Source organism: Triplophysa rosa, linkage group LG1 (genome assembly GCF_024868665.1).
Source record: "Triplophysa rosa linkage group LG1, Trosa_1v2, whole genome shotgun sequence".
In the NCBI taxonomy this organism is placed as follows: Eukaryota; Metazoa; Chordata; class Actinopteri; order Cypriniformes; family Nemacheilidae; genus Triplophysa; species Triplophysa rosa.
Genome location: NC_079890.1, coordinates 8,777,946 through 8,850,034, shown reverse-complemented (window position 1 = coordinate 8,850,034; position 72,089 = coordinate 8,777,946). Strand labels below are relative to the sequence as shown.

At 39.2% G+C, this 72,089-nt stretch overlaps 3 protein-coding genes and 1 non-coding gene across 8 annotated transcripts in view; all 4 read right to left on the bottom strand.

Annotated features, from left to right (window-relative positions):
* Window positions 1-4,346: 4,346 nt before the first annotated feature.
* On the bottom strand, window positions 4,347-18,353 carry ndufs2 (NADH:ubiquinone oxidoreductase core subunit S2). Its single transcript, XM_057341076.1, has 9 exons — window positions 18,221-18,353; window positions 14,484-14,587; window positions 14,211-14,401; window positions 13,994-14,114; window positions 13,680-13,792; window positions 13,514-13,588; window positions 13,341-13,418; window positions 5,088-5,173; window positions 4,347-4,586 (listed from the first exon to the last, which is right to left on the bottom strand). Exons 1-9 carry the CDS (start codon window positions 18,319-18,321, stop codon window positions 4,463-4,465), a joined length of 993 nt encoding a protein of 330 aa, XP_057197059.1. The 5' UTR covers window positions 18,322-18,353; the 3' UTR covers window positions 4,347-4,462.
* Window positions 18,354-20,726: 2,373 nt separating this feature from the next.
* Window positions 20,727-57,357, bottom strand: kirrel1a (kirre like nephrin family adhesion molecule 1a). 4 transcript variants are annotated; one of them, XM_057332807.1, is made up of 15 exons: window positions 57,056-57,357; window positions 42,880-43,029; window positions 40,808-40,957; window positions 39,749-39,906; window positions 39,429-39,579; window positions 38,808-38,913; window positions 38,491-38,639; window positions 38,153-38,298; window positions 37,854-37,980; window positions 37,403-37,503; window positions 26,678-26,894; window positions 25,398-25,505; window positions 25,053-25,180; window positions 24,227-24,340; window positions 20,727-24,123 (listed from the first exon to the last, which is right to left on the bottom strand). In XM_057332807.1, the coding sequence occupies exons 1-15, from the start codon at window positions 57,102-57,104 to the stop codon at window positions 23,512-23,514; spliced, it is 2,466 nt and encodes an 821-aa protein (XP_057188790.1). In that variant the 5' UTR covers window positions 57,105-57,357; the 3' UTR covers window positions 20,727-23,511. The 4 variants fall into 4 exon arrangements, with proteins under 4 accessions (XP_057188790.1, XP_057188806.1, XP_057188797.1 ...); XM_057332823.1 differs by having other exon boundaries at window positions 24,227-24,304; XM_057332814.1 differs by having other exon boundaries at window positions 38,171-38,298.
* Window positions 57,358-58,591: 1,234 nt separating this feature from the next.
* trnar-ucu (transfer RNA arginine (anticodon UCU)) lies at window positions 58,592-58,665 on the bottom strand. The gene has a single exon. It is a non-coding gene; the product is annotated as a tRNA-Arg (tRNA).
* A 13,020-nt stretch (window positions 58,666-71,685) lies between these two features.
* The window catches only part of il13ra1 (interleukin 13 receptor, alpha 1), a 28,439-nt gene continuing 28,035 nt past the window's right edge, over window positions 71,686-72,089 (bottom strand). For both annotated transcript variants that reach the window (XM_057332795.1, XM_057332781.1), the window contains exon 8: window positions 71,686-72,089. This exon is cut by the window's right edge and continues 1,381 nt beyond it. The gene's annotated coding sequence lies outside the window, so the exon portion shown is untranslated.

Below are 72,089 nucleotides of genomic sequence, written 5' to 3'. Positions count from 1 at the left end.
CTTCCAAAAGAATGTCTCTTTCTCTTTCCTTAGCCACAAAAGACTGGTTTAAAGTTTATATACAATCACCCCACAGTGTATGCTTGTCCCCATGTTATTCTCCTTCACCTATAACCTCAAAGGCATGTGTGCTTAGTGGTAATTCTGTTTATATTTACATTCTTGTACAAACTACAGGTCAATGTAATTTAATCCTTTCATGCTTCATATCTAAATGTTTCCCTCTTCATTACTTAGAATATGGTGTATAGCACAGTAATGTATTTTATACCATAGTCATTTTATTTCATTCTAAGACTATTCCTGCTCCAAACTCCCAGGCGACCATAAATGCAAATGAGCTAGTGTGCCGACAAAGAAACATGTTTTCGCGCCCAAAACTATCTCATCACATTGGATCGCCACCTTGGAGGGGCGTGACGCCCCCGGTGTTAAAACATCTGTGCATGAAGGAAAGATTGCTCGCTTGTGTGTGTTCGCGCTCGCTTGTGTGTGTTCGCACTCGCTCGTTTTCATGCACCCTGTCGAGACCTGTCTCTCTCCTCGGAGACAGCTTCTTCTGGCAGTTTGCTTCGGCTAAGTTCGTTCTACCTTCGTCAGCCAATCCGGTTCTAAGAAAGAATCCGACGGACTCACCCGCTCGCTTTGAACTCATCAGGACTCTGAAACCTTTTTGCACGCGCACCAGAACTTGTCCCAGCACAACCAGGAAGCCAATGCAAGTATCTGATCTATTTCTAAATAGCTGCACTTAAGCTTTGCCCCTTTTAAATAAGGAGATTGTCCTTGATGGTTTATGCAGATGCGAATAGCTGATTTAATACTGCCACTCTTTGCTTTGTCTATTTCTTTCATTCTTTACTGCTTTACGTTGTATGTTTGTTTGTTATTTGTTTGGTCTTTGTTAGTTAGTTAGTTGGTTTTATTTCCCCTTTAGTGTAGTAAATAAAACTGCATTTGTAGCCACGTTCTAATCGTTTCTGTGTTTATTTATCACATATCAACGTCACTTAAACTGCTTGATTTCGTTTTTCCCTTCAGATTTCTGAAGTGGTACTGTACTACAGTAAGAATATTGTCTTTCCAAGGCCAGGAAAGTAATATTTCTGATCAATCACTGGACGAGTACATTTAGTCTGTCGCTATTATTAATTCTGCTGCATCAGGTAAAGTGTAGAAAATAGTTACTGGTTAATCACCATTAATTATACGTATGGTACTGTGGTTCAACTCATAGTTTCCCCGAAATACACTACAAAGGGAATAGCTTTGAATATAGTGATCAACAAAAACGGTGGGGCTACTCACTACTGAGTCCACTCACTACTGAGTCCACTTTTTTACACTTTTAGTTCTGTTGTGGGGTTTTTTTGGGCTATGGTCTTAAACTTTTGACCAGCTGATGCACAGCCTGTTTGAGTTTAAATGAAGTTTTCAATAAATTGCCTACACTCGTTTTTTTTGTCTCCTGCTCCTGTTTCTTGTTTTAGCATTTTGAAGCAGTACGTATAACCTGGTTTACGATCCACCAGCGAGAAATGCGAATACTTGTAATGTTTCCCCCGGTCTAAGATTTTTTTCAGGAGCGTATGTATGAGTGCGTGTGTGGGGAGAGAGGGAGAGATACTGACGTGCTCAAATTTGTTGGTACCCTTACAGCTCATTGAAATAATACTTCATTCCTCCTGAAGAGTGATGAAATTAAAAGCTATTGTATCATGTATACTTGCATGCCTTTGGCATGTCATAGAATAAGGCAAAGAAACAGTGGAAAGAGATGAATAGTCTGAATAGGCTTAGTCTACAAAGATATTCTAAAATGGCCTGGACACATTTGTTAGTACCCCTTAGAAAAGACAATATATAAATGGATTATAGTGATATTTCAAACTAATTAGTTTCTTTACTTAGTATCACACATGTATCCAATCTTTTAATCAGTCACTCAGCCTATTTAAACGGAGAAAAGTAGTCACTCTGCTGTTTGGTATCATTGTGTGCACCACACTGAACATGGACCAGAGAAAGCAAAGGATAGAGTTGTCTGATGAGCTCAGAAAGAAAATAATAGACAAGCATGGTAAAGGTAAAGACTACAAGACCATCTCCAAGCAGCTCGATGTTCCTGTGACAACAGTTGCAAATATTATTAAGAAGTTTAAGGTCCATGGAATTGTAGCCAACCTCCCTGGGCGCGGCCGCAAGAGGAAAATCAACCCCAGATTGAACAGAAGGATAGTGCGAATGGTAGAAAAAGAACCAAGGATAACTGTCAAAGAGATACAAGCTGAACTCCAAGGTGAAGGTACATCAGTTTCTGATCACACCATCCGTCACTTTTTGAACATGGAAGACCCAGGAGGACTCCACTTTTGAAAGAAAAACATAAAAAAGCCAGACTGAAATTTGCTAAAATTCATATTGAAAAGCCACAATCCCTCTGGGAGAATGTCCTTTGGACAGATGAGTCAAAACTGGAACTTTTTGGCAAGTCACATCAGCTCTATGTTCACAGACGGAAAAAATCAAGCTTTCAAAGAAGTGAACACCATACCTACAGTGAAACATGGAGGAGGCTCGGTTATGTTCTGGCGCTGCTTTGCTGCATCTGGCACAGGGTGCCTTGAATCTGTGCAGGGCACAATGAAATCTCAAGACTATCAAGGCATTCTGGAGCGAAACGTACTGCCCAGTGTCAGAAAGCTCTGTCTCAGTCGCAGGTCATGGGTCCTCCAACAGGATATTGACCCAATCACCCAAGAATGGATAAGAACAAAACATTGGACTATTCTGAAGTGGCCTTCTATGAGTCCTGATCTGAATCCTATCGAACATCTATGGAAAGAGCTGAAACTTGCAGTCTGGAGAAGGCACCCATCAAACCTGAGACAGCTGGAGCAGTTTGCTCAGAAAGAGTGGGCCAAACTACCTGTTAACAAGTGCAGAAGTCTCATTGAGAGCTACAGAAAACGTTTGCTGGCAGTGATTGCCTCTAAAGGTTGTGCAACAAAATATTAGGTTAGAGGTCCCATCATTTTTGTCCATAACATTTTCTTTTGTTTTATTATTTACAATATTATGTTGAATAAAAAATAAAAAGCAAAGTCTGATTTCTATTAAATATGGAATAAACAACGGTGGATGCCAATTACTTTAGTCAGTTTCAGTTTCAAGTCATTTCAGAGAAAACTGCATTCTTCATTTTTTGTGGAGGGGTACCAACAAATTTGAGCACGTCTGTGTATATTAGGGCTGCAGCTATCGATTATTTTAGTAATCGAGTATTCTACTGATTTTCCATCGATTAATCGGTTATTCGGATAATAAGTACATTTTCTTTATTAAAGAGCAATACTAAATATACAAGAGAAAATAAGACAGGTCTCTTAAAATGAACAACTAATTTGTTTCCTTTTTAGAAAAATTAACATATTTATTGCTGAAATTGCATACATTCATATCTGTGAAAATTAAACCCATTTAGTACATTCCATTGCCATATTACATTCAAAATGCAATATAGGCCTAATACAAATGTATAAATATGAAACATTAATAAAAATAGAAAGAATAATTTCAAAGGTAAACAACTAACTTCAGCTTACGCATGATGCATTTAGTTTATCTAAATTGGTTTTAGTTTCTTTTTTACTATTAAATAGTAATATATTTGTCCACATAAAAATACAGAGTTTCCCGGACTTTTATTTTGGCAGGTCGTCGGAAGACACTTATTTTTTAGTGTGTTAGCTTCACTCAGTAAAATGTTCTGAAATAAACTCTCAGAGCAACTCTGGAGATGAAGTTCATGTGTTCATGTCCTCATAAAGCGCAAACAAATTCATGAGCATCACGAATCTAGTTTTATGGACTCAATGCAGCCGGAAAACAAATTTCACTCGCAAAATAGACTAAAACTAAGTAAAATAGCAGTTCACCATTTCAATAAGCTATCACTTATTTATCAGAATGAGAAATACATGTGAGCGTGTGAACAGACTAAAATGCGTGTGTCTCACGGTGAATGCGTGAGACTTGAGAGCCCTGTAACATGAATAGAGTTTAGAGGGCTGTGCGTCAGTAATAATAATCAGGGAAACGCAGTGCTTCGTGTGTTGCCGACAGTAGTTAAATGGATTAAACTAGGCCTCGATGAATTTTTGTATTCAAATAACTCCTAGTGTATATAGATAGATAGATAGATAGATAGATAGATAGATAGATAGATAGATAGATAGATAGATAGATAGATAGATAGATAGATAGATAGATACTTTGTTAATCTCATGACACACTTCACATGCAATACCATCAGTGTGTGTGGTGAGAGAAAAAAACTCACAGGACCGTTTATAACATGTGGTTACTGGTTACATTTAAATTTCCTGTCATTATTGGCTTTCTGTAGATCTCAACTCTTTAGTTTAAAATGTTTCAACAGAGAACATTCTGACGTGTGTGGTCACCTGTCGTAGCAGTCGCCATTACTCCCGATGGCCACGTCGAACTCCACCTCATAGTACTTGTCATACGGCTGGGCTTTTCTCAGATCCCATTTAATTCCAGAACCCCTCAGCATCACCCCGCTAAGACAGACAGAATGAGAGTCAGCAATAAACAACCACTTACTGTAAACTACTTCACAGTTCCTGCACTTTCAATACTTTATCTCAACTGCTACAGTCTGGTGCTTAGCAATGTCGTGGTCATGGGAGAAAGTTCTAATCACACATATTGATACAACTGTATAACCTGAACGCACTGTTAATCACTAAGCAAGATAACTGTCTGGTTTCTGCTGCACAAAGACAGAGAGATTCTAAATTCACAAGCAACAGAGAACATAAGGGACGGTAAGCCACTCAACCCAGAGTGGAGTCACCAAAGGATAATATGATCATTTAATTATTATATACAAATTATGATCAAGTGTGTAGAAGGAATTTCATCAGTTTCATGCCTTCAGCTCTGAAACTTCATCCTCAAACTGTGTCCATGGGTGTCATTACCTTAACTATACAGACTTCTAATAACTTGAAGGAAACAATTTATAATATATCTGATTATAAATAAAATATCTGTTTAACCTGAAGCCATAGTTGAGTGCATCTTCTGCCCCAATAACACCAATGCCAACAGTTCTGTTCTTCCAGATACGATTGTTGGTCAGCATCTGAAATAATATAAATCATATTTAATTACTCAAAAATATTAATCATATAATTTAAAAAATATCCATACATGGCTATTAATAGATGGAAAAATTCAGAAATCAAAAATTTTCAGAATTGTTGCTGTAAACTAAAAATGTAGAAATTACATTTACAGTCCGCTACAGAATTCTGCTCTCTCTTGACATCTGCAGTTCAAACAAAAAAATGCAAGTTACTTGTTGAAAATATTAATATATAAACTAAAATCATCACTGTATGTTTACCACAGTGACTCAAGGTAAGGCAGGGTTTTTCCTGGCTCAAAATGAGGCGGAGGTTGTGCCATCCTGATCTTGTACACACACACGTAGGCCTACCATACCTTTAAGTGGCTTAACCAAAGCGACTTCGAGTTTGACATATTAAAAGTTCTAATAAAATTTGATAAAAAATGACAATTATTAAGTTATATAAAACATTACTTTTATTCAACCAAACAGAAATGTTTTTTTTTATCAAATAAAGCTTTTTTATCATTTTCAACTAACTTTTCAGCCCACAATAGCCAACTGAATTAACCAGTCTTTCTAAATGAGCAAAGCTCATTCACATCTTGCATTCTCTGTGGTTCATTTTAAATGATTCTATGATCTCTTATATTCGCTAGTGACTGAAAAGTTCAATAGTTTAAATGAATCGGTTCAAATGAGTCATTCGTGTGCGAGTCGTTCTGAACGCAATGTGCGTTCATACTGGCGAACTCGCTGTGTACAGTATACGCTGATTCAACGATCCAACTGCACAGCTAAAGACATTACAATGATGTGCGTCATGTTAATTTAATCAATTTCAAGAAATTAAACATACTTGGATGCAAAACAAACAGCCGTGAAACACAGGCTGGCTCTTTCTGCAACTCTTTTTAGCGCCTCAGTGTGCTGATAACAAAACAGCACCTCCACTGTGGCGTAATGTCGCAACTGCAGTTACAAATGACAGTCTGATAAATGCACGCAGCATTTCTTGTGAAGACACCACATTTGACGGAGGTGGCTGCCTCCAATTTCTCTATGCGGCAAAAACCCTGGGTAAGGCAAGAATCTAGTGATGAACACAAATTGTTTTTAACACACTGGCTCAACCACTTGCTTATTTCGAACAAAAACCAAGAAATTCACATATCCTTCACACAGAGTCCTTAAATCAGGGGTTTTCAACCGTGGGTCCTGCAAGGGGTCCGCTAATTACACTTTACTCACAGGCAACTTTTTGTTAAAAATGTAAAGCATGGGTACAGAAATATTACAACCAATGTTATCTTTAAAGGCGGGGTAACCGATTTCCGAATTACACTTTAGACAACTGAGTCGGGCCGAGTACCAAAACAACCTTGTAGCCAATCAGCATTAAGGTGCACACTGCACAGGACGGACATTAGCCGAGCCGAGCGCTGACGAAAGCGAAAGATGGGGATAGGGGTGTGTTTGTTTTGGTGATTTGAACATCATGATGGATCTGGATAGAAACATACACTGTTTCTTGTTTTATTTCATTTTATTATTCTATTTAATTTATCTCATTCATTATAATATTCACTTATCATATGTATTCATTCATCTATTTTATTATTAACTTTTATTCGTATTATTTTGTTCCTTACTTTCCTGTTGTTTAACCTCGTTGGGAGTTGTATTGTCTCTTATGCTGATATGAGTTTCCAATGGTCTCTATCTCAAGGTTCATAATAACGTCATGAGACAATGTTTTGATACTGTAATCCTGAATGTTTAAAAACCCATGTTGAATCTGTTTTTAGTCAGACGAAGTTTGACAGCTTGACTGAGCATCAAAGCTCAACTGAGATTATTCAATAAATCATTTTTCAGTTTTTCACACATCACTTCGTCTCCTGCCCACTGTTCTTCCCTTCAGCGCTGTATCTATTGACTCACAACGGAGTTGATATTTCCAGGTTTAATAAGTTCCTGACGGAGAGAGATCTAGTGAAACTGGACTCTAAATCTATGATCGGAAAGATCTACAAGCCATATCTCATAGTTGGATCTATCAATCAGCAACGGCTAAGAGAAACCAGACACCCCGCCTTTAAGCTGCGCACGTGAATTGCAATTTTAACCTGCATACACACAGACAAAAACATCCATTCAGGCAGCGGAAGCAAGCAATGGAAGAAACGTTACGTCTGCATCATAAAAACCGGTAGGGTTAGAATCAGTGCATTCTCGGTCTCCCTTCCGATAAAAGTAGGCATGAAAGGATTTGTATAAATAATAAATAAAATGCATAATCATGTTTCTTAACTTCTGTTCAAATTTGTTAAAGCTGTAAAGCGTGAATTTGACAGCCAAATGACACCACACCGCTTCTGCATTGTAAACTCTGACAGAAATATCGTACGTGTTTAAAATCAAAGTAGGGCTGCAACAACTAATCGATAAAATCAATAATAATCGATAATGAAATTCGTTGTCAACGAATTTCATTATCGATTAGTTGGTCTGTGACGTCACTTGCGAGCTGCGCAGTTATAAAAAAGCGCATCTTCCCTTTTAAAATTACCGTTTCAGATGTGTCTCTCCGTGCAGCATGAGCTGCGCAGTTTTAAAGTCACACGTGTCTCTCCGTGGATGCGTCTCTTCGTGCAGCGCGAGGTGCGCAGTTCTAAAGTCACACATGTCTCTCCGTGGATGCGTCTCTCCGTGCAGTGCGAGGTGCGCAGTTTTAAAGTCAGACGTGTCTCTCCGTGCAGCGCGAAGTGTGCAGTTTTAAAGTCACATGTGTCTCTCCGTGGATGCGCGTCTCTTCGTGCAGCGCGAGGTGCGCAGTTTTAAAGTCACACGTGTCTCTCCGTGGATGCGTCTCTTCGTGCAGCGCGAGGTGCGCAGTTTTAAAGTCAGACGTGTCTCTCCGTGCAGCGCGAGATGCGCAGTTATAAAAAAGCGCATCTTCCCTTTTAAAATTACCGTTTCAGATGTGTCTCTCCGTGCAGCATGAGCTGCGCAGTTTTAAAGTCACACGTGTCTCTCCGTGGATGCGTCTCTTCGTGCAGCGCGAGGTGCGCAGTTCTAAAGTCACACATGTCTCTCCGTGGATGCGTCTCTCCGTGCAGTGCGAGGTGCGCAGTTTTAAAGTCAGACGTGTCTCTCCGTGCAGCGCGAAGTGTGCAGTTTTAAAGTCACATGTGTCTCTCCGTGGATGCGCGTCTCTTCGTGCAGCGCGAGGTGCGCAGTTTTAAAGTCACACGTGTCTCTCCGTGGATGCGTCTCTTCGTGCAGCGCGAGGTGCGCAGTTTTAAAGTCAGACGTGTCTCTCCGTGCAGCGCGAGATGCGCAGTTTAAAAGTCACACGTGTCTCTCCGTGCTGCACGAGGTGCGCAGTTTTAAAGTCACACTTGTCTCTCCGTGCAGCGTGAGGTGCGCAGTTTTAAAGTCACACGTGTCTCTCCGTGCAGCATCGAGCTGCGCAGTTTTAAAGTCACACGTGTCTCCGATGCGTCTCTCGTGCAGCGCAGGTGCCAGTTTTAAAGTCAACGTGTCTCTCCGTGGATGCGTCTCTCCGTGCAGTCGCGAGGTGCGCAGTTTTAAAGTCAGACGTGTCTCTCCGTGCAGCGCGAAGGTGCGCAGTTTTAAAGTCACGATGTGTCTCTCCGTGGATGCGCGTCTCTTCGTGCAGCGCGAGGTGCGCAGTTTTAAAGTCACACGTGTCTCTCCGTGGATGCGTCTCTTCGTGCAGCGCGAGGTGCGCAGTTTTAAAGTCAGACGTGTCTCTCCGTGCAGCGCGAGATGCGCAGTTTAAAAGTCACACGTGTCTCTCCGTGCTGCACGAGGTGCGCAGTTTTAAAGTCACACTTGTCTCTCCGTGCAGCGTGAGGTGCGCAGTTTTAAAGTCACACGTGTCTCTCCGTGCAGCGCGAGGTGCGCAGTTTTAAAGTCACACGTGTCTCTCCGTGCAGCGCGAGGTGCATAGTTTTAAAGTCACACGTGTCTCTCCGTGCAGCGCGAGGTGCGCAGTTTTAAAGTCACACGTGTCTCTCCGTGCAGCGCGAGGTGCGCAGTTTTAAAGTCAGACGTGTCTCTCCGTGCGGCACAAGTTGCGCAGTTTTAAAGTCACACGTGTCTCTCCGTGCAGCGCGAGGTGCGCAGTTTTAAAGTCAGACGTGTTTTGCATGCATCTCTTCAAGCTGCGCAGTTTTAAGGGGAGAGGTGTTTTAAATGACAAAATTAAAGATTATATTAGTAAAACCCAATTTGTGGTGTTTGCACTTTGCAACATAATAGGCTAAATACCCTGATTTGGTGGTTTATTTAGTTCAGAGATGGGTAACGAAGTACATTTACTTGAGAACTGTACTTAAGTACATTTGAATGACAAATATCTCACTTTTCATGGCACAAAAAAATATTTCCTTGGCCGACCCTCCCCTCGCTCCCACGTTTGGGAGACTATTGTCAGTTGCTTCTAATATGACACACATGAATCAACTCACCAGGTGTGTTAATTATGGAGATATTCACAACATTTTGGGAGAAGGCTAATGAGTTCAGTTGTGTATACTTTTCCCATATCTGATTTACTTATTATAAGCAAAAGATGTAATTACATTTATATCCGATTAATCGAAAAAAATAATCGCCCAACTAATCGATTATCAAAATAGTCGTTAGTTGCAGCCCTAAATCAATGAAACACGCACCGTGTAGTAGGGTTGCACGGTGTACCGGTGCTACGGTAGCATCGCGATGCTAAAGCTTCAAAATACCCGCGATGCCTCTCTATTTTTGAAACGGTAGTATCGTAGTACCGTAGTTAATGTTGCATATGCGCATTAATATTTATTTGAACACTTACATCTGCCTTTTTGCGGTGTTTATCTCCAAAATAAATGTGTGTTTTGAATGTCTCGGACGAGTTAATGATTCAAATTGGCGATTTGAACGAGTTGGTTAAATGATTCACTAACTCAGTGGAAAATTGACGCCACCTACTGGCCGTTTTAGTTCTGCATTTAAAGTAAGCCTAATATTTCCCTTTGACTGCTGTATCAATTAAATTTGTCCAACATTTGAATTAGTTCCTACGTGAAAAATGATCTAGTGTACTTTAGTATTTACTACAGTAAACTACTAAAACTCATAGATACTAGTGTTTTGAGTCTTATCATAGTAAATATTTAAGTATACTACAGTATTTATAGTATTTACAAATGACTAAATGTAAATGTATTTGCTACAACTTATCCAGTTACTACAGTTAATACAATAACATATTCTAGTGCAAAGTATAATACAGTTTACTATAGTAAATACAAAATGTTTAATCTAAATCTGTGTTTTTTGTATAGATTTGAATTATATGGCACAGCATCATGATACTACTTGGTATCGAGATACTTCAGCTGGTATAGTATCGCAAGACATGTTTATGGTACCGTGACAACCCTACCGTGCAGTACTGATGATGGTGCCCGTCAAACAAGTTGCCCCGAAAATAAAGCAGACTCTTTGCATCATGTTGCTCTCCTTAGTCTGATATGATATGCTCTGCAGAAAAAAAACTTGTGTTCGTTTTCATTTCCACGACAATGCTGATCCACGAGAAAGACAACGGAGCTCAGACTTATAAAATAGTGGTGTGTTCTGCAACACACAGAGAAGCGGAAGAGAAAAAAGAATGACACTTAATAAAACGGCCTGATTTTACAACAGAATGCACAAAATCTGCACTAATTTCTTTCGCATCCAGAGACAACCCCTACCTCCACTAGAATAGTCTTTGTGCCATTCACCAGGGTCAGTCATCTCATTGAAGCCTTAATAAAAACTAAGGTTCAAATAAATGTTTAATTGTCCATCTCACAGTAAAATGTTTGATCCTGCAAATCCCTTACAATAATCAAGCAATCTATATTAAAAACAAAAATAATACACAAAAGTATTTAGCCTATGTGCAACAATAAAATAATAGATGTCTTAACATAATATTGCTGTGTAACTGTGCTGTGTAGTAACGGATTGCATGTAATCTGGATTACGTAATCAGATTCCAAAAATCAAGTACTTGTAATTAGAGTAAACTACATTTTAAAATACACGTAATCAGACTACAGTTACTTTTCTTATGGATTACATGATTACATATTATTCACAGAATGGCAGTAAGTTGTTTACAGTTCAGTGATTTTCCCTACATTATTTCCTTATTTTTCTAATATTTTATTTTTATTCTTTTTTTACAATAAACATACCTACCACTAATAAATGTTTGTGATTCTTCTAGCTTTTTCCGGCAGAGAGGGGAGGGGTTTGGAATCGCACAGAGATGCAAAATGGAGCAGCACTCAGCATTTGATGGCTAGATGCAGTGTTTCCCATAGGATTTTGACAGATTTGTGGCGCTGGTGACATCACAAACTAATTAGCATATTTGTGACGTCATCACGTCGTGTTAGCACTCTTTTTGACAAGAAAAAGTTGACAAAAGCGCTTTAACAAAAAAAAAGCTTGCAGCGTTTGGTTACAAATAGCAGCCGAACACCATTACTTCGCGCACGAAGGCAGCCCAGAGAAACATAGGCAGCGTAACGGAAGTCTATTTGAATTATAAACAGAGAGTGTCTTTGCAATAACTAATCACATATTTAAAAACTACAATACTAATTTCTCGATAGAAATGCAATCAGAAGTTGTTGAAAGTGAAAATTAAACTTACATTTATACAAAACTATCCTCCGACGGGCGTTTTGGCTGCCATTTTATTTTTTCGAGTTTGAGCCTTCTCGACCAATCATGTTCCTCGCATGTTGTTATGGAAACGACAGGTCTCTGTCATTGGTTAGCTGTGAAAAAGGAGCTTGAAGTAGGGCGTTTTTTTCAGAAAAGTTGAACTTTTTTCAACCTCAAAAGTCGCTCTGAGCTGCAGAAAAAGACACTGGCGCTGGCGTTTAAAAAAGCGCTCAGGACGTTTTTTGAAAACACGATTTACTCCATAGGATTATAATGTAAAACAGATGCTAGCAGCTTCAAAAAAGAAGTCAAGTCTGAACATGGCTGTATTTTACAACGGGATGCCACCAGCAGTCACTTTAACCGCTGCAAAAATTCTGATTTATAAATGCAACATCAGCGGACAAAATCACAATACAGTACATCTACATTAAAGAGCGGCTATATGCTGTTTGCACTTTCTCGACAATGTGTTGCTGTATTACGAACGCTTCTTTGATTTTAAATGCAAGTGACAGTTAAATACGAGAGGCCGAGGGCTCGCGCACACACATGGAGCTCATCGGAAGAACACGGAAGATGAGGCACGATGCCACGCTCCACTCACACCAAACAAGTCAGAGAAGACACGTAAGCGCTGTTTATCCACTAGTTATTTGATCACAGATACTGTCATTTAGCATGGATGGATGGATTAAAAAAAATGTGATGCCAAATATACTTGGGCTGCCATAAATATACCTGGGCAGACCACCCAAGTAAATGCATTGTATGGGAAACGCTGGGATGTATACTAGGGGTGTGACGAGACACTTATCCCACGAGATGAGACGAGACACAAGCTTGGGTTCACGAGAACAAGACAAGATTTTTACACAATTTTTAAGTAATCCTAAATGATGAAATATGAAAAAAATGACTTATTCAACTGAAAATCACAAAATGCAAAATAGGTGCATTTAGAAAATTTATCTTAAATAATGTTATTTTATGTCAAATATTTATGAATTATAGTATGATTTAAAAGTGGCAGGGCATCTTCAATACTAATTTCACCGTTCATTTCAACTCCATCATGCTGATATAACGAAACCTTGACAAGAAATCGTGTCACATTTTAATCTTGCGAGATCTTGTGGCACAAGATCTTGTCACACCCTTAATAGACACCCATTCATTTTTAAGGAAACTCAGGGGAAAACTATTCAGTGTTACTATCAGTAAACACTAACATCAAGTTATATGAGTGTTAGTATTTTGTCTGTACTGTACTTTAAAAAGATGTTGAGGCTCTTGTTGGTGATGAAAAATTGAATATTTTTCTTCGTTATATCTGTCAAAGTAGTACAAAATTATCCTGCTTCAATATATGTGACATCAAATAAGATTTAAGTCAAAAGTAATCGAAATGTAATTCAAAAGTGCTGAGTTTTGGGTCACATACCTCCTCCACTTCATCAATGCGAATAGAGAAATTCTTGCACCATTCATAGATGTCGTCCATGAGACCAAGAGGCATGTCCTGCAATAAAACTGCTAAGTTACCAATCAGGCTCCACCAAACTAGGTTTGAACAGAAAGAATTCATAGAGTAAGTCTTTGTGGTTAAAAACGTACCTGATGAACTCCACCGGGTCTGACGTATGCAGCATGCATCCTGGCTCCAGATACTCTCTCATAAAACTCAAACATCTAAAAAATAAAATATTTTGTAAAAAGCACAATGCTATTGAAGAAGACATCTAAGGTCAACGTATTGTAAACTTTCTGGCAGAACTGGTACCTTCTCTCTCTCCTCAAACAACCAGAAGAAGGGGGTCATGGCTCCAATGTCAAGAGCGTGGGTGGTGATACCCATGATGTGGTTTAGAATACGTGTCATCTCTCCAAACAGCACTACAGAAGCCATATAAAACAATTAGATAAAGCAACTGGTACAGCCGGCAGGACACATTCTAACTAGAAAGATAAATTCCAGCACTATAGAAGTAATGAATGCTAGGAGGACCAAAGGACTTTTATTTGTGTTGTGATAGGGTCACTCTTAACCTAAAAATGAATAAATGTAAACTAAGCTAAAACAACTCTGTGTCTGACCTCTGATCCACTGTGCACGGGGCGGAGCCTGAATGTTAAGCAGTTTTTCTACAGCGAGTGCATACGCTTGCTCATTACACATCATAGACACGTAGTCCAGCCTGTCGAAGTAAGGAAGTGCCTGGAGCAACACAAAAAATCTTTGTTGCTGAGTTTACGTAAATTAACCAGTTTGCATTGAAGTTCAATTCTTCAGGGTGTGTACATTTTAACAAACCTGAAGATATGTTTTGTACTCTATCAGTTTCTCAGTGCCACGGTGCAGGAGGCCAATGTGAGGGTCACATTTCTTTACGGACTCTCCGCTCAGCTCCATCACTAGACGCAGCACTCCATGGGCCGCTGGGTGTTGAGGTCCAAAGTTGATGGTAAGGTTGGACACTTCCTTCTCTGCTGGTGGGTCCTTATCTGGAAGACAGAGAGATGTTTGATTACATGGCCAATGCTTGTTTGTGTAAATGTGGCATGATAGTCACTTGGTCAAACCAACCATTCCAAGGTGGAGGTGCCCATTTCTCAGTGATGGCACTGGGATACATCACTGCTCCAGCATATTGCTCCGCCCACTCTACATCTGGCTGCCATTGCTTCAACCTTAACAGTATTGAAAATGAAATGTCATTTATTTACATTAAATGACACTGGAACTTTTCTCAGCACCAACTCCCCTCTTTTTAGAATTCTTTACAACCAGCTGCTATCAAGTTAACTTTTTATGAATGTACTTAGTCAGTAGGGCGATGTGACGATGTTATCGTATATCGCCAATGTCTCGCAAATATCCCGATGTCGATTACAACAGACAGATACCAGACGATAATTGGTTAATTTAATGATAATTTTATGGAAAATACGGGTTATAACATTATTATGGTATGTAGGCTTTAGCGTGAACGTTAATGTTCATATGCCTAGGCAGTCAGTAAAAGTGACAGAATTTTGGAAATGCTGTTTTGTTCGGTCAGTTGAATGTGCTGCTGTTTTCCGCCGGTGTTCTGCCAATTTATGCATCCCTATCAAATTTTGCTACCTCCATACAAAACAGGACTAACCCCTCCCCCAACCCAACCCTTACCCCTAAATAACCCCTCCCCCAATCACAACACGAGGGTAGCACAAATTTATGGGTAGCATAAATTGGCAGAACACCAGTCGCTGCACAGATAGACCAAGAGAAAGACGAGCTGCGTCGGCAAAACAAAACCTCACGCTCGCGGGGCTGTACCGGTGTTCGAATTGTTCTACCCTGTCAGATTTTCCTACCGCAGGGCAAAACGTAATATAAACTAAACCACATCAACAAAATAAACAGGTAGGATGATTTTACAATGCAAGATACCATACCATCTTAAAATAAACACATAAAATAAATTTACAGCGTAAATACCCTGTCAAGATTATCCTGCCAGCATAAGAGAAACATGTGCTTCTTCATGTATACACATGAAGAAACTACTGTTGCGTTTATAATTTTGGTCAGTGTAGGTGTCATTCAACACGAGTTACACACGTTTCACAAAGACCTGACTTCCAGAAACTTATTTTATTCAGTGTTTTGCTGTTTGTGCTTTTAATTTAATTTATAAATACACGCCAAATGCTATAATACGAAGTTTAAATCCAAAATAATGTTTTTTATTGTGCATTCCAATTATTATCAATTAAACTGCAGTTGATTTGTTTTGATTTAACTAGGGCTGAAACGATTCCTCGAGTAACTCGAGTTATTCGAATACAAAAAATCATCGAGGCAATTTTTGTTGCCTCGAAGCCTCGTTTAATCCATTTAACTACAGTACACACAGAGCACTGCGTTTCCCCACGGACCGTTATTACTGACGCACAGCCCGCTAAACTATTCATGTTACAGGGCTCTGAAGTCTCATGCAAATGCATTCACCGTGAGACACACGCGTTTTAGTATGTTCACACGCTCACACGTGTTTCTCATGCTGATAAATAACTGATAGCTTATAGGGCTGTGACGGTTGCCGTAACAACCGCACCACCGCGATGGTAAAGTGCTATGACGGTGGCAAACTGCCACCGGCGGTAGTGCACGTCACTCTGACAAATATAGGTGTAATAAATATGAGAGTTGCGATAACGATTGCTAGTTGTAGCCTTTCAGTTGTGGATGGTTTTATTTAAAAGATTTTAAATTAACAGAAATTATTGGCATACGTTTCCGTTGGTGCGTTCGAGCGCAGGCCTGCACGGCAAAACCCAGGTTATTCTGCGGGTTTTGCAATGGATCTTATTGTGAAATGAACAGATACGTAAAATCAAAACTGGCTATGACCCACTTGCTTAGTGTCGGAGCGCGTGCAGGTTTTGCCGCGGTTGCGGAGAGCATCTCTTCATTTGCGCTCCTGTGCACATCTTCTGAACGCGCATTTAGTGCAGCTGTAGGCCTACACATTTTAATCTGGACAATGTCAACAAGTAAGTTTCACATCAACGAGTCGGAAAAAGTAAAGTTTTTATGGCAATCTGAATAGGAAAGCCAAGGTAGGTTTAAACAGTTTGTTTCAAATGGAATTGTTAAGGACTGTAAGGGTTAATACGCCAATGACTGAAGTTACTGCAACAAGAGCTTTTTTATTTAGTATTTAGCTTTCTTATATCATTTAAGTTTTCATTATTTACTGATGTTTATTTAAATGTTTTATATGCTGTAGTGTGCCGTTTCACTGATGGATTTGCGCGTTAAACATTGACGGATGTTTCATCCTCATTTATTTCAGATATCATATTTCAATTATTTAACAATTTCAAGTATTTAAATAAGGTCTATATTTCTCTTCCACTCGTCATGTGGTTGCTACACGCAAATATAATAATATAAATATTATTTATATAAATAATATATATTTCTCAACCACCGCACCATCTATTACCACCGCAGTGGTAAAAAACTGCCACCGTCACAGCCCTAATAGCTTATTGAAACGGTGAACTGATATTTTACTTAGTTTTAGTCTATTTTACGAGTGAAACTTGTTTTCCGGCTGCATTGAGTCCATCAAACTAGATGCGGACTAGTGGACACCGAATCCTGTTATTTACACATTTCATCTGTCTGTTCTGCGTGAATGAACTGCACTGTTTAACGTGCTACACGCGTGATGCTCATGAATTTGTCTGCGTCTGCGCTGAATGAGGACATGAACTTCACCTCCAGAGTTGCGCTGAGAGTTTATTTCACAAACATGTTATTGTTTGAGTGAAGAAACAGACATACTAAAAAATAAGCATCTGACAACCTGCAAAAATAAAAGTCATAGGCTATTGTTTGAAATTATTATTTCCATTTTTATTCATGTTTCTTATTTATATATTTGTATTATATTGCATTTTGAATTTAATATGGCAATGGAATGTACTAAATGGGTTTAGTTTTCACAGATATTAATGTATGCTATTTCAGCAATAAAAACTAATTGTTCTAAAAAGGAAACAAATTAGTTGTTTTACTCATTTTAAGAGACCTGTCTTATTTTCTCTTGTATATTTAGTATTGCTTTTTAATAAAGAAAAAGTACTTATTATCCGAATACCCGATTAATCGATGGAAAATCAGTAGAATACTCGATTAGTAAAAGAATCGATAGCTGCAGCCCTAGATTTAACCCATAATAACTAAAAAAATACAGCTAACTTACACAATAAAACGCAATAAAAACATGATAACATAATAAAAAACATGATTTGGGGATTTTTTTATCTTATTTTGAAACCAAACTCTTCATGTGTTGTCAGCTAAAGTAGCGACGTTAACTTACATGTGTTGTAAATACTTTGGGGAGGCATTATTGACAAGTACAGACATTTGAGTTGTTTGTATGATTTCAAAACGTACACGACTCAATAAAACGGCATTCTTGCAAGAAATGCGATCTGGTCTTAAATCTAACTGTTAAGATGTATCAGTCACGTAACATTAAACGGAAAATTATTTATTTACGGTTTCATGCTGACAGTTTCATGCTCCTTTTTCAGCGACTAATGTACAATAATTTTAAATAACAAACATAAAATAATTATGTAATAATGGGCGTCAAATGGTGTTATCAATTTCCATTTGTCAAATACAAAGTCGTATATATAATGGTTATCTAATCCAAAGGCAAGTTGATCAACCTATGATAAAACGCACTGTGTGGATGACCCTTAATATTCCAACATATGCTAAAAGCACAGCATGGATGATCATAAATGTTATACCTCTTCTGAAGCAGAACACATGAAGGAGTGCTGATGTTACTGTTCAAAATCACTGAAGGGCGTCCGAGTCTGGAAAGCGACCTCAGCATAGTCGCCGCCATTTTTCCCCTCCGTTCTTGCAAGCCGCTGCTTTTTCTTCACGGCGGATAGCATTAACGCCACCCTAGCGCCATCTGGCGGAGGGAGGAGTTGGTTCGGTGCGCATTGCATCCACGAATAGCCACCAGATGTCACCCAACACTTGAGTTATTGCTGCATTGCCAGACCTAACCCCTAATGTAGGAGATTAAATTGAGGATATGATGTCTAATGTGCATTGTGTGATCAATATAAAATGTTTATATAATATAATGTATCTTTGAGAGTGGTAAATGTTAAATGGTTCCATAATTGGAACGACAGACCTGAGTCAGCTTGGGTTGGGCACAGCAAGGGTTTGTGTACTTATAACACACTGTAAGCTCTATATACTGTGAAAAGGCAAGTAGAAACCAATAATATTAAGCCAGTGTTTGCATGATATAAATGAATTAATAAAATATTCTCCCGTGTTGAATTGCTGTTGCTGTATTTTTCTGGTTTTGTACAGCCTGCATTTTATACAATGTACTGTATATCCTATTATAATCAATAATTTTGATGTTAGATTTTATTTTGATTTTTTATGAATTAGAAATGGATATGTTTGTGGATGAAGCTCTCTAGCAAATTAATTATGTAAGGATCATTTTATAATTATTTATTCAATAACTTGACATGTATTTACTCCATAACTTAATTTGTGTCAAGTCTATCAGACACACCAAAAAGCTTCCTATTTTAATTGAAAGTTTAAATTTTTTCACATTAAAATGTTTTTCACATTATGTTTTGAACAACAGATTGATAGAACTATTAATTTGAGATAATATTTAATTTAATAACTCAATTCAATTTTATTTATATAGCGCTTTTCACAATGTGCATTGTTCCAAAGCAGCTTTACAGGAGCAAATAAGAAAAACACAGAAAGGTAAAACACAGCACAGTGCATTGTGTTTATAGACCAAGCAAGATCATTATAATAAATAATATCTAATAAATAAATGAATAAATAAATGCAGTCTCCTGGTGAGCAAGCCAACACTGCACTGCTCTGCTGTGGCGAGGAACCCAAACTCCAATGATGAATAATGGAGAAAAAAAAACCTCGGGAGAAACCAGGCTCAGCCGGGAGGGCCAGATCTCCTCTGACGTGTCATAGCTGCACTCAGTGACCCCGACCAAGCCACCGAGCAACGTCCACGAAGAACAGGGAGAGCCCACGAGCCGCGACCCAGGAAGCCCCACCCGCCGAAACCGTGCAGGTCCAACCCGGTCCCATTCCGCGATCAACAACAGACAACAGAGGAACAACCAGGGAAAAGTAGTAATGGCATAATTAACTTTATTCCTCTGTTGTCCGACATCGACCACAAAACAAGACCAACCAGACCAGACCCACACAGTCCCAACAAATGAAACGCCCCGAACCACAACCAACAAGCCCCCCCACTCCCTACAACACCCACCCAGCTACCTCCAATCAAAGTCACTGAGTGCAGCCATAACTTCAAACTGCTGTCATGTGATGTAAGTTTAGCATTAAATACCAAGTATTGTAAATTTAGCATTTATGTGACAGGTAGTCCGTCTTTGCTTTCGGTTGGGGATGGAATTGTCTGAGCTGGGCCGGCCAATAACTCACTTTCCACTTCTCCAGTAGTTCACTGGAAGAAGCTTTTTTTAAGTAAAATTGTAAAAATGTTGGGTTAGGAGACAACATTCAAATATAGAAGGCCTTCAGGATTACAAAAAACCTTAAGGCGTGGTGTGTTGGAGCTCTTGGAACTAAACTCTGCATGCAGTAGCCCTCCAGTTTGAGAACTCTGGCCCAAAACCTGTTGATTTTTTTTAATTAGCCAAAATTATAATTTTTCCATCTTAACCATTTGTTGTACAGATTCCAGCTGATGCGGCCTTATTTTTAAAGACAATTAAAAGATTTATCCCATAAAATGATCACACTGACTGAGTTGACTGCAAAGACTTTCACATTGTTAGCTGAAATATTAAATACAAAAAATATTATTTTTTAAATGAATTATTTTTATTAACTTTTGTGTATAGGACATGTATGTATGTTGTCCCTTATCTTAAGAATCAGTAAAATATAATAATAATTATTATATGTTTATATATTTTATGTTTGTACTTTGTACTATTACTGCAATACTGACGTTTATTTATCATTTTAGAAAGTTATACCATGTACTTTGATAAATATTGTATCATGGCACTGAATGCTTATTGTATTCATATTGGTATGGCACTTCAAGGTAACATACCTTGTTTGAATTTCACATATGAATCTTACTTAAGATGGCCAAATTCCATCTGATTCTAAAGTTTGCTTTACAGGGGGCACTATTGACAACACAACAAGAATGTCTGCATGCAGTAAATAAACAACATACTCAACCCTTCATTTATTCTTAGAAAAACAGTGCTTTTATTTCTGATATACTGTGAAAAAATAATTACGTAACATTTTTAAAAAATATTGGAAAAAATCAAAAGGAAATTAAAAAATCAATAACTTTTGTTGCACATCTGTCAACCATCTTTCAGCTACCAAGAATAGTACAGTAAGGTCAACGCTTATTTTCTAAGACACAATTATACAGGATACACACTCCTACCAGCAGAAGAAAAGTATTGGAGCAGGAACGTGAGAGTAAATGAACAGATTACATAAAGATTTTCATACTCACTCATTTGCACTCACACACAAAGCACACATCCTCTACACGCACTTCTCTGGCCTTAAGCCAGTTTATAAAGTGAGGGAATATAAAAGTTATGTTTTCCTAAGGCCACTCTTTTTATATTATATGTACTCCTTCATGTTTCTTTCCTTCCTTGATGGAGCTTCAAGTTCTCAGATGGGGGATGCAAATACTGTCCAGTGAGTGGAGTCACATCTCCCTCAAGAGCCATCACACAAGTAATAAATCATCAGTACCAAGGCTGAGTGCAGCTCAGTCAGATATTAAGATGAATCCTTCTGAATTGCTCTTGGAATCATGACATCACACAGCCGAGCTACACACAACTCATCATCCTCTTTGTACCGTACCAAGTCCGAAAGTACCGCCGCAGTGGTGTTTGTCCATTTTCTTCCCGTGATTGGAAACACAACAATACTGCATTTAAAGAGTGCATCGCATTGGATGAAGTAAAATAATACTTTAAGTTGGAATTACACATGGAAAATATTTACAGGGCTCATTTGTTTGCAAAGCATCGAAACGCAGACAAAGACAGAACTATTCGTAGTGACCTCACTGTTCCAAGAACTACTTGTGAGATTGTCTTCATCCTCATGTTCTGATGATCCACATTGGTTTGAAAATGGCATCCTTCGGGCATCTGTTGAAGACAGTTCATAGCCAACGACCATCTCTGGTCCCCGTAAGGTAGGTTTTTTTTGTAAATTGGCAGAATACTTCAAGTTAGTTTGTCTGTGTTTGGCACAAATATCAGGTGTTTGTGTAAGTGAATGAAAAAGCCTTTCAAGCATTTATAAAGTTAAACTTATGCTAGTGCTATCTTTTAATATAAATCACTCCCACTCCTAATTAGTTCCAATTTGATGTTCATAATCTTTAAGACGAATGTGATAGCAGCCTGATCAGTAAGGGTGAGTTTGGATACCTAAGGCTGGATCATACAGTTTAGGACCTTCTCTGCTGTTCTCAACCCACGAACCACCCTGGGTCACTCACGACCTAATAGATTCGCAAACAACAATAACAAACAAATCTGCATATTTTCTTGTTTGTTGAGGTGAATATCACCCAAATAAAGACTGACACTCTATCGTTGAACCTTTGGTCCAGAATCACTTACAGAAAAATGAAGAAAAAAAGATTTTCGGTAATATTCAAAAATTTACGCTCTAGCCTAGTGTGCAAATGAGAGATTACATATCGATTATGAGGGTAATCTAAAATAGAATACTGGAATGCAGTGCAAACAATGGCCCCACTACAAAAGCACCATGGAAAAGAGTGGGGCGTTCTTGTATACGTATATAGATTTATATATAATTCATTGTTCTGAACTATAGTTGATAGTATGATAGTTGTGAACTAAATGGCTGTCATTGACCATGTCTGAAAACTGTTCAGTGGCTTCCTCAAGTGGTCTCCATCATAAAGTTGTCATTTAAAGGGTAATATGGATTATTGCGATTTTTTTTATTTTGCGAAGTGCTTTTTTAAATTGGGTTGGATTGCAATGTTTCGTAGAAGGGATTAGGAACCTGTTGCCCTGTTTATAGATTATGGTACGGTTATTTTGTTGTTGCACTGTAAATATAGTAACCTGTTAAGTGAGGTAGCTCAGCAAGCTGCATAGCCAGGCAAATGCTGATTTACATGAGTTTGTCTCAAAACACTTCTATATGCTTTGGTTGCAAATAATATTAGCTACTACTGTAGCTCATGTGCTCTTCATTTCCTTTGTCAAACATTCATGTGAGAAGAAATAAAAAAAACGTGATTTGGAACATTATTATTTATAGTAGTCCAAACATCTGAGACCACTAGTGAAAGCTCTTCTATTTTGCTTTTACTATAAAAATGTTAATTGTAAATTTTATCAGCATAACAAAGCAAAAAAAATTAAAATGACTTTCAAAATGTGTTAATATGAAAGTCATATAGGGGCATATGGAATTATGCCCTATTTTGCAGTAACAACTGCATGTTAATGGTTTTGGACTTTTTGACCTCACTGTACATTGTGCAATTTGTCATTAAATGTTATGTTTTAGCTGTCGTAAGCATACGGAGAGAAATTGAAGAAGCCATTCAAGAGAATTCATCCATTCGTATCTCTGCAGAGGCCCCTGACTGTTAGCCTAAGAGGCATTCCCTTAATTTCTTATGAATTACTATGCGATCATTATTCGGAGCATTCGCACTATTGGACGTAAGATCTTAGATCTTGACTCCTGTCTCTCCTGATTGTGACATTCGCCACCAGTTCCTGGAGCTAGGAAACAAACACAAAGATGAAAAGAGGATTTTCTCCTGCTCTGCATCCTGTTTTCATTTCTTGGTCTCTGTTCAGACTAAACTTTCTGTTTCATGTACCCTTCATTTATATCTATTTCTGCTCTTTGTATATGTGTAAGTGTGACTGTGTCTACTTATATGGCCAACACTGGCATACCATAAGTGTAACTTTTGCGAAACACTTCCTCCTTACACGTGCGTTTGCATCCTTTGTGTGTGTCGGTGGGAATAATCGGAATGCTGGGAAGTGTAGGAGAACCGCGTGGAACTTCCGTATTTCCCGAGTCCCGTCTCTGGGGTTCCGGTACCTCCTCCAGCTCCGACACTCGGCCCCACCCCGTACATCTCGTACGCTGACCCACCTTCCAATGTGGCAAGGCTGGTCGGAGCAAAACCCATTCTAAACGTTGGATAGTGTGACGGGTAGCCGTAATTATCGTATCCTAGCTGAGGGGTAGAGTCCAAAAGGCTGCAGTCAGCTGGAAAGTCGCTAGTCTGTGGGCCAGAACTGGGTGGGGGCTGCTGAGATTGCCCAGCACGGGTGAAGGTGTTAAACTGGGCGTAGCTGTTGTGCGATAGTCTGGAGGGAGGACGAGGATCATAGCAGCCCGCTCGTGACCCTGGGGCCAAGGTGCTCGGTGTTCCTGGACCTGCAGTCGGAGCTCCTGAGCTACCGCTTACAACTGCAGCGCCTCCTGGCTGGGTGGAGGTGCGATAGTCAGAGTAGTGCATGGATCGGGAGGCTGGACGTCCCTCATCATGGGTGGAAGCTCGCACATTGTAGTAGCCGTTTGTTGGGTCCTGTGAAAAACACACACATTTTCAGGGTACCTCTTGTATGCGACTATAATGACTATACACTTTGTTCTCTCCCACACCGGTAACCTTTGTGTGAGTTATTCACCTTGAGCTCATAGTCCTGGCGAGTGTCCAGCGTGTCGCTGCGCAGCTCCTGTTTGAGGTCTATGTCATCTTTAAAAGGCTGGGAGGAAGGAGAAAGGGTCACAGAAGGTAAAAACTAAACGACAAGAAAGCAACCAAGAGGGGGGAGAATGCAACATAAGAAGGAAAGAGGAAAACCAATAGAAGACCAAAAGAGGAAAAAGAAGGACGTGGAGAAGAGGGAGGTTGAGAGAGAAAGAGGATTAAATTCATCTTTGCAAATGTTATTTCAAAGGAAATCAATTGGAAGAAGTGAAAATAGTTAGTACATATTTATGTTTAATGTAACATGAGGTATCCTTACTCTTGTGATGTGTGTTAGGTGATATTTAGACAGAAAGCATGTATTATGTTATGTGAAATAATTTTAGGGACAGTTCAAATATCTTAAATGTTATGCTCACGAATTCAAAGTTATCAATGACAAATTTCATAAATCACAATTTAAGTTCAAGATTATTTTTTGCTACCTCTTCAACATTTTACAAGACTGTCCAGTTTTTATTTTGAATTTTATAGCATTGTTGACAAATCGATTAGGCAGTTGTGAGATACTAAACTGTTTCCTGAGCCACCATTTCTAGATTCAACTCCAAACGCTTGAATGGAATACTAACTAAATAATAAAAACATAAACTGTCTGTTTGTTTTAAGAAAAGCAATTACTTTATATGGGAGCTACTTATTTTACATAATTCATGTCGTTTATTTTTTAGCTGGTCTTCGCAATCTCAAAGTCCCTCTACATCCTGCAGTTTGTTTCTCTGCTCTCTGTCAGAAGTACTCACTGAGTACATGGCTTTAACCATGCGTGTTGCCGTGGAGATGCTGCCCGAGTCTTCCTCCAGGCTGTGGGTTTCTTTATTTATGGTCTCTACCTTGATATCTGGCTTGCCGAGCGTGACCCCACGACGACCTGGAAAATAAACATCCCAAGTACACATCTGATTCATGACAGCCCTAAACATGTGCTTTGACGTTTTTGTTGTCGTAATGGATGTTTTAACATCTAGTAAAACAACACATGCCTTGGATTTTAATTGTTTTTTTTTAATAATTACCATTATAAATAAATGGTATAATTTAATGTCTTTCCTCAGAAAAGGTATTGTCTGTGAGTTTTGATAACTTACTTCCTTTGCGTTGCCTGTATAAGAACAGCACTAATGCTAGTAAACACAGAAGAAGTAGAATGGAACAGCCTACAGTGCCTCCTGCAATGATCCCGACTGGCACTATTTCTAAAGCAAAAAAAAAACACACACAGCAAAAGAGAAGAGTTAAAATCCTCAACAGTGTGCCAGTTGTCAGAGCATATTAAAATGGCTGTCAAACGATTAATCGAGATTAATCACATCCAGGATAAAAGTGTATACATTTAAGAAAAATATAAAATTAATGTATATAATTTCAATTATTAGTAAATATAGATAAATACATCTAAAAAATGCCTAAATATTTAACATGTGTAACGAGGAAGGCGGGACGAGAGCCGTGAGGCAACGAAGCGGGGCCGGTGGCGTGAGTGATAGTGGGAATCAGCTGTGCGCACACCGGTCCCGCATGTCTCACGGAGGAGATCGGGAGCATAAGAGGACGAGCGACAGGACTACGGACGAGAGAGGACCGGGTCCCGACATGTGTTAAGTTTGTATTTATGTTCTTGTGGCCTTTTATTTCCGTGTTATTGTTTGTTTATTTTATTAAAGTTTTTGAATGTTCGCTGGTTCCCGCCTCCTTCCTTCCCTACTTTGAACTGTATTACAACATGTATGTGTATGTTTTGTGTTTATAAATACAATATATGCACAGTACACAGACATACAGTATATTATATAAACACAAAATTTTATTTTGGATGCGATAAATCACGATTAATCGTTTGACAGCCCTAAAAATGTAAACTCTTAAGCTATTTATTACTGTATGCCTGAAACTAACGCCTAAACCAACATGTTGATCCACATTTTTAAGCTGGTCTGGTGCTGGTCTACAGTAGCAGGTGGTCCAACAAGGCCTAGCGAACACAGATTACGCTGTGTGACTGCATTGACTGCATTGTCTAATAAGGGGCAGCCGTGGCCTAATGGTTAGAGAGTCGGACTCGTGACCAGAAGGTTGCCGGTTCAATTCGTCGGGTAACGACTGAGGTGCCCTTGAGCAAGGCACCTTACCCCTATTTGTGCAGCAGTGATAGCTGCCCACTGCTCCGGATGTACGTGTGTTTACCACTTGCTGTGCGTGTGTTCACTACTCTCTGGATGGGTTAAATGCAGAGGTCACATTTCGGGTATGGGTCACCATATCTGACTAATAGGTCACTTCACTTCTAAAAGTAACGAGTAATGCCAGTAGAGTAGAGAAAGTATGTTCTCAGGAAGCATTGACCCAGGTTTATTGCATATAGCCTCACCAGTCTCTTCCAGCGTGATGATCATGGTCCCAGGTCCAAATGAATTCCATGCTGTGCAGTTGTATGTAGACTGGAAGTCTGACTCCATGATGTTGTTGATGGTTAGGGTGGACAGAACAGCTCCACCCTGAGTGGTCAGTTTGCTTTGCTCCACTGTGTATCGTTCTGACAGGGTCCCCTTCTCTTTTTCCCACACATTCTCTTTCCACGCCCATACCTGGACACACACAGATTAACCATGAGCACAAATATTTCTCAAACATGAGCGAAACACAAAATATAGCTTTAAGGTCTACAAAGTACAAAAAACAACAAACAATTATATATATATATATATATTATATATATATATATACTGTATATATATATATATATGTAGTGAAATACATCTTAGCGTCTAGACGCCACGCCCAGTTATCGGAGCGTGTCATTTAGTGGGTGTATATAAGAGGGTTGCTCAGGATCGAGGGATGTTGCGTCATTGTTTCAGCCGACTTCCGAGTGTGGTCTGGTGCTCCGCTGCCTGGTGTGGGGGTAGGTGTGTAGACAATTTTTCACTCTTTCGCTTCGTTGATTTATTTGATCACTTATGCCATATTTTTGGGGAAAAGCTGGTGTCTATTCGGTGCTTTCATTGGCCGTGCCGAGTGTTGGTTTTGCCATCTGCGACGATATCCCCGCTTAAAGAATCTGAGTTGCTGGTGCGTGGCTACTGTCTTTGATCGGTAGGTAGATGCCTATACTCCCTTTATCTTTTGAATGTCGTACGCCGAGTAAATATATCGGTCTGTTTATTTATTTCTGCGCAGCATTGAGGTGCTGTCTGCCGAATGGGTGGCGTGTTTCCTGCATGCGGGTGTGTAGGGCTCAGTTATTAGTGTGACGATCGCCATAAATGGTATGTGAATTCATTGTTTTATTCTCTCTGTGTATTGTAGATGTACGCCAGTGCGTTGGTGCATTTAATGGTGGTTTGATGCTGCAGGGAATGACACTAACGCTGCTGTTTTGTTTTATCTTAATTTAGTTTTGGTTTTGTTTGGTTGTTTTATTTTTATTTTTTGGCAACTACTACTGACCAGGGAGCTCCCTGTTTGCTTGCTGACCTGGCTATCAGCCAGACAGTGGGGTGTTGTGGTTTCCCCATTTGTGGTTGCTCTCCAGTTCGTAAGGGTGGCTTGACCAAGTCGGCTGCATGTAGCTCCTTATGTTTGGGGCGATTAAAGCACTTTATCCCTGTCTTCACCATTGATGCTATGCATTTCTTGGACTGAGTTGGAAAACCAAGCCGATTACATTACCGTTGCATTTGCTTGGGTGGGATTGTTCCAGGTTGGAGGGTTGGGTTGTCTTTATTTCTTTATTTTACTTTAGAAACGTTATTTGTCTATGTTGCTTTAAGTTTTGTTTTGTGGAATTATTTCTTTGTTTGTTTTCAGGAACTGGGGAGGACCAGAGGGGGGCAGGCTAGTTGTCCTGAGCTTTGAGCTTTCTTCGACTGATTGTGGTTTCCTGTTGACCTGGATTGTAGTGGATTTCACCTGAGTGCATTGCCTTTGGGGTTCTTTATGCACGTGTGTGTTCCAGTTGGAGGCCGGTCACCTAGCTTGCCTCACCTCTGGGGTGCCTCAGTTCTTTCTTTTATTCTTTCTTTTCTTTTTTGGGGGTTAAATGTTTAAGTATATTTTCCGTGGAGGAACTTGTGCGCCTATGGTTTAGGCAGCAGTGCCCTCTTTTTTGTTAAATTTCTTTGTGAGCCTCAAGAGGGTCACTGGTCATTTTTTTAAAATTATTTTGATTATTTAATAAAGTGTATTATGATTACAATGTCCATGCCTCATGGTCTTTGTTAATTTAGAGATAAGAACCTGTGTGTCCTCTATTTGTATTTCCCAGGTAGTTATACTGGGTGGCGTAGTCGTTAAAACTCATTGCCCCTCGGGGCTCCTCCATCAAAGCTGTATATTGCCACATTTGGCGTAGTCGGCAGGGTCTACTTTCTTGACCGTATGAGGTGTGGATATTGATTAAGTGATTGCGCAGTGTGTGTGGCTGCTTGTATTTTTTTTCTATCTCTTTTTCAGAAGCAAAACAGCAGTGTTAGAGGTATTTGGTGAGCTCTGATTGGGTTCTGTTTCTCTAAGGTTTTGGTGAGTGTGCTTGCATTATGGACGATGAACTTCAGGAATTGCGAGAGCTCGTAACCCAGTTACGAGCTGATAATTTAAGATTGCGACAAGAACCACCCCCAATGAGTTCACCCGGCCCTAGTAGTGATTCTTCTAGCATGTCTGGACTACCGGGGCTCCCATCTAGATCCCTAGCGGAGCGATTTGTATTCATCCCTAGGGATAGGAAGTGTCCTAACTTCAATGGGAGGTCGGGTATTGGAGTAACCGAGTGGGTAGAGGAAGTGCAGGCCTGTATGCGGGCACGTCACCTATCCGTGTCAGATCAGGCATTATTTTTATTTGATCATTTGGAAGGGGAGGCCCGGGACGAGATTCGGTATCGGCCTGCTCAAGAACGTGACGATCCAACGAAAATTATCGCTGCGTTAAAAGAATTATATGGCTGTTCTCAGTCCTATATTGCATTGCAGGAGGCATTCTTCTCCAGAAGACAGCAGGAGGGGGAGACTTTGTTGGAGTTCTCTCTTGCTCTTATGGGTCTTCTCGAGAAGGTAAAACAACAGTCACCAAGTGTAATGTCAAATGCGGAGGTGCTTTTACGGGATCAGTTCGTTGAGCATGTTTTAGATGGTACCCTTCGACGTGAATTGAAGCAGCTGGTGCGCCGCCAACCTACTGCCACTCTATTGGACGTGCGTAGTGACGCCATTAGGTGGGAGCGAGAGGGTATGCCGGGTGGGGCTAGGGGTCGTAGCCATTCAGTCCCTGTAGCGCATGGGTTTCAATATGGTGTCCAAAGTGGCACTTGCTCACCGAGGGAAAAGTCCCAGTGGTCTGAGATGAGCGAGCTTAGAGAATTGTTAAAACTTCAGCAAGAGCAATTAGTCCAGCTTACCAAAAGTGTCGCCCAGTTACGTGAATTACCCCCTGGTATGCGCTCTGTTCGTAATGATTTTGTGATATGTCGGAGATGTCAAAAACCAGGTCATTTTGCACGGGAGTGTAGGGAGAAGCGTGTTCCCCCTCATCCTCCGCGGTTAGATCGGACGGACACCAGGGCTTCGGACGATGGACGGTAGGCTTCGGAAAACTAGTTCCCACAGTGTTGTTGAGCCACAATTCGGGTGGGGACAATGAGGGCTCTGTTAGGTTGGTAAGGAATGGCCCCGGGCCAAATTTAATGTCATCTTACCCCCATTTGGTGGTTCTCATGGGTGGCGTATCAGTGCCGTGTTTAGTAGACACTGGTTTGATGGTGTCCACCATCACAGAAAGCTGTTTTCGAGAATATTTTGAGCCGTGGGATCAGGAACGTCTTAAGACCTGCCAATGGTTACAGCTTAGGGCTGCGAATGGGTTGTCTATCCCTTACATAGGTTACATCGAACTAGATATAGAACTGTGACAGGTTGGTTACGAGATGTGGAGTGCTGGTGGTCCGAGATCCTCCTGGTGGTATCTGTGCCCGATCCCCTGGCGTGCTGGGTATGAATGTCTTGGGGCGGTGCTACCAGGAGCTTTTCGGACAGTATGGGCCTTCTCTTTTCGAGTTGCCTTCGGTATCTGGTGCTTCTCAGAAGGTGGTTCAGGCATTGCAGCACTGTCATCGGGCGAGCGCGCAACTGCCTACGGAAGGGACCGGTAGGGTAAAGGTACGGGGCCCTCGAGCGGGTCGTATACCAGGTGGCACGATGAAATTAATAGCAGCCACCTGTTCAGAGACATATTCTAGTGGTACAGTACTTTTTGAACCATTGGAGTCAGGGCTTCCTGTGGGATTATTGGCCTCTCCGGCCCTTGTTCAAGTGACAAGAGGTACGGCGTACATCCCTGTTGTTAATGTAGGGACCACGGATGCGTTGCTGTTTCCTCGTAGGGTGATTGGCATGCTAACGGGGGTGTACATTGTTAGTCAGCCCACAGGTGTCGCAGAGATTAGGCCCACATCAGGAACAATGTGTTCGATTGACGTTCAGTTGGGTGCTCCAACCATGCAGGGACGGATAGCGGGCATAGATTTGTCTTTATTACCGGCAGAGGAGCAGGCGAAGGTTAGGGCCCTCCTCCTGAGGTATCAAATGGTCTTCTCTGTTGATGAGGGAGATTTGGGATGCACTGACCTAATCTCACATGACATTCCTCTATTAGATGATGCTCCCGTTCGGCAACGGTACCGGCGTATACCTCCTTCCGAATACGAAGTGGTGCGAGCACATATCAATCAGTTGTTGGAGGCGCAGGTGATTCGGGAGAGTTGTAGCCCGTATGCCTCTCCAATAGTCCTGGTCAAAAAGAAAGACAGTAGCCTACACATGTGCGTGGACTACCACCAGTTAAACGTTAAGACCCGGAAGGATGCGTTTCCCTTACCCCGCATAGAGGAGTCACTGGATACGTTGACCGGTGCACGCTGGTTTTCCACTATGGATTTAACCAGCGGTTATAACCAGGTTCCGGTCACCGAGGGGGACAAGCCTAAAACTGCCTTTTTCACACCATTCGGGCTATTCGAATGGAATCGAATGCCGTTTGGGTTGTGCAATGCCCCCGGTACGTTCCAGCGACTCATGGAGCGCTTGTTTGGGGACCAGCAGTGTCAGTCCTTGCTACTTTATCTAGACGATATTATAGTGTTCTCTTCTATTGAGCAGCATCTGGAGCGGTTGGAGGTGGTTTTGAGCCGGCTGAAACGGGAAGGACTTAAGGCTAAGCTGGAAAAGTGTACATTTCTACAGTCAGAGGTTAGCTATCTGGGTCATGCAATTTCCGCTGAAGGTGTGTCCACCGACCCGAGTAAAACACGAGTAGTGACTGAATGGCATCGTCCATCTAACGCTACAGAGCTTCGTTCCTTCTTGGGCTTTGCAAGCTATTACCGTCGTTTTGTCGAGGGGTTTGAGAAAGTCGCAGCCCCTCTTCACTGACTGGTGGCAGAGTTCTCGGATGGTAAAAAAAAAAAAACAGGTTGGTCTGGGGTTTACTGATGCTTGGAGTGAGCAGTGTGAGGAGAGCTTTGAGGAGTTAAAGCGGCGACTTACCTCGACCCCAGTGCTTGCATATGCTGACTTTTCCCGGCCATTCATCATGGAGGTAGATGCCAGCCATGGAGGATTGGGGGCAGTCCTCTCCCAGGAACAGGAAGGTCAGGTGCGTCCTGTTGCATATGCGAGCCGTAGTCTGAGGCCCACGGAGCGCAACATGTCCAACTACAGTTCTATGAAGTTGGAGTTTGTGGCGCTCAAGTGGGCCATGACCGAAAAATTTCGGGAGTACTTGTGGGGCAGTCGTTGTGTGGTTTTTACAGATAACAACCCCCTCAGCCACTTGTTTACTGCAAAGCTGGGGGCCGCTGAGCAGCGATGGGCGGTGCAGTTGGCGGCATTTAATTTCGAAATACGTTATCGTTCAGGGAAAAGTAACCGAAATGCGGATGCTCTTTCCCGGCAGTATTCCCCCGAAAGGGGAGGGATTGGTGGATTAATGCCAGGAACTGTATTACCAGCCCCTTTGCAGCAGGCTTTTGAAGGTAAACCAGCAGAACAGGTACGACAATCTATGATTGTTACAGTGCCAGGTTATTCGTTGGGGGACTTGGGGGTATTACAGGCGGCAGATCTGGTGATTTCTGAGGTTTTACAGTTCTGGAGGCAGAATGTACGCCCGGGGCGTGAGGAACGTCAGCAAATGTCCCCATCAGCTTTGACATGGTTGCGCCAGTGGGATCGTCTGCGGGAGAAAGATGGAGTGTTATATCATCGGGTTTATTGTCCGAATGGTGGGGCAGAGATTCTACAGCTGCTCCTGCCTGCGGCATTGAAGTTCGAGGTGTTTAACCTTTTACATCAGCAGCATGGGCATCAGGGCATAGAGCGCACGGTTGAGTTGATTAGGAGGAGGTGTTATTGGCCTGGCCTGGCATCCGACGTGGCCCGTTGGTGCCGGGAATGCGAGAGGTGCCAGTCAGCTAAGGACACTCAGCCCTCAGCCCTCAGCTCAAAGCTTCATGGGTCATCTTTTGGCCTCCCGGCCAAATGAAATTTTGGCTGTTGATTTTACGGTGCTGGAGCCATCGAGAGCAGGTATTGAGAATGTCCTTGTAATAACAGATGTATAGTGTATAGTGTAACAACAGTGTAACTGTTATGTTTAGGCCTTGGGAATTAACCTAGGTTGTTCTGGTTGATTAATCACCGGGGCGGCGATTCAAAAGTAGGGGACGGATTGTAGTGAAATACATTTTAGCGTCTAGACGCCACGCCCGGTTATCGGAGCGTGTCATTTAGTGGGTGTATATAAGAGGGTTGCTCAGGATCGAGGGATGTTGCGTCATTGTTTCCGCCGACTTCCGAGTGTGGTCTGGTGCTCCACTGCCTGGTGTGGGGGTAGGTGTGTAGACAATTTTTCACTCTTTCGCTTCGTTGATTTATTTGATCACTTATGCCATCTTTTGGGGGAAAAGCTGGTGTCTATTCGGTGCTTTCATTGGCCGTGCGGAGTGTTGGTTTTGCCATCTGCGACGATATCCCCGCTTAAAGAATCTGAGTTGCTGGTGCGTGGCTACTGTCTTTGATCAGTAGGTAGATGCCTATACTCCCTTTATCTTTTGAATGTCGTACGCCGAGTAAATATATCGGTCTGATTATTTATTTCTGCGCAGCATTGAGGTGCTGTCTGCCGAATGGGTGGCGTGTTTCCTGCATGCGGGTATGTAGGGCTCAGTTATTAGTGTGACGATCGCCATAAATGGTATGTGAATTCATTGTTTTATTCTCTCTGTGTATTGTAGATGTACGCCAGTGCGTTGGTGCATTTAATGGCGGTTTGATGCTGCAGGGAATGACACTAACGCTGCTGTTTTGTTTTATCTTAATTTAGTTTTGTTTTTGTTTGGTTGTTTTATTTTTATTTTTTTGGCAACTACTACTGACCAGGGAGCTCCCTGTTTGCTTGCTGACCTGGCTATCAGCCAGACAGTGGGGTGTTGTGGTTTCCCCATTTGTGGTTGCTCTCCAGTTCGTAAGGGTGGCTTGACCAAGTCGGCTGCATGTAGCTCCTTATGTTTGGGGCGATTAAAGCACTTTATCCCTGTCTTCACCATTGATGCTATGCATTTCTTGGACTGAGTTGGAAAACCAAGCCGATTACATTACCGTTGCATTTGCTTGGGTGGGATTGTTCCAGGTTGGAGGGTTGGGTTGTCTTTATTTCTTTATTTTACTTTAGAAACGTTATTTGTCTATGTTGCTTTAAGTTTTGTTTTGTGGAATTATTTCTTTGTTTGTTTGTTTGTTTGTTTTCAGGAACTGGGGAGGACCAGAGGGGGGCGGGCTAGTTGTCCTGAGCTTTGAGCTTTCTTCGACTGATTGTGGTTTCCTGTTGACCTGGATTGTAGTGGATTTCACCTGTGTGCATTGCCTTTGGGGTTCTTTATGCACGTGTGTGTTCCAGTTGGAGGCCGGTCACCTAGCTTGCCTCACCTCTGGGGTGCCTCAGTTCTTTATTTTATTCTTTCTTTTCTTTTTTGGGGGTTAAATGTTTAAGTATATTTTCCGTGGAGGAACTTGTGCGCCTATGGTTTAGGCAGCAGTGCCCTCTTTTTTGTTAAATTTCTTTATGAGCCTCAAGAGGGTCACGGGTCATTTTTTTTAATTATTTTGATTATTTAATAAAGTGTATTATGATTACAATGTCCATGCCTCACGGTCGTTGTTAATTTAGAGATCAGAACCTGTGTGTCCTCTATTTGTATTTCCCAGGTAGTTATACTGGGTGGTGTAGTCGTTAAAACTCATTGCCCCTCGGGGCTCCTCCATCAAAGCCGTATATTGCCACATATATATTTGGATGCCAGTTGGCACGTACAGTGCAAAGTAATATGTTGTGTAATATTACTATAGAATGCTTTCCTATAAAGCTACATGCAACACTTATTACTGTACTTCCACTATAGTGAAATTTTACATAGATAAACCATTGACACGCAATTATAAAAGAGTACTTTACAATAAGTACCAGTCTACCTGGAAAATAACTAGCATAAAAAGTAAATACATAATACAATCAGTAACAGGTCCTACTTTCAAATGGACTAAAATAGTACAGTACACAATCTGTAAATTTAGTGGATGAGTAAAACAAGAGTTCCAATTTAAATATTTAGGCTTTAAAAGCATATTCAAATGCCTAAAAGTCACTAAACTGTATCTGTTTCTTATGTCTGACCCGTGCACACACATTTCACGCAAGTAATGGGATAAATGGCCTTTCCGTGCTTCAACATGGGGTGGAGTAAAAAAGTGAAAGCCACTAAAAATTATTGTATTCATGTTGAGCTGTGAGAATATTAAAAAATGCATACCTCCACATGTTCATGGTAAGCCTCCATTTACCTCACAAACTACAACATTTGAAAAGGCCACAGCATTAAAAGGAATGACTGCTGTGTTCCTTTATTTCATATTTCATAAATCTATTTCTGGAGATGCATTGGGGCCTTAGCTGTAAATCACTCTAAATTAGAATCATTCATACGTCTTGAAATGGGTTGGATACAAAAGCCAGCGCTACAGGAGAACCATATACAAACACCATAGAGTGCTTGTTTAACGCAGGTCTAGTTTCAGTTGTTCTTATAGGAATATACCGGCTTTAAAATAACAATATATGCTGTTAATCATCACACACAATAACAGTTTGTACAAAGAAAAACACCCCGACAGTTGGGTGCTTACGATTGAAAGCTAGGCTAACACCTCCCATATTTCCTTGCAGAATTCCAATGTGAGTGGATTTTGTCAGCACATGTTTGTTTTTAAAAAATGTGGGACATGTGGAAATTGATTTAAATTGTATTTTACCTGGAAAATTTCTTTCAAATGAGAAATGCATTAATTCAGGAATTAATTCATCCAAGAATAAAAATTCTCATTTTTGACCTTCACCATGTCTCAGATCTTTCTCCTAAAATGTATTTGGAGAAATGAAATTCATGCAGTACAAGAAGCTTTAAGGTTACGTGTTTAGATTGTAAACCTCTAGAAGTAACACATGTGAAATTACCACCCAGGGAGCAGTTGGAGGATCGATGCCTTGCTCAAGGGTCTCACCTCAACCTGGTATTTAAGGTGGAGGAGAGCGCTGATCATTCATTCCCCCCACCTACAATCCCTGCTGGTACTGAGACTCAAACCGGCAACGTTTGGGTTACAAGTCCAAGTCTCTAACCATTAGGCCACAACTGCCCCACAAGGGGAATACATGTGCATTTTCTCCATCTAATCTCATCAATGTCTATGAACAGTTATGATGTCCAAGTGATGTTATTAGGAATGTTTAGGATGTCTTAGCGAGAGGCTAAGGATAAGAAACTTCTAAAGCTTTCTCATACGTAGCACCTAAACTCTGGAATAGCCTCCCCGATACTATTCGAGGGTCAGACACACTCTCCCAATTTAAATCTAGATTAAAGACACATCTTTTCAGCCAAGCATTCACTAATACATAGCTAATGAACAGCAGCTACGCTAATTATTATCTTTCTGCCCTCGCCTCGGGATGCCCATCCCGAGGTAGGGAGAGATTCCGCCAGGCCCAGATGATATGCCCATCCCCAACTAGAGATTACGCCAGCTACATTGGAAAATCCCGTGCCATCCTCCTGTGAGAGCCTGCGGACTGACTGACCAGCCCAGCTCCATCCAAGGCAATTCCACCACCACCTAAGGAAAAGGCGACCATCTGACAGCTCAGCTCAGACAATTCCATCCCCAACCGAGAGCAAAGACGGACTACTTGTCACATTATTGCTAAATTTACAATACTTGGTATTTAATGCTAAACTTACATCACATGACAGCAGTTTGAAGTTATGGCTGCACTCAGTGACTTTGATTGGAGGTTGCTGGGTGGGTGTTTGTAGGGAGTGGGGGGGCTTGTTGGTTGTGGTTCGGGGCGTTTCATTTGTTGGGACTGTGTGGGTCTGGTCTGGTTGGTCTTGTTGTGGTCGATGTCGGACAACAGAGGAATAAAGTTAATTATGCCATTACTATTTTTCCCTTGTTGTTCCTCTGTTGTCTGTTGTTGATCGCGGAATGGGACCGGGTTGGACCTGCACGGTTTCGGCGGGTGGGGCTTCCTAGGTCGCGGCTCGTGGGCTCTCCCTGTTCTTCATGGACGTTGCTCGGTGGCTTTGGTCGGGGTCACTGAGTGCAGCTATGACACGTCAGAGGAGATCTGGCCCTCCCGGCTGAGCCTGGTTTCTACCGTGTTTTTTTTTTCTCCATTTATTCATCATTGGAGTTTGGGTTCATCGCCACAGCAGTGCAGTGTTGGCTTGCTCACCGGGAGACTGCATTTATTTATTTATTCATTTATTTATTAGATATTATTTATTATAATGATCTTGCTTGGTCTATACACACCATGCACTGTGCTGTGTTTTACCTTTCTGTGTTTTTCTTATTTGCTCCTGTAAAGCTGCTTTGGAACAATGCACATTGTGAAAAGCGCTATATAAATAAAATTGAATTTAATTGAATTGAATTAAATGCAATTAACATGAATGCAATGTAACTTAATATCAAGATGAACTTACAATTTTGTCTGGGGGAGGGGTGCTGGCAATATAACACTTGACTTCTCCCCTTTCTCCTCGAACTGCATACTGGACTGGTTCACTTGAGATAATGGGTGGTCCTGAACAAAGGGAGAAATGCATTAACAGCACAAAATCCTGTACAAAGGCAACTACTTATATATGAAGGTCCCCAAAGCTTAGTTAGAAGACTATGTAATTTGTTTCGAAAAAGGCATCTGCCAAATGGAATGTAAATGTCAATGTTGTACTATTATGCATAGACCGCAATGTAAAGTACATCACTGGTTCTATTTTTCGTTTAGCTTCCTGATATTTCTTTGGAGATTAAGTGGCAAACCAGTACGAAAATTGTTTATCAAACAAAAATAAAACTATATGTATATCCTTACAGTCAAAGAGTAAAATGCTCAAACCGAATGCCCATGTATTCCCCTTGTGCTGTACTGACCATTGACAGTGAGTGTGACCTCTGTCTCGCCCACTCCGATCCTGGGCACAATGGCCTTACAAACATACTGACCAGCATCTGCTTGACTTACTGACTTCAGATAAAGCTGGTTATTATTACTCAATACCTGGGTGAGAGTGAGAAAGAGACAAAGAATGAGTGACAGACAGAAAGTAAACACTATTACATTGATGCACATTGATTTCATTGATGCACATTAATTTCGTAAACGAGCCCCAATATGTGTATATCTTAGGAATGAAAGAAAAGATTGCAAATGTAACAGAAAGGAAACTTGCTTCAGAAAGGTTGCTCACCATGCTTGAACCCTTTTTTGTCCAGGTGAGTGTGAGCGGAGGATTTCCTGCCCACTTGCAGTTAAGAGTGACATCTGAATCCATATCCACTGTTACTGGTTTGGGCTCTACCACCAGGATAGGACCAACTGCATTTTGAAAAACAGACAAAGAAAAGATTTTTCTTCAGTTTTGTATGATGGTGTTCCACAAAACAGCGAGTAGACAAATTGTAGCTATAATTGCTTAAATCGGTTTGAAAATCAATATGTTTGCATTTTTTCTGATCAAATAATAAAACGGCTTTAATATAACTTTTTTTAAGCTTATACAGTACTTACAGTGGACATCAACCAGTATACTGACGTTGGTGCTGCCCACAGCGTTAAACACTTGGCAGGACACAGGCTCGGTGAAGAACGAGTGGTCAGCTTTAGTGACAAATACACTCTCTCTTGCACCCTGTATGACCACACCTCCCTTTGCCCACCTAGAAAGCCAAAAGCACAAAACAGACGTTCAGGATAAAATACATGGAGAAAGGCCTATGAAATACACATAGTGAGTAAGGGATACAAAATATCCCTGATAAAAATAACATTTAATTTTTCATTGCATACAGTTTCACAGCTGTTTCATCACATTTAGTAAGACATACTTGTAGCCCATAATAGGTGGGTTTGCTGTAGCTTGGCATGTGAAGGTCACTCTTTCTCCCTCTAGTACAGAGCGAGGCTCAATTGATAATGTCACCACTGGTGGGTCTGCAGAAAACATTCAGAGTACATAACAGATAGCAAAGCCACAAATAAAGCATAAAAATGCACATGCATGTTGCTGGCATATACATAGCTGCAGTTTTACAGTTTATTTGATCAATCTTAGCTTTAAACATGTGCCATCGCTAGAGAATGGTACAAAAGCAGCTGATTATCCTTTTTATTACCAAAATCAATAATATGTTTTTACTGTGACCCACATTTTGCCTGCAAGTCTAATACAGCATCGTATACGTATATATTATATAATATATTATTTTACATAATGTATGGTTTCTTTTAACAGCATTTTAAGTAAATCATCTCCTTCACTTTTTCTCTATTTTTGCACAGACTATAGTGTTGACTGCATTCAAGAAACTCAAATATGCAATCTTGTTATCATCATCTGATTCCGTACTAGCTAGCCTCTACTGAGTGACACTTATTTTTCATGTTCTATATGTAATGTTGTATTAATTATAGAAAATAAAAACAGCTTTTGAAATTTCTATACTCACGGTGTACGTTGAGGGTGATAGTGGCCCGTTTGCCCATGGGCACAGCCAGGTTAGTGGCCACACAGGTAAAGTTCTTCCCTGTGTCTGTGTCTATGGGAAGAATAGGTAGGAAGCTTCGTGTGGTCACTCGTTTCCTGTCTGGGAGCAGCTCCTAAAGAACGGGAATGTTAATAAAAAATGAGAGATTTTTTGTTGAAGGTGTGTTTTTCGCAGTGAAGGTCACTGAGAATCCGCTGGAATGAAATTGTTCTTTGCTGAAGAGTGGATTGTACTGAAAAGAAGCTAAAACGTTAACACATATCAGCTAGTCTGTATCTCACCGTGGTGCTGACGGCCCCGTCTATCGGCAGCCCGTCTTTCTGCCACTCTATGACAGAGGCGGGTTTGGCTCCACGGGACACACAGCTCATGTTGTAAGGGACCCCTGCTGTGAGGAGGACCTCTGGGAAGCCCTCAATCACTGGATCATCAGGAGGAACTACACACACAAACACGCAGAGTCCATGACAGTTAGCAAACAACTCAGACAAGGCCTTACACCAGAGGTAACCCATCTAAATCTAAATGTTTTAACATATCTTTAACATATCATTGCTTTCTCGAACATCATAGAAAACATAACATTATAAAAAACATAAACAGAAAAAAAACAATAGCAATAAAATATAACAAGCAAACAAATATACTTGACCATCTGAGCCATTTACAAGAATTCATGAGGCCTATTAGTTCACCCACAAAATCATTTACTCATGTCATTCCAAAGTTTCATGACTTCCTTAGAACACAAAATAAAAAAATGTGTTTTTTTGTGACATTACAATGAATGAGGTCTGCAGCTTTTAAGCTTCAAGAACTACTCAAAGTACTGTAAAATATCAGAAGTATGCTTATTCCAAGTCTTCTAAAGTCATATATAAGAGCAATTTAGATGAATCAGTCGTGACTACTTGTGAACATGTCAGGGCGAAATCAGTCAGATGTCAAGATTTGTTAGTGAGAAACTGCTTCTAAGCTGCTATATGTCTTCAGAATTTCAGGTAACACAAACTGATAAAATGTCTAACTTGAATGCCTTGAATGTCACTTTGCATAGAAGTTCCAAATCCATAAATATTAATATAACTTGGGCTACTTTTATCATACTTTTAATTTTACCTTTACGTTCTTAAACAAGCTAAAAAGATCCGGTCCCTGTTCATTGTAACTGCATGAAAAAGAGCTACCCATAAATCCCTCATTTGTTTTACTCAGAGGAAAAACAGTCATATGACATGACAGTGAGTAAATAACTTCCTCTTTGGGTGAACTGTTCCTTCAGCTACGCAGATTCTTTTTGGAACCCCCTACCTAAGCAAACACACATTCATAGTACTCACTAAGAACGGTAAGTTTGGCACGTCTGGAGCGCAGCGCTGCCTCCGTTGCCTGGCATTCATAGAGAGAGTCATCTGAGAGTTCTGCAGGGGAGATCTCCAAATTATACTGGCCAATATCCACCAGCCTTAACACACGATACCTCGGCCAGGCTGGAAGAAAAAACAAATACAGACTATTAGCTTTTTAACCATTTATCTAAGATAACCATTTATCTAAGTGAGGAGAGGAAAGAATAAGAGAAATTCTTAAATTAAACACAATGACATACTTATAAAGCATGCACAAAACTATACTTTTGCTTTTTTGAGATCAAATTTGCTATCAAAATTTAGTGCCGGGCTCGCACATAAGCTCTACTCTTTGCTATCATGTCTTTGTGGCAGCTTGTGCGATACTAACACCATGTCTACACCGGACGCTACACAACACACGCCTTGTTTTAATGGGATTGTCACGTCGCACTGCGCCACATCCAGTGTGGATAAAATAAAAAATTAAAATGGGTTTAACTTCTAAATAATGCGTTCTATTGTCTTTTGTCGCATCGCACCGCGCTGTGTCCGGTGTAGTCACAGAGTAACTCAAAATGTCAGTCAGCCCAATGGAAAGCATATTTACACTGTCTGAATCATTCCGTATCTCATATCTAGCTCACTGTTAAAGAAATAATAAACGTGACAAAATGGCTGATTTCAGCTCCTGTAAGGGGTGGGATGCTGCAGAATATAAAAAGAAAATGTGGACAGGCACTTTGATGAAAAGCTAAAATGCAGAATGATGTCATCAAAATTTTACTTTTTGCTTATAGACAAGATGTAAACACTGGTCCAGAAGCACTTGCAGTTTATTTAATATTTTTATTCTTATAACATAATAATACATAGACCAGCATTGGACCAGCATTGTTTATGTCTTCCGAAGTGGTCTATATCTTCTAAATGTGAATTTTGTCACAATAGCCAAGATGACATATTCATATTAAAAGACTTTTAAAAAATAGGATGCAATCTACATACTTAGCAAACATTGTAGCATGTTAAAGTTATATACGATACGAAACACTAACCCCATGTAATGATGACCTACTAAGGATGCTTGTCTAGCTAGAAACACACAACATAGTGTCCTAGTGATGTTTTCCATCACTGGGTGGCAGTAGAGTTTGTTCTGTGAGGCAGTATGATATATGTTAGCACTATGACATGGACATTTTCAGCTTCTGCTGCAAGAAAAATGACAAAAATTCTGCTGTGAATTACATCACACATCCTAAACCACACACACCCCTTTTCTCTTTCACTCATTTCTATCGCGCATGTTTGTGTGTGTGTGCGTGCGTGCGTGCGTGTGTGTGTGTGTGTGTGTGTGTGTGCGTGCGTGTGCGTGCGTGCGTGCGTGCGTGCGTGTGTGTGTGTGTGTGTGTGTGTGCGCGTGTGTGTGTGCGTGCGTGCGTGTGCGTGTGCATGTGCGTGTGTGCAGGACTTGTTCACATGCTTTTATATGAAAGCCACGGGGACAAACCAGTGAAGCATCAAAGTATAAATACAACTACACACTAAGTCAAAGTGAGAGAGAGAGAGTTAGAGAGAGAGACAACCAGGAGAAGGAAGAGAAATGTTTCTTATGCCATTTCACATTTTTATAACAGAATCTGGCAAATGTAGCAAATGTAGTTTATCAGGTCCAAATTTATCTATTTATAATGGCAGAGGTTAAAAATAACACATCCTGCCCTCACTGTTCTCATGATAGTCCACAAGGAATGAGAAATGATGAGCGAGCTAGTGGAGTAGAAAGCAAAAGAGCAAAAGAATCCTGTGCAACAGGAAAAAAGTTGCACAGAAACAGACAAACAAACAGACAGATCAAAGAATTAATACGGGTGTGCGGAGCAAAGAAAGAAAGAAAGAAAGAAAGAAAGAAAGAAAGAAAGAAAGAAAGAAAGAAAGAAAGAAAGAAAGAAAGAAAGAAAGAAAGAAAGAAAGAAAGAAAGAAAGAAAGAAAGAAAGAAAGAAAGAAAGAAAGAAAGAAAGAAAGAAAGAAAGAAAGAAAATTGTTTTATATCACTGACCCCGGAGGTCTTCTCCGATGCCTAAGGCCAGTCCATCCTTGGTCCACTGCACAATGCCCGAATAGTTGAAGACCACACAGGACAGGACCACCCTCTGGCCCAAAACCACCGACTGGTCTGCAGGCTCCTGAGAGAACCGTGCTGTAAGCACTGAAACAATGAATGGAATGATACAATGTTAAAATCGCATTAAAGTTTCATAGGTTCATTCATATTTTTGTTTTTAATGTATTTTGTAGGCAGTAACAAGGGATTGTATTACAGGAATGAATCAAACTATAAACAAGGAAGAATGAAAAGAAACAGACTTCAAATGATATTTCAGAGCGACAGCAGAGGGCACGATTTATCAAGCATGAACGACTATGATATGCGTATATTCCTCACACAAAGCTTTTGTGTGGCTTTAGAATATTTATATAGCACAAAGTTTCTGCTTTTTGGAGAAACTGTCTGCTAATGTTTGCTTGTCTGCAGCATGGACTTGCTAAACAAAGACAGTAAGCCCTACAGATTTAAAATGACATACGGGAGATAAAATGAATTTTTATTTTCTGATAAAATATCCCTTTACAGAACAATGAACCAATTTTACAGTTAGAAAAGTGATAGTAAATGTAAACAGCAGCTGTCACGGTTCATAAGCAAAACACTTTAACACTGATACACATCCATTGAGCATTTTCACTATCATGAGCTATTTTATATATTAGTCAATGAAATACTCTGAAAGAAGGAATTCATCCCATGATACCAAATTCCATATTTCTTCCTCTGCAAAACATCACATCCACCAGCATCACTCTCTTATTCTCTGACACACTGGAGGACATTTGATACTCCAGACAAGCATGAGTCTCCAGCTTGTACTGACTTACAATGAAAGCTTTCATTCAAAGTCTGGGTTGTGTATCTTTAATTGGACTGAAATCAAGAATGTTGTAAATTAAATAAAGGCAAATCTTATTTTCTCCACATTCTTCTTTTCTTTAGTCAATGCTTTCTTTCCTTCTTTCTTATGTGAGCAGCGAGGTCATTTGCTACCTCCATTGTTGTCCTTCTCTAGTCTTTCCTTTCTTGTCTCTTTTTTAACTGCTGCTTTTCATGGGATTCCATGTTAACACCATTATGTTTCTAGTTTGGGGCAAAATTAACAAGCAGAGTCATTGCTTGTGATATGTTTTGTCATTTTTGCACAATTACTTCCAGTTTTCTATTTCTTTTTTTATACATTTTTCTCTCCTCAGCCCTGCATGCCTTCTATTTCTGTGGTCTTCCTCTCTGGTTGGAGGGGGTTTGGAGACAGGCTGTCACATTCCATTTATCACATTAAATATCAGCCCTCTTGTTCTGTCTCTCTCTCTTCTCTCGTCCCTCCAGCATTCCTCTGTAGGTCCCCATCTCTTTTAGTTTCTTAACAACTGGCATATGCCTGCTTTCCACCCTTGAACCCTCCCCTTTTAAATGCAATATCTCTGATCACTTTGGGTGAAATTTAATGAACTCAAACAAGAGGAAACGTTCTCTAATGACCATGAAAAATATATATTCTGTAGGACAATGCACTAAATATGGAACTCTGATGCTGTATTTATTCTAAACTGTTTGTTGTATATGTTCTTTGCTTCTTTGAGAAATGTATTACTATTGTGGTAAAAAACCCACTTTAGCAAACATTGAAGTGTAAGGGCCATATCCCGGGACCTTCTTGAGACACTAGGTATGCACAGTAGGCTCCTGGATTTTTGCAAATATCTGATATGCCAATATTTTCCAATACATTTTTCATAAAAGGTCTCACAAATATACAAAAGGTTCTATGCTGTATGACAGCTAGCTTTCTGTGCTTTGAGTGTGCGTGCTCACATGTCAGAAGAACAGTGTGCGAGTAAAATTTTTGAAAGTTTAAACAGTCAGCAATTAAAAATGCATGCAAACAATGAATGTTTGTGATGACGAATAACTGAAATGAAAGATTTAAATATTTCGATATATAAAATATATCTTGTGGAGGAAATATTTATTTCTATGCTTTTGCAAACTTGTGCTTTACAAACTAATGTAAGAATATGTATTCATTACTTCTACTAAGACAGGTGTGAGATTGTTAGGGTCTTAGGAGTGTTCCACTGATTTATCTTTGAATGTAGCGGAAATGAGGCCTACGTGAGGTTTTGGTAGAGGTCAAAGAACAAACAGGCTTCTAGAATGAATGATATATTGTGTTATTGAGAAGGGAAGATGTGCACGGCCTTGGAGCTGTGGATAAGAATGAAACATAGCATGGGATGATGTAAAATGAGACAGATGATTGGTGGAGAAAGGAGTAGGGGGTATAAAGATGTTCCACTCTCTGCAGACTTATGATTGTCACTCTGTTTTGAGTTGTTCCTGTTTGCAAGCTATAAAATATCTTTAAAGACAAATCTTGGTTTCCACAACAATCTACATATAATATATTTACTATAGACATTTCAAAGGCAACAAAATAAACAAACATTATGTGGCCCAAACTTCCGGTAGATCTCCGCAAAGAATCAATAAATGTTGTAATTGAATTTAAAACAATATACAATAAAATATTAATAAAAATTAAATATGAATATAAATTAATATAAAGTAAATTGCTATATTACTAGCCAGAAGACCCGCCCATTAAACACCCTATCATCATAGTGGTAAAAAACATAGTTATTGTGGATGTTGCATAATAGGCCTTCATTCACTTGGCCTTCACTAAAATCCATGACCATGTCTATCCATTAACGGTATTACAGCACAGAGAAATAAAAAATTTGTCAATGCAGTCTACTTTACAGTTGGTTGCTAGTCAAAGCAGTATAATATTTATGATTTCATACTGCGAATGCTATTTGGTTGCATCCATCTTCTACCTAATTGACAACTAATTGTATAGTAGGCAGTATTGACGCTTTTATCATTTCCCTCTGATGTAAAACTGTTAATGGATAGACATTGTTGTTACTCAAGTCTGAGTCTTAAGTCTGAGCCTCATCATTTTGATTCTCTGTTCTCCCCTGCGTAAATTGTGCAATGACAAACAAATGCCTCTTGAACCTCTTTTAAAGCAAATGATAAACTGTACTAATCTAATATATTTATTAATTGGTATATTTGAAAACTGGTGTCACAACCATGGCCTTTGTTTTGTTTATTTCTGTTCTTGTAGCTCAATTGGTAAAACATTGCATTAGAAACACAAAGGCTATGGGTGGGGCTGTCAAAATGTCATATTTTCAGAGGTGTAAAGAGTACCTGAAAACCATACTTAAGTAAAAGTACAGATACCTTGCAGTGAAAATTACTCCATTACAAGTTACAAGTCACCAATTCCAAAACGACTTGAGTAAAAGTCTTTGAGTATCTGATTTTAACAGAACTTGAGTATTTTACTCATACTGAATGTAGGCTCAAAGCAGCACTAGTCCTCAACACTTAAGAGACATGTCAGTGGAAAAACTAGAAACAGTTGATTTGTGAGGTGAGCAATCGCATTTATTTTCTTAAATCATAATAAGACTGAACACCTCAAAATTGCAACAAATCATGGTCGACACCATAACCTACGTCATTACAAACACCCTAAGTCTCCTTTAAGCTCAAGTGCTCATAAGTAAACCAAAGTCCTTCAAAAAGGTCTCTTCAATATAACAGATAAATAAAATAATGTTAAGTAGAATTAAAAAGTCAAAGCCTTTTTGCACTGGACATGCTGGTTTGGGCCTCATCGCCAGCTGCAGTCATGTCCTCATTTCACATACACTGTTAGCCCTTACCTGCCATTTCTACAGTAATATATTGGCAACACTGTTGCCAGCTAGTTACTGTAGGTGTTTTACAGTAAACTACTGCAATGGCTGTTTGAAGATACATTATTAAAGAATCTATTAACGCACTTAAGTCACACAGTCTTAGATGAACAAGTGTAAATAGCAGATGAACACAATAAATCTGTCAAGATTTCACCAGAGGATAATTAAACACAAACATCAATAACATCTTCATATATTACAGACACCACTTTCACTTTATTTCTGTCATCTGTGTAAGATCTTATTGAGATTTAACTCTAGTTCATAGTGGTTCAATTATGTTTTAAGTCACCATTATGGCGATCAGTGTTTGCTTTGGTTGGACTCTTTGACTTTCTTGTAGCTTTAAAATGTACACTTATACAATAACACTGAAAGGGACTTTACAGGAACCGCAACTTTATGTTTGCTTAGTAACTGAAGATACATCTGAAAGAATTCAATCATTAAATAATAATAATATAGCATTTAAGATTTATTAAGATATGTTTGGTAAAGTGATTACATGTTATAATGGAAAGATCTCTGTCAGAAAATCTTTCTTTGCAATTGAGACACAGTTAGACACTTGACATACAAACCTCATCAATGGTGACAAACAATCATGAATGAGTTTTGTACTATGTACCCAGCATGCATTGCAGCATGAAGCTGTTCAGTTGATTGTCACCATTGTTGAGATTCATATGTGGATTGTTCATTTCTCTGTGTCCGACTCATTCTATAGGTTAATATTTTGTCTATATAGTGTGAGAGCACTTTTGAAAATTGAAATACTATACATTCTTTTTACTGGTTTACATCACTTCATGGCAATAGTCCCACCACATGGTCAAATTTTGAGCAAACATGTTTAGAGCACATTTAGGAAGAGTTAGTTTTAAAAACAAGAGCTTTTGTAGATGTGTGACCTACAGTAACTAGCTGGCAACAGTGTTGCCAATATATTACTGTAGAAATAGCGGGTAAGGGCTAACCATGTATAAACCGCCAGCGATTGACATCTACCTGATACTGCACTCATATTCATATAAAGAAGCCATGTTGACAAGTTTTTGTAAGTTAGGGCAAAATCCACAAGATTGTAGTACCTTCATTGCCCTGTAAATGGCAATATTAATTATAAGATAGGTGTCATGCAAAATGTAATGTGTAATTGCATTAGTCATTACAAATGTAGTGGAGTAAAGAGTACATATACTTGTTCAAAAATGTAGTTAAGTAGAGAGTAAAAGTTGCTAATATCTTTAATACTCAGTACAAATACAAAGTAGCCAAAAAGATACTTAAGTAAAGTAACTAAGTACATTTACTCCAATACTTTACACCACTGCATATTTTCAATACACGGTTATCATGGTCAAAAGAATCCACGGTAACGGTATTATTGCAATATTTATATACATGTTTTTGTAAAGAAATAAATGATGATAAGTGAAATTTATCTTTAAAATCCCGGTTAAGTGACATTAAAATATGTGTTCTGAGTTTGTCACATAACATAAAAGTGTGTTGTTAACCACCCAGCCAAATTTGAATGGAGAAAAAAACATCCAAGTAAATAAAATAAGTTATCAAAATCTTGGAAAAATTAGCAGGACTCTGCTCACCGCTGTTGGCCCTGAAGCCACGCCCACTCGTGTCTCTCAACCTGAGTCCCCAGTAGGCTTACAGTATGTGAAGAGTTTTATGGGAGGATTTGAATTCAAACACGCGCAAGTCAATGCGTGCAATATTCATCAATAGAAAATCACAGAAGCACGTTGCCTGATGCTAGGTGCTCTAGTGATAGGGGATTGGCCATGGATGCTCGGACGCTCCATTGCATCAGCCACCATTTTAGCCCCACCCAAACAAACAATCCTGAACAGAGAATTGGTGAAAAACGGTTTAACTCCACATTTCAGTACTACATACTTCTGAGTCTATGTAATGCGTTTCAGCAATACATTTCTAACATTTATAATGTGTTTAGAAACAATTCTCAGAATCCTCTTTAACAAGACATTAATTTTGTTTACTCTTGTGTTTTGCCTTTTTGTCATTTGGTCAATGAATCACACTCAAAGTGTATGGAGGCAGAGAAAGAGTTTGCAACCTTTGTTACTCTTAGAGCAAAGTTTTTAATGGGTGCTGAATATTTTATGATATAATAAGTCTGGATTTAACACAATACTAATAATCATGGTTTTTGTTATACCGATTATAATGTTGACACCAGTCAAGGGTTTAATTCAGGAATGCATATACAGACCTTTAATGCACATGTATGAAAAAGGTATTTGCCAAATGCATAAATGTAAATGTTATTTAGGTGAAAAATAATGCAGTAACATATACATTTATGCTATTTATAAATCAAAAACCTGGATGTTGCTTAGGAAACTTTCTTTTTCTTACATAATCCAAGATCCTCTTATTACTCAACAGCAGTAGTTTCCAGTATATTGTAGTATATCATACAATTCATTTGTACTGTAAAATTAATGATGGATGTTGTATAAATTACTGTATAATACATGCGCGTGAATGCTCATCCAAACACACAGGTAAACAGTGGCGGACTGGGAAGCAAATTCGGCCCTGGACATTTCGGCCAACATCGGCCCTCCACCAATTCTGTTGAGGGGGGGATGGGCTGTGATCACAGGGAGTGTTAGATGGCATCGGTCCTCTACCAAAGGGGGGGGGGGGTGGGGTGTTGTTGTATGTAACATGTGCATTGCATTACATGCATATGTGTCCGACTCGTCCGTTTATAATACATCTGCCAGAAGGACACTGGACGCGGTCGGTGGGACGGCCGTTCTGGACTTTGACAGAATGTCCTACTGGTCAGTCCGCCCCTGCAGGTAAATGCAGATACTGTACTGACCTCTGAGCAAACCTGCAATAATGAAATAATAAATCAACATCTTCAATGTTGACATACCATTTTTGCTGCGTATACCTTTGATTCTTAAATTAAACCATACAAATTCATTGTAAATAACTTTAGGTAAAAAGCATAAAATAATGTTTTTTCATTGTTGGAATCAAAGCATTGAACTTGTTTTTCCTGTGCTGTGCCAGTCAGTCAGGCAAACCAGTTGAAAGTCTTGTGGAATTCATTTGTGCTTTAGCCCAACAAAATATGAAAGTGAAGTGAAGTGAAAAGTGAAAGTGAAGTGAAAGTGACCTATTAGTCAGATATGGTGACCCATAGCCGAAATGTGACCTCTGCTTTTAACCCATCCAGAGAGTAGTGAACACACGCACAGCAAGTTGTGAACACAGGAACACCCGGAGCAGTGGCCAGCTATCACTGCAGTGCCCGTGGAGCAAGTAGGGGTAAGGTGCCTTGCTCAAGGGCACCTCAGTCGTTACCCGCCCTGAGAATCGAACCGGCAACCTTCTGGTCACGAGTCCGACTCACGACGAAAATATGCTTTGCTCTCGATACAAAAAGACTGTTTGACACTTTTTTATTTCACATTTATTTTGTAAATGGCCCTACGTTTAACAATTTCATAAAATCAATGGAATTTCCTCCTTTTACAAAGACAATACATTGTGTAAATGTGATGATGTCGTTTTAATATGAATTCTTGTATGCCTCACTATAGGAAATGGTCTAAATACTGGCTTATTATTTGTGACTCTAGTCAAACACATGGAAGCAGGAATTTATAGATGAGAGAGACAAAGAGGGAGAGAAACAGGGGATATGAGGACAGATACAAATACAGAGACATGGCTTGAGAGGAAGTAAAATAAATCTAATGAGGGAGGGGGGACTTGTATAGTGTTCATTATGTGGGTTATGCTGCAGTGACAAATTTAGAGTGTCCTGATTTTCTAAAGTCACTGATCCCTGGTTACCAGCAGTAGTCCGTGCCACACTGCCAACGTCCTGACCGCGCAAAGATGTGGTCACACACACAGTCTGACCACACTTACATACCACACTCGTGTCAAGAACACACCACTTGACCGACCTGGGAGAGCAGCCTCTCATCAAGGGTTGCCGAATAGCAAACTCAGTATACCAAAGGATATAAATTTGTGAGTTATAAAGTTGTGGGTACAACATGAAAATGTAAAACCAGATGATGTCATTTAAACGTGGTATGCTCCTTCATAAATAGAAATAAAAAATGGGTAAGACCCTCCCACCTCCTAATAACCATGGTGAACTCTGTGTATTACACATTCAAAGAAAGTTCTATTAAAGAAGTTAAGATTTTACAGCAACAAAAGGCTGTACTGAGCCTTACACTGTTTAAGTGTGTCATGGTTCTGCCCCATCTTGTCTTGCTTTTCTTGATCTTGTGGCAGAGCCATGACAGAACCTCTTGTTTTATGTGGAGAGAGACAGTTTTGGCCTTCCATATACCCCCTCTCTCCGGTGTGGCGTCTCTGTTCCCGCCCTGTCGTCTCGTTATTGCTTGTTAATTAGTTCATGTCCCGCACCTGTTCCTTCTTGATTTCGTCCCCTTTATATAGTCCTCATGTTTCATTGTCCTGTGCTGGTCCATTGTTGTGTTGTGTTTGTGTCATGTGGGTGAGTTACTGTCTTTTAGTTAGTATAGTTTAATGTCAAGTGTTATTAGTCCAGTCTAGTTAGTCCTTGTTCCTGTTTCCATGTTTTGTTATGTTATCCCCCCCGTGGGTGTTTGTTATGTTTATATTATTAAAGTCTTGTTTAACCCCTTACGTCCCTGTCTGCACTTGGGTCCTCTGTCTCTCACCTCACCCGAGAATCGTGACAAAGTGAGAGCTACACACTGAAGCTACAATATACTATTTATCTAACTGTACATTTCACTGTTATCTTGGAGGAATTCCTTTGCATCTGGAAAACAGCATTATAAAACTTACAATATCTTACTGATCTATTTTTTTCCTTTTTCTATAATTCAAATAAACATATAATGCTTATGTATAATAGTTCTTCAAGACCACATGAGTACATATTCTACAATACTGTGTACATGAGTACACAGTATGTCCATTTTTTTACATGGCAGCTCTAAATCCAAATAGATTCTCCTACGGTACGTAATATATACATAAAATACTTTTAAAATCATCACTGATTCGTTCACAAAAAGGGGTAGAACTGCTGTGAATGTATGCGACAAGAGACTCTTCAGTGACTTCATGCGCTCAGACAACAAAGGAGTATGTCTGGATAAGGAATACGTCACCTGCTTGCGGTCAAGGTGCCTGAAGAAGCGAACCGTAAGAGCTGACTTCACCTACGCTATTCACACTTAAACAAGGGACACACAAGCACTTTCATCCTTTCGATGCTATAATGATACTATTGCTTATTTCTTTTTAATACGTCGCTAGCCTGCTAATGCATTCTGTCACTGATAAATTACCATCACATTCATTGCTGCATATAAACCTGTCAAAATCATTATGTCCATCCTATTTTTAATTTATCCTATATCATAATTTCTCTCTCCACATCTTTTGTCATCCTTTGCTATCTGGGTCTCCACCAATCAGGCACTTTTACTGGCGCAATGTAAACATCACCATAGCAACAGCTGACCATGCAAAAAACTACAGTGAAAGTTTTTTTTGTTGTTGCTTATTTGCTCTGTGTGCATGGAAAACGTTTGTGTGCGTATATATGTAGTTTGCTTAAGTTTATTACATATTCTCATTCATAATATATTAATAAATAGATAATAAATGCCATGTGAGAATATAAATGGTAATGATAATGCTAAATGGTAAAAATACCTTAATGTACAGTACATGTTCTTTCTTAGTTAAGCCCTTTTACTAGGTAACACTGCAGAGACCATTGCTATGTTTTACACAGTTCTCTTCCCCCTGCCATTTTCACCATGTTTCGTCTTGTTTGTCTATTCCCGCAGTCATCATACTCTTAACTCACCGTTCCATTTCCATGTCCTCTCTCATTCTTTCCTCTTATTTCATCCCATTTTTCACACCTCTCTCTCTCTCTCTCTCTCTCTCTCTCTCTCTCTCTCTCTCTCACTCACTCTCTGTCCTTCCCTATACCCCTCTCTACCCCTTTTTCCTTGCTCATTGTCCCTCTATCTGCAGCCCACTGTTGCTATAGAAACTGTTCTATTTGAAATAGGAGGGAAGGAATATAAGTTCTCGCTGGTTCCTCCTCTTCCCCCATTTTGTTCCTCAGCCCATATGTTCACGAGTCTCTCACTGGTTTGTTGGTCTTCTGCAGCATTTTCATAGTTGATTTCAACGTTCTTTATTTGCGTAAAGCACTGTTGCAGCTATTGTTGCCATGGCTACTGTGGAAACATTTACATAATATTACATACAGCGACCATGGCAACCTTAAGGGTCATCAGTAGAGTGCTATGCAAATGCTTGGATGGACTGTCCACTTCAAATGGGCCGAGGCATGAGGTATTGGCTAATGCGGCACAGTCATCCTATCAATGCATTAAATATTTAGCTTTCCAAATAAATATCAAGAGGCTGGGAATGCCAGATGTGCTTTTTGTGTGTGGGTGTATGATTTTTGTGTGTCTGTCAAACACACATAATGTCAGATAAACTTGTTCCCAGATGCTGTGCCATTTATTTCATTCATCTAACGTACTCTGATACAAATGCATTCTTTGTTAAAGGGAAGAAAATAAGCAATGCTGGTAGGTATGTTGCTTGAGTATGAGTAACCAACCAAAAGTCATTATTATCTGATACACGCTCTTCATGTAGGTCTCATTAGCTTAATGTAGTCTGTATTGTGTTTAAAAGTATCAGTATTGGTTCAACAGCTGTTTAATAGTTTAACGGTTTAACACTTTGCTTTGTAACTTCAATGACTGACTTGTAATAATGCTTTTATTGTAGAATGCCATGCTCCCTGTTATTTGTTTTTATTTCAGGTAGGCTGATTGGCCGTTTCAGACGATCAGCCCTCCCCGATTGGAAAACTTCAGAGAATGAGAAATGACATCACCATCATCATCAACCACATTCCATTGCATTGGGGGAGGGGAGATGGTGGGACGGGTTTCTGAAAATTCCCCACACATGCACACACACACTCACACGCACACACATACTGAGAGGAGAATCTCATCAGTGTCTAAAGTACAGAGTGCCTCTTTATCATGTGCTCTTTTAATTCATGTGCTTCTCCATCTCTCTGTCTCCCTTGGTCTCTCTTTTTCATGCTTCTCCCTCGATCCTCGTTTCCCTCACTCGTTGTCTGAGCCCTCCCCCTCCTCCGACTACAGGAATGTAAGAAACTCATCTGGAACTTATTAGAGAGAAGAAAAGGGGAAAACGGACTGGGGGATGGAAAGAGGGAGCAGGGGAAAATGAGAAGACTTACAAAAGAATGAAAAGCAAAATGAGGGTCAGAACAAGGGGCCTTTCCACAGAACTATTTCTGGAAAGTAGGATGAGCAATGCAGGAGCGCAGACAAAAATTAAATAACACAGATACCAAAGACTAACACTGACAAAACACATTGTGAATGAATGACAGACTATTCATTTGAAGGGAAAACATGGCATGTTCAAAATTGTTTCATGGGCAGGGATGTGGGAGACCTTATGGGGAGACCTTATGGGAGGCGGGGGTTCAAAGATTCTTGTTTAAGTCAGGCCTTTGAACTTTTTCCCCCTATATTCATTGGAAGACAGACAAAAAGAGAGAGCGCAAAAGAGAGGGTGCGAGAGGCCTCGTTTATGAAAGCAGTCGGGCATGCGTAATAATGGTTTTCTCTCCCTCTGGCCTAGACCACTCAGTTCCCTCAGCCCCCCACCCCCATTAACAACAACAATAAAAAAATCTAAAATCTTTGTCCCTCACTTTCACCCACCTGCCTCCAGTTCTTACCTCCAGACACAAACATCTATACTCTCGACTACAATTACATCAGTAAATTGGAATACCATCAAAAAATGTATAAATATAAGCCCACATACCAATGAGTACCATGTTAAGTGGAGCTCTGCTATCAGACTGTGGTAAACTCTGGTAAATGGCAAACTTTGTAAGCTATCCTACAGTGTGACACTACGTATACCAAAGAAAATGAATTACTGGTTTCGATTTTTTTTAAACATATTATCAATTACACACATTACAAGTTGTAGAACGCATGTGGGGGGGGGGGGTGAATACTCAATTTCAGGGGTATTCCCCAACCTGCTCCTGGCCTGGATAGCAACATTCTTGAAGAGTTTAGTTCAAATCCTGCTTTAACACAACTCTGAAGACAATGTATAGAAAAATGCTGTGTTTTAAGCTTTTTTCTATACAATTTTTACCAGCTGTTTATTGCTCTCTCATATTGGTAAGAAATTGTAATACAATGGAAAACCTTGCTGACACTGCACATATGCATATGATGTTGTAGGATTCTTTAAAGAGAAAAAGGGACAAAGATAAATATAAAACCTCCTTAATGTCAATGCCCTACATGAACACAGCAATAATGCACAGTGATACTACAGTATAGTGATTGATAATACAAAACGTTGTAAGGGTTAATAATTACAGTACATTTAGTCAGAAGCAGAGTGAGTCATGGAACTACCTCAGGTTTTCATGCAAAATGTCTTTGGCTGCTTGGATTTAGTGGTCTTACATTAGTTTATCAAGCACTAAACTATCAAACCCTTTAGTCAGGGGGTTGATTTTTTCGAAAATACATGTACATTTAAAAAAAAGAAGAACATTGGTAATCAAACAACAGTGGCCCCATTGACTTTGTATGGACACAAAACCACGCAGACATTTCTCAAAATATCTTCTTTTGTGTTCAACAAAGTCATACAGGTTTTGAGCAACATGAGGGTGAATAAATGATGACAGAATTTTATTTTTTATTTTATCCCTTTGAAGCACCACACTTGGGTGCAATATGTGCATTGTTGTCATCACAGTCCCAATTGTCTCCATTAATTTCTGTAAAGGTCATTTTAGAAATGCACTTATCTGGCATAGCTAAGGGCATGAGGAAGAATGTAAAGGGCGTATTTACATGCCAAGTTATGTTCCTCCATGACCTGGGTTCTGTTTAGTAGCCCTATCTTATCAGTCTGTGAGCCCCTCACTGATACCTTAATTCATTTCACTTTAAGATTTAATAATTATAAATCGTTACAAACTACATCAGTGCATACTGTACAACTGCTCAGACAAAACCAATGCAGTCAAAACGTAATGTGTTCCGGGCATCATATTAGACATGTGCGTTGTTACCTGTAATGCACATTGTGCATTAGCAGCGATTTGAATGATACATCTTATTTTAAATAATTCAAAGGATGTCTTCATTGTTAATTTATCCAGTCATGAGTCATTGTTTATTAATTAGATACTAGTTTTAACATGGCATCATATTGAACACAGTCAGTCTAAATCGCATGGAGAAAAATCTGCCTCGAGTTTGTCGCATGCTGACGTTTAAAGCATCTGACTGGTTGACACATCAACCTGTTTTTACAAGGTAGGCTAGTAAATCAATAAATGTGAATGTTTCTTTTTTCCTGGACTGTAAATTACTACGCACACCGATTTACCACATTGTGGTAATGGTTACATCATCTGCTGTACCTTAAAAACACGCCCCTCACCTACGATGGAGTGGTCCATCCTTGCTCTCCCTTTCTGACTCACTCGCGCACACACACGTGAAGTGTGTCACGGCAGACAATAGAAAGGGTGTCCGCATAGGCGCGATCATGGTAAAAGATGCTGTAATCTAACAGGTAGAGCTGTCGCCTAGCAACTCGCTGGCTACATTGATGCATGGGCCCCTGAATTTGTACTACGCAAGGACATTAATTGGCACAAGTATTGTATGCATTTGAAACTGTCTATATAATGGCAATTTGTGATCATTCCATGTTTGCAGACGTACGCACAGGTTTAAATGCTGAAATGACCTGCAAAACCCACAGACAGGAAACACTGCGTTTCTTTCTGCGAGCGTCTGTGAAAGAAAAGCCTTCGCATGTGTGCGTGCGTGTGTGTCCTTTCTACCCTCAAACCTCTCTCCCAATTTGTATTTAGTCATATTGGGCTCGAAAGACCGCGCCGTTAACTTTGCGCGTTGAACGCAAAGGTCACTTTGCATCTTTCTGATCGTAGAGACATGAAAGCTATACAATCCACCTCTTCTCTCTCTCTCTCTCTCTCTCTCTCTCTCTCTCTCGCTCTCTCTCTCTCACACACACACACACACAGAGACAGAGACAGAGAGAGAGAGAGAGAGAGAGAGAGAGAGAGAGAGAGAGAGAGAGAGAGAGAGAGAGAGAGAGATAAATAAATAAAACTACTTTTAGCGAGAGTTTCAGCGGGACATTCATTAAATCCGCTAGTGTCTTACCTCTGTGAAAACTCAACGACAAACTCAGAAGCAGCAGCAGTCCCTGCATGGTTCAACCGAGCTCAAACCTCCGCATGGGGAGCGTCAAAAACCCCTCCAATAGTGGATTATAATCCTTCCATTAACGGGTGTGAAAATTCTCTCCTTTATAATCCCCCTTCGCTACTATTTTATCGCATTTCTAGTCGTTTTTTGTTCCCGTCTTTCCCGCTTTTGCCCTCCTCTCATGCGTCCACAGTAACGCTCCCGTTTCTTATTAGTGGCACATTCCTTGTACATCTCTCTCTCTCTCTCTCTCTCTCTCTCTCTCTCTCTCTCTCTCTCTCTCTCTATTTTGTGTCAGCAGCTGCTCCCCTCCCTTTCTGTTTCTTTACACCCAGCCCAGTTCGGTTGCCCTCCCTCTCTGGAAGTCCAGAGAGACAAACAGAATAGACCCCGCGGGTGCGAAACAATCCTTCATGCCTAACCTTCTCATTTGTGCGCATTGCCTCACATCTCGAGTATGTATGAGTCTTAATATAGGCCTAAATGAAAGAATTTTGAATAGTAAGAAATAGGTAGCTATGGGCACTGTATGTCAGGGTGGCGTAAACGGCGTAACAGTTAAAATTGTCAAGGATGCGACTGGAGTTTGACAATATTATATATCAGACCACTCGACTGGTAAACAAATCCCTGTGGTTGTCATTACTTCAGAATGATGGTCTCTGTGTGTGCTGTGCCATCTGGTGGAGAGTGTTTGAAAGATAGGGGACATTTGTATTAATTTTACATTGCATTGTTTTTTTCTAATAAGAACAGAAACTGTAATAACATGTAGTTAGGATTTTTGAAAAATTGCTGGGAGGTAGGATGACAAATTTGTCATCGATAACAAGCGGTAATGCAGTATCTTATTAAATCTCTATTCATGTTTTTAAAAAACATGTTTTAAAAGGCCCAAGAGCATTACTGTGCCCAGACAAAAGCAGCTATGTGTTCAGCTAAAATGGACCAGTGAATATGTACAGCAAACTGTAATTGGAAACCTATAAAAAATAGTTTATAATATTTTTAATGAATTGGATTTTTATTTGGATTGAAAATGGAGAACATTTTATGTAGATAAAATAGCCAACAACAAAAAATAATTTGGCAAATCTCTGTTTGGCAGACACAAAACTGTTCCAAAATTTAGAGTCACTTTGCTAAAATATTTCTTCTGAAAAGTGTATGCCTAAATTGTTGTAGATAAAAATAAAATGTTTTTCTTTTTAAAATGGTTGACCGAATATGACCAAGTGATTTTTCATAATTAATTCATAATTACATATGTTATTGCATAGTTTTAATAGCCTACCATAAAAAGATAAAGAAGTGACCCTTGTGAATTTTTGACCCTCAATTCTTTATTCTGCATGTAGGCCTATTTACACTATATCCACAATCTGTGGGTACAGTGTTACTCTAGTCTAAGCTATTAGACTCAAATCTTTCATGTACCATAAAACAGAACAATAAATAAATTAATATATATCTCATTCGAGAGCTGCACTGCATCTCTGCCGGGACTCGAACCCGGAGCCTCTGGATTAGAAGTCCAGCGCGCTATTCCATTGCGCCACAGAGACTGAGCCTAGAGAAATCGATCAGACCTGCTTTAGAGACACACTGCACAACGTATGCCTTCATCATCTAGTAGCATCAGGACCATACTGTGGGAATTTTTGTTTTCAGTGGGCGGCAAGCAGGGGGTGCTCAAAGCACACTACAGCTGTAGCGAGATACCAGTCGGTCCCTCAGACCCAACAAGTATGGAATTCCAAAAGTGACAATATTAAAAATAAATAAGTACAAAAAATAAATCCATGAAGAAATGTAAAAAAGCAAAAATAAATGAGTATTTATACTTTTATTTCCTTATTTATGGGTAATTATATATTTTTTCACGCTTATTTATTTTTTCATTTATTTATTTATACATTTATTTATTTCCACTTTTATTTATTTCCACATTTATTCATGTATATATGTATTTATTCCTACATTTATTTATTTTTACATTTATTTATTTTTATATTTATTTATTTATGTATTTCTTTATCTGTATGCTAATGAGTGGCGGCGTGTTTCACCTCAGACATTAGCAATCGATCTCAGAGCGGCGGTGCTGAAGCTTTGAGGCCACAGGGACACCTTGTGGTGTGACCAAATGAAACGAGGTTGACGAAGTTGCATAGAGAAGGCAATCTAGTCATTTAATATCACCCTAACTGTATGTAGATAGAGTTACCACACACAGCCTACATACTCTTTATTAGGGACATTGCCGTGAAACATTATTCGGTCGAGATTTCTAAAATGTCTTTGCACACATGAACAGAAACTGCACAACAACAGGTCTGCTATGAGACACTTGGAAGAGTACACTTGGACATGGAAGCGCGTGAAATTATCCACTAGTGATCACATTTATTGTAAATGCGCTGGATGAAGCTGATAAGAACTTGAGTTGTTTGTCGATGAGACTCGCACAAACCAGCTCAGAACGCCGAGAGAAACCAGCGCATTTCACTGAAGTCTACGCAAGCATTATGATCAATGCGTTTGAAACGCGTCTGCAAATACAGTTTACATTCGCGTTTCCTAACTTTGCAATGCATAACACGTGGCATTTCGAATGCTTAAATTATAACGCATATTTCCATAGGCGTAATTTGCGGGTGGACGGGTGGGTCATGTCCCCACCACTTTTTGCCAAAGTCAATTTTGTTGCTTTGTAAACAGATGCGATTTCTAACAACTCCGCCCATCAGTATCAGACTGGGATATACAAAGTGTAAGAAACGCACACAAACATCAATTTCTCCAGTGGCGTAGAGCGTAAAGCGTGTGTTACCTACTTCATGTCGTCGTGGATTCGGGACTGCTGTCCGCTGAACTTTTTCCCTGTCACATATCAGATTGTAAAGGTATTTATTTGTAATAAACGATGAAAATATTTGAAAATGGCTGTTCAAGTCATACATGTACCAAACATTTTGCGCTTAATTGCAATTTGATGCTATATATTCGTCCTTATTGCTCTCGACATGCCGTTGCTATCGTCTATTGCAAGATTAATTACATGTTGATACTTGATAGAAAACTCAAATAAATGGAAAAAGTCACAACTTTGTAGTTTCATGAGTTCAAAACAAAATTTAGAAAGTTTGTTGTATATTTGTAGCCTATCTGGCAATGCCCGTATAATAAGTGAAAATAAGATTTTTTTAAAGATATTATTTTCCATCTGTTTCCCCTGTATAACTTACTTGAATGTTTGTCCTTATTAGCAGGGGGTTCCCAAATGTCTCAATCCTTGACCCAGCAACAGGTAATCTGTGTCAAACACACATTTTTAACATGGGGAAAACACATTCGTTTCAGTAGTTTTTATTTTATCACAAATTAATACGTTTAATTACGTACGGCAACAGCCATCCTTACATATAATAAAGCACAACATGCTTTAAATGATCTATTAATGAAAACATGATATACTTTAAAAACAAATGGAAGCAGATCTGATATGTGGAAATTTAGAATAGTGAGTTTAGCTGATTCGTACGTTGGCGTATTGCTGCCACGTATTTTTCCACTCAATTATGTCGTTAAAACGAGATAATATGTCGTTTAAACGAAATAATTTTCTTGTGTAAACGTCTTACTGTATTTTTCCCGTTTTAACGAGATATTATATCATTTTAAACAACATATTTTTCTCACTGGTTTCATTAATAGACAATTCAAACGGAATTGCATGAATTCAGTAAATTAATTCAGTTTTTTGACGAGATGGTTCATTAACTGAACTGGTGCTATTAACTGAGCTATTAAACTGGAGTTTAATAAGATAAAACAATTAAAACTGTTCCTATATTTATTTAATGTGCGCGCTTGTCCAGCACGCGCGTTCTCTGTTCTGCAAAGAGCCACACTCTGGCATCATTAAAACATTAATGGTTATTTAACTTTTTTCTTTATACCTCACAGATGTGAGAGTAAACACATTTTCGATCGATTTGGCGCGTTTAAATGAACGGACCCTGATCTTTGCGAGTGTGACTGAAGAAGCTTTTGATAGTTGTATCTAAAAAACGGACATCCTGCTAAACTTGTGGTAAAACAAGAATGTAATATTAAGCTTAAAGATAATATTTATTAATCTTTGTCAATAAATATCTGCTTTGAATCCTCTACATTGAGTTGAAGTCTTTGGTTATTTATGTCATTTACTTCAGTAGCCTATCTGAATAAAGTGTCTGATGCTGATGTACAGTGCTGTGTTAAGTTTTATTAATCGTCATATTTTGTATAATACATATTTAACTAGAAAATTATTTAAATTATGCATAAAATTGAATCTTTAATGCACAGATTAAATCACAAATTAATGTAATCCTCCATGCGAGGGACGATGCATTTAAATACAATTATAAAAACGATTTTAACTGTTTGGTTGTTGGGATGTACTTGTCACGTCCCATAAACGTTATTTGGTACGTCGTGGCAACGAATATGGTCCGGTCGTCACTGTGGTAGCTGAGCGGACCCATTGGAAGTGGCATTATTCCTTGTTGATGGACTAGACCGTTATGGGAAGCTTTGTGGATATAAACTACTACATCTGAAATGTATTCAGGCAGGATTTGTTGTCAGTCATACATTTATTAAATATTCTGTATCCGTAAGCACAACTCAGAAGAGAAATCGCTCTCTTGATTTTGGCTACACTGTAAAAAAGAAATCCCGTAAAAAAACGGATAAAGTAGTTGCAGAAAATTACCAGTACATTTTCCTTTATTTTATGGACATTTCCGTTAATGCTAAAATGCAATTTAATGCAGTGCAAAATGTAAAATACAGGTAAAACAACTGTAAAAATGAATACAGAAAATTCCTTCATATTAATACAGTATATTGTGCCCTATTTTTACGGATTTTTTTAGTGTACCGTACAGCGGGCCGTGTTTCAAAAACTTGACATTTTACCTATGTCCAGCTAGAAAACATGTCACTTTCACGTAATAGATTAATGTGTAATTATTATGAGACGTCATATTATCCCTTTACTACGGTGGAGTATTGCTGCCACTTACATTTTATTTTTTCCACTCAAATATGTCGTTAAAACGAAATAATATTTCGTTTAAACGACATATCTTGTTTTAACGAAATAACTGAGTGGAAAAATACGTGGCAGCAATACGCCACCGTACGAATCCGCTAAACTCACTATTCTAAATTTCCACATATCAGATCTGCTTCCATTTGTTTTAAAACTATATCATGTTTTCATTAATAGATCATTTAAAGCATGTTGTGCTTTATTATATGTAAGGATGGCTGTTGCCGTACGTAATTAAACGTATTAATTTGTGATAAAATAAAAACTACTGAAACGAATGTGTTTTCCCCATGTTAAAAATGTGTGTTTGACACAGATTACCTGTTGCTGGGTCAAGGATTGAGACGTTTGGGAACCCCCTGCTAATAAGGACAAACATTCAAGTAAGTTACACAGGGGAAACAGATGGAAAAATAATATCTTTAAAAAAATCTTATTTTCACTTATTATACGGGCATTGCCAGATAGGCTACAAATATACAACAAACTTTCTAAATTTTGTTTTGAACTCATGAATCTACAAAGTTGTGACTTTTTCCATTTATTTGAGTTTTCTATCAAGTATCAAAATGTAATTAATCTTGCAATAGACGATAGCAACGGCATGTCGAGAACAATAAGGACGAATATATATAGCATCAAAGTGCAATTAAGCGCAAAATGTTTGGTACATGTATGACTTGAACAGCCATTTTCAAATATTTTCATCGTTTATTACAAATAAATAGCTTTACAACCTGATATGTGACAGGGAAAAAGTTCAGCAGACAACAGTCCCGAACCCACGACGACATGAAGTACGTAACACACGCTTTACGCTCTACACCACAGGAGAAGTTAATGTTTGTGTGCTTTTCTTACACTTTGTCTATTCCAATCTGAAACTGATGGGCGGAGTTGTTAGAAATCGTCTCTGCTTACAAAGCAACAAAATTGACTTTGGCAAAAAGTGGTGGGGACATGAACCACCCGTCCACCCGCAAATTACGCCTATGGAAATATGCGTTATAATTTAAGCATTCGAAATGCCACGTGTTATGCATTGCAAAGTTAGGAAACGCGAATGTAAACTGTATTTGCAGACGCGTTTCAGACGCATTGATCATAATGCTTGCGTAGACTTCAGTGAAATGCGCTGGTTTCTCTCGGCGTTCTGAGCTGGTTTGTGCGAGTCTCATCGACAAACAACTCAAGTTCTTATCAGCTCCATCCAGCGCATTTACAATAAATGTGATCACTAGTGGATAATTTCACGCGCTTCCATGTCCAAGTGTATTCTTCCAAGTGTCTCATAGCAGACCTGTTGTTGTGCAGTTTCTGTTCATGTGTGCAAAGACATTTTAGAAATCTCGACCGAATAATGTTTTACAGCAATGTCCCTAATAAAGAGTATGTAGGCTATGTGTGGTAATATCTACATACAGTTAGGGTGATATTAAATGACTCTATTGCCTTCTCTATGCAACTTCGTCAACCTCGTTTCGTTTGGTCACACCACAAGGTGTCCCTGTGGCCTCAAAGCTTCAGCACCGCCGCTCTGAGATAGATTGCTAATGTCTGAGGTGAAACACGCCCCCACTCATTAGCATACAGACAAAGAAATACATAAATAAATAAATGTAGAAATAAATCAATGTAAAAATAAATAAATGTAGGAATAAATACATATATACATGAATAAATGTGGAAATAAATAAAAGTGGAAATAAATAAATGTAGAAATAAATAAATGAAAAAATAAATAAGGTGAAAAAATATATAATTACCCATAAATAAGAAAATAAAAGTATAAATACTCATTTATTTTTGCTTTTTTACATTTCTTCATGGATTTATTTTTGTATTTATTCATTTTTTATATTGTCACTTTTGGAATTCCATAAAACACAGACCCATGGTGTTAAGAGATTCTGTCAAAAAGTAATGTTGTGGTTTATGCTTAAAAAAATAAGTTGCTGGATAACACGCACATTTATTAACTTTAGTAACGGTTGTCATAAATTACGCCTTTTTAATTAGTAAAACGCAATATAAAACAAAAAGATAGTTAGTTGTTTATAGCCTATATTTTTCTAAAACATGTACCTGTCCAAGACACATTCCTTGAAGTGTTTGCTACAACAACAACAACAGGAAAAAGGTCATTACACAAACGTGAACGTTGAACCCTGAATTATAAAAAACTTGTTTAATATGTTGCTAAAAGGGCTACGTTTATTAAACACATGAACGCGTAATCACACCCTATTTGTCGACGAAAGGGCTGTGACCTCAGCATTGAGGGGATTAAATGTGCCTCATGAATCGATGTTTTCAATGGTAAATTCTTGGGTATGAGGTTATCCATAAAGTGATCCCAACAAACATTTGGACGTTGAATGACCGTTGAAAAGACGTCAGTCCGACACTTCCGTCAGGGTTGAAAAATAGTTCCAAAATGAAAGTTGAACGGACGTCTTTTCTACTCCTCCCTGGACATCTAAATTTGTCCTCTTCTGGACGTATATTATTATATATGTTGCTGCTTTATTTAAGCGTATATATAAGCCTGCGTTTAACATAACCACACACCCGTTGTGTAACATCGTGTAAGGCAAGCAATTATGTCTTAAGGTTTACGTGTCTTAAATTGACATAGCTTCTAAAAAGTTCAAAATCGGTCCAGTCTGACCTGAACGTCTATAAAACGTTTTAATCACGTGTACAATGTTTGTACACAATCACGTGTACAAACAATAACACATTATTTGTGGATTTAGGCAAAAATAAGTGTTTTAATTTATCACAGCATATTTTATAGTGAACAGGACATTTTTTAATTGTCTTCCATTTGTTAATCAGCTACTATTCAAACAAGAAAACAAAAATAGTAGAATTTCAATAGCAATGGAGTTTTACATTAATGTTAAGCAGCCATTAATCAAACACAAAAATAACAAAAGTAGTTAACACATATGCAACTACTGTTGGACTTTAAAGGCAGTCCTGCATGTTCAGAAATTTGAAGAGACAATTTGCTCAAAAGTAATATGAGGTTTTATTATCAGATGTGAAAAGCTGTAACAAAGCTTTGGGTTGTCAGACGACCTCCAAAAAACCAACAACCCAAAATATTCAAATACACCCATATTTATAAAGTATGTGACGTCGCTCGTATCTTCTGACTCCTCCTCTGCTTTTTGCTCCCTTTCCACCAATCACCGTGAAGTCCTTTTTCTTAGTTCCTGTAAAATAAAACCTTCTCAAAACATACATCCTGTGGTCAGTCGCTAGTATTGAGGAATGTTCTCCAGGGACACCCTCCCCCAAGGAGTGGTCTCCTAAAAACAGTCTCCTGTGGCCGAACAATATACCAACATTCCTAACATTCTTTTAGTAAAAAGAAAACACTCAATCATCTAATGTTTTTAATTATATAGCGTTGTTTCTTAATCCTATGATTCATTAAAACACATCACAACTCATGATTATACTTAAAACATATGCAGTGGATTGATTCATATTATTTTTCTTTATAACTCTTTGTGTGTGTGTATTTATCTAGATAATTTATGACTCCAACCCCCAACTTTCTCTGTTCTCCCTGCCTGCCACAGCAACCCCCACCGAGCGAAACAGAAAGCACACGACAAAACCACACAGCCCAATGAAACAAATGAAAGAAAACACTTATTGATTATATTGATATTTAAATCATACTTTTATCTGAAAAATATTCCCACACTACTTTAGTCTTTCCATTTTTTCTCAAAATGTTTACTCTCATTTTCTTGGTTCCCGACCACCAGCTCTTCCAGGAGTGTGAATCATGTGTTCCACCATTGATGTATGGAAGTCAGAGCTATGGCACTACCAATTATTGCCTAACAGTCTTGTATTACTGTTAAACAGCAATAAAACAAGTAAACAACGAAATACTGGATTATGGTTAACACATGTGTAAATGTTTTAGAGTCGGTGAAAGTTGATTATGGCTCATTTTTTATATCCACCACCCCCAGCGTGCTTCAGGTGTTCTGCCATTGCTGCATCTGTTGCATTTGGGCTACACCTGTTCAAATCATCTGAGTGAGAGAAGAGAATATGAATATTAAAAAAGTAGAAAAAAAACCAAAGGCAAAATTTGAGGTAAATGACATGAACTTGTTTTGAAAAAGTCTTGTGATCCTACGACTAAATTTAAAATACATACAAGATTGTAATTAACATGTATTACAAGTTATTTTTTTCTAGAATAATCTTATGTCAATAAAAGTTACTAATAACACTAGAATAAACTTTTTTAAGGGTAGCAAAAGCACCTGAAGAGTACTGCATTCCATGCTGTTCGGTTTGAAAGATGAACTTCAGCAAATAGCTGGCATTCTGAATCATGGCAAGTCTACATAATCTATTAGGAGTCTAGATTGTGACAGAATATATGTTAGATTTGTGAAAAAAACAGCATTTGCCCCCTCCGTCTTCAATGCCACTGTGGTGCCCTTGAGAAAGACCCTTAACCAGGTGTGTAAACCTGGTAAAACCTGATGTTCTTGTAGAGAATGTCCACTGATTCACTTAATAGGACAAGGTGTTATAATCCCACTATTTCAGCACAGTTGAATTGCCAATAGGACGTTTCCCACGCCTTATGCATGACAGGGGGAGTAGTCAAGAATATGAATAGAGGAAAGGAGGTCTGAGGTTTCACTGGTTCGTTGGGTAGGCATTTGAGAGAGACAGACACAGAGAGAGACAGACACAGAGACAGACAGACAGACACAGAGACACACACAGACACACACACATACACACTCACGCACGCACACGCACGCACGCACGCTCACACACACACGCACACGCACACACGCACACGACACGCGCGCACACGCGTCTGGTTTATTATCTCCGTGGGGACAGTCCACAGGCGTAATGTTTTTTATACTGTACAAACGGTATATTCAATCCCCTATCGCTAACCCTACCCCTAAACCTAAAGATCCTAGAAAACTTTTTGCATTTTTAGATTTTTAAAAAATATTGTTCTGTGCAATTTATAAGCTTTTTTTGCCCATGGGGACCTACATTTTGGTCCCCATGAGTTGGTGTGCATTCAGGTTTAGGTCCCCACTGGGATATAAAAACATGAAAACACACACACGTTTTATTAGCTCCGTGGAGACAGTCCATAGGCGTAATGAGTTGTATACTGTACAAACTACATTTTATCCCCTAAACCTAAAGATCGTAGAAAAAAAATTGCATTTTTAGATTTTCAAAAATTATCGTTCTGTACAATTTATAAGCTTTTGTGCCCGTGGGACAGTGACACGAGTCCCCATGAGTTGGTTTGCATTCAGGTTTAGGTCCCCACTAACATATAAAAACCAAGTCCGCACGCGCACGCACACACACACACACACACACACACACACACACACACACACACACACACACACACACACACACACACAGGGACTCGTGCGTGTGCACGTGTTAACGCAAATTTCGCTATCAATTTCCCAGCAAGCAGCATAAAATAGCACAACACAAGTGTAGAAACAACCTTTTAGGGGAAAGCCTAACTTTAACCCTACTACCTTTTAGCCTGCTAGCTAATTTTAGCCAAACTCAAACTGCGGTCAAGCCAGCAGCGGGTTGAAAATACACAGTCAAGCCAGCCGCCGTTTAGGTTTAGATGCGCGCGTATTGAGTGGTTTACGGTAAATTACAGGAACACCGCTTGTAAAGCTTTATTTAAATGTAGATGATCCGCGTCTCTTGTCAATAACATATTTCTTGTTTTACGTTTAGAATATCTCGTTTTTGTCGTAATTTATGCAGTTTTTTTTCTCCGAATGTTTGCATTATGATTGCTGTAACGTTATATTGTGAAACCAATGTCTCTGTCTGTATCTTAAATATGTATTATTTTAATGCCTTCTAGACCTTTGTCCTGCAAATAAAACTGTTTATGCAGTTTGCAATTACAGTACCCATGGATTTGAACAGATTTAATTACAGTATGTTTTTTGAAAGCATTTTGTTTGAAAAATATTATTCCAATATAATTGACTATACAAACATTATTTCTCATAAGTAGAAAAATATGATGGTGGGTTTAAGTATGAGCCATACCCCACTATATGCACACCATATGGATTTATTTCACTGTAACGTTTTGGAGAAATACAATATTTTCTACTTCAAATGCCTATAGAAACTATATTTCTAATAAGTAGAAAAAAAGGATGGTGGGTTTCTATAGGGGCCATCCCACTCTATATGCACACCATACATGGACTTATTTTACTGTGGCATTTGGGGAAATACACATTTTTCCACTTCAAATGCATATAGAAACATTATTTCTAAAAAGTAGAAAAAACTGATGGTCGGTTTCTGTAGGGGCCATCCCACACTATATGCACTCCATATATGGACTTATTTTACTGTAGCATTTTGGAGAAGAACACATTTTCCACTTCAAATGCCTATAGAAACTTTACTTCTAATAAGTAGAAAAAACTGATGGTGGGTTTCTATAGGGGCCACCCCACTCTATATGCACACCATATATGGACTTATTTTACTGTGGCGTTTTGGAGAAATGCACATTTTTCCACTTCAAATGCCTATAGAAACATTATTTCTAATAAGTAGAAAAAACTGATGGTGGGTTTCTATAGGGGCCATCCCTAACTATATGCACACTATATATGGATTTATTTTACTGTAGCATTTTGGAGAAATACACATTTTTCAACTTTGAAAGCCTGTAGAAACATTATTTCTAGTAAGTAGAAAAAACCGATGATGGATTTCTGTAGGGGACATCCCACACTATATGCACACCATTTATGGATTTATTTTACTGTAGCGTTTTGGAGAAATTCACATTTTTCCACTTCAAATGCCTATAGAAAGTTTATTTCTAATAAGTAGAAAAAACTGATGGTGGGTTTCTATAGGGGCTATCCCACTCTATATGCACACCATATATGGACTTATTTTTCTGTGGCGTTTTGGACAAATACACATTTTGCCACTTCAAATGCCTATAGAAACATTACTTCTAATAAGTAGAAAAACCTGATGGTGGGTTTCTATAGAGGCCATCCCACACTATATGCACACCATATATGGACTTATTTTACTGTAGCATTTCGAATGCTGGAAATGTGTATTTCTCCAACACGCTACATACATGCATATAGTGTGGGATGGCCCCTACAGAAACCGACCATCAGTTTTTTCAACTTATTAGAAATAATGTTTCTATAGGCATTTGAATTTGAAAAATGTGCATTTCTCCAAAATGCTGCAGTAAAATAAGTCCATATGATGACAGTATTTTCATTTTTGCGTGAACTTTACCTTTAACATTATCGTCTGGTTAAATTCTCACAAATATGAACACAAATCTGTGTTACTCTGACATGGTGTTTAAATTTCATTAAGGGAATAGCTTTGAAATGTTTAAATCTTATTTATCCGACCGTTTTCAATTTGTAGCAATAAACAATGAGGTGTCATGCAAATCGCAAGTCCAGTACGGTGTACCACAGGGCTCAGTTTTAGGGCCTCTGCTCTTCACATTATACATGCTACCTCTAGGAGATATAATAAAGCGACACAGAGTTAGCTTTCACTGTTATGCTGTTGATACTCAACTTTATATTTCCTCGAAGCCTCATGAAACACAGCAGTTCCATCGAATAATGGAATGCATAGTCGATATAAAAAACTGGATGAGTAACAACTTTTTATTACTGAACTCGGACAAAACAGAAGTGTTACTTATTGGACCGAAAACCGCCATACGTAACAACCAAGAATTACTGCTCAACTATTGACGGATGTTCCATAAAACCCTCATCGTCAGCTAAGAATCTTGCTGTTCTATTTGATAGTAATCTGTCATTTGAGAGCTACGTCGCCAACACCTGTAAAATTGCGTTTTCCCATGTTAAGAATATATCTAAACTACATCATATGCTGTCAATGTCAGATGCAGAGAAGTTAATTCATGCATTCATGACATCAAGACTAGATTAATGTAATGCACTGTTAGGTGGTTGCCCTGCAGGCTTATTACAAAAACTCCAACTGGTCCAAAGAGTTCTTGCATGTACAAAAAAGTATGAACAGATTAGCCCGGTTCTATCAACCTTGCACTGGTTACCTATAAAGCATTGCATTAAGTTTAAAATATTGCTTATTACCTATAAAGCCCTACATGGTTTAGCTCCTCAGTACTTGAATGAACTCCTTTTGTATTACAGTCCTTCACGTGCATTATGCTCTCAGGCGTCCTGTCAGTTGGTAATACCTAGAATTTCAAAATCAAGTGCAGGTAGTAGATCCTTTTCCAATCTAGCGCCTAAACTTTGGAATAGTCGTCCCTGCACTGTCCAGGAGGCATACACACTCTGTCAGTTTAAATCTAGAGTAAAGACGCATCTTTTTTTATCTTGCATACACTACACTTCCATAATATAAATCCTCTGAGGGTTTAGGCTGCATTAATTAGATCAACCGGAACCAGAAACACAACTGATGTACCAAAGAGTGCAGAACAGTACTCTACTCTCAGCCAGTCTTGTCTCGTTGTTCCAAGGGTACCACAGCGAGCAGGATGCAGTTCATGCCCAGACCTGATGGGAAGCGGCGACCTGACAAGAGCTGAGATGATAGAGCTGGATAAAGAAGGACGTGGTGACTTGACACGTCTTCACTACAAAATTTCAAATGCTATTAGATTATTAATGATCATCTTAAAACTATAATTTACCTTATTAGTAAGTTTATTTATTTTTATTTAGCCTTGTTGTGCAAGCTCTCTGGAGCTTGTGCAGAGGCAGCAGCTTTTGCCAGAGGGGAACTGGAATCCCCTGGTTGCGCCTGGGTTCTCCTGAGGTCTTTTTTCTCGATTGGAGTTTTGGGTTCCTCGCCAACATTTGCATACTGTTTTGCACTATTTGCCTGGCCGGGGGGCTGCTTTAGAATTTTAAAGTTTTACTTAATTAATATTGCATATAGGAATTTCTAGTCTGTTTAATATTTGACCAGTGTTTCTCTCTCCTTTATCTTAAATGTGTGCTTTCACTGTGTGTGCGTCCGTGTGTGTGTCTATGTCTATGTGTGTTAGTACGTGTGCATATTGTGTGTGTGGAGTGTTATGATGTTATAATGTGATTGTATGTGGGTATATCTGTCTTCTGTTTTTTCACCTTTTTCTTGTTTTTACAGGTACAACTTTAATTGTTTTGCTTATAGTCAATATGTCTCATGTACAGCTGCTTTGTAACAATGAAAATTGTAAAAAGTGCTATATAAATAAAGTTGAGTTGAAAAGTTGAGCCAGTTGACACATATCTGAATCTATTCCAGTGTCTTTTTATAACAGTATATTCACCTTTGGCAGATCACTAAACAGATAAAACAAATATGATGATATTAGAATTTTAGAACACATATTTAAAAAAATCAACACAGAACATATGTATACTAAAATATATATTTTTCATGTCACAGTATATGCATATAAAGATTAAAATATCTTTGTATGTGACCCTGCCTGTGAAAACCCAGCTACAGTCATTTGATTGTTTTCTACATAAAATCATCCTACAAGATATAAGGAACATAATCTTTATATCATAAACATTGATTAAGACAATGTCAAGGATTGACATTATAGTGAAATTAGTTGTTGAAATCAAACTTTTATATTATAATAATTTGATTATGAGACTTTAGTCTGGTTTTCACAAGCAGGGTCACATAATGTGTCTTGGCATTTTGCAATTAAAATAAAACACCTAAAACATTCTTCACAGTGTCTAGAAAACCCACAATCCTCAAATTTATAGATGGAATTAGTTTTGTGTACACTAAGTCAGA

Bases quoted from the DNA above. Each gene is read 5' to 3' on its own strand.
- ndufs2 (XM_057341076.1), bottom strand. From the start codon at position 18,321: ATGGCGGCGACTATGCTGAGGTCGCTTTCCAGACTCGGACGCCCTTCA. The intron at 14,115-14,210 runs GTTTGTTAAAAT...GTGTTGCTCCAG, and splicing joins AGTACAAAACATATCTTCAG to GCACTTCCTTACTTCGACAG. The intron at 5,174-13,340 runs GTATGTGACCCA...ATATTATTTCAG, and splicing joins GCATTGATGAAGTGGAGGAG to ATGCTGACCAACAATCGTAT.
- kirrel1a (XM_057332807.1), bottom strand. From the start codon at position 57,104: ATGCAGGGACTGCTGCTGCTTCTGAGTTTGTCGTTGAGTTTTCACAGA. The intron at 38,640-38,807 runs GTATGTCTTACT...TTGGCTTTCTAG, and splicing joins CCACCTATTATGGGCTACAA to GTGGGCAAAGGGAGGTGTGG. The intron at 37,981-38,152 runs GCAAGTTTCCTT...ACTCTCACCCAG, and splicing joins TGGTGAGCAACCTTTCTGAA to GTATTGAGTAATAATAACCA.